Here is a 64,336-nt window from a genome sequence, read left to right on the forward strand (position 1 = left end):
GTCACCTTAGCATTCTGCATCTCAACATTTTGTTGTTGTTTTTTTCACGTATCTATTTCAAATCGTCTCTTACCACGAGCAGGTTGAAGAGAAATGGTTTTGTTGAACACCCCTTGTTGCACACACATTACTGCTAAGGTCCAGAATTCGCCTTAAGACTCTGGAAGCTCTTGGATTTTGAACTGAATTTTATGCATTTTTCTGCTTCTCGTGAGAGTAATTTTCATACTTTTAAGTTATTTTTTATTGGAACATTAGCTTTTGGATCGCAACTCTATTATGCAGAACAGTCCTATACTTTACAGAACCAAACAGATTCTTTAAAATATATAGTGTTATTTTTCCTCTCTAAAACACTGTTAATAACTTCCTTAATAGGAATCTAGTTTAACATTTTCTTGTCATCAGCTTCATGCACTAGGTACAGCCGTATCAAGCATCATTAATTACGATAACTACTTAAGCTAATATCACGTGACGCTAAATGCTCTTTAATTACGATAATTTCATAAAATTTAGCAGATTTGTCATTAAAAGCTGGCAATCATTAATGTATAACTGTCTATCTGTAGGATTCTTTTGAAAACTCGATCTAGAAAATGACGTCAGTTTTCTTGTCTTGAAATCAGCCATCTTTAATCCGAATGACAAAAAACTAAAAACTGTCTACTTTTGCTTTTAGATAAAGGTGTAGCAAAAATATTTGACCAATAGCTCGTGTGTCTTTTTGCGTAGACGTACGAACAATTACTAATCAAATCTGAGCAGATTTTGTTAAATAACTTTACACATGTGGTTTGTAGTTGTACCAAATGAGACACCTAATTGTAGATGTTAATGATCTATTTGTGTACCAAATTTGAAAAAAAAAAAAAAAGAGTATGTTTTCTTATCAAATAAAGTACGTTTGATGTGAAGAAAATACAGGTAAAAAATTAATCAAAATTAGATATTTTATATCTCAGGTGTTTCATAATGGTTTGCATTGAAGTTTTGTACGTGAAGTAAGTCCTGTAGAACACATCCACTGAAAACATATGATAGTTTGGACTACCACAGTCCGAGCTACAGTAGGTAGAAAAACGTTAAACTATAACCTCTGTTAACACAGTGTGTCCTACACGTTGTTTTTGCCGCATAACCACTATCTGTCTTGATATGTGTGAATAAGTAATAAAGACAAAATATTCTATTTTTCCGTTAATTCTATTTATAAAACCCAACAGAAAAATTCATAAAAATCAAGAATCCTGCAAATTCCTCAAATTTTAAGTTAAATTTTACAGTGTGTAAGAAAGCAAGAACTTCTGATGTAAAGTAACATTCATGTAAAACAGTCGAATCCACAAATTTTATCCATCCTAAAAACGGTAATAATCACATACAAATATCGTAAACCAATCTCAAATTTAAAAAATAATTCTAAAGATTTAACTTGACTACAATATACTTGGTACACTTCATTCACATTGAAGAAAAGGCATGTTTTTGAATACTTAGTATGCTTTACCTTTTTTCTTTTCAGATATTCGCAAAAAACTTCTCACAGCTACTACACTGGCTCTCTCTAATTCTGAATTGCTGAAGGAAAAGACAGTTAGTCAACAGTACACATTGTCACCTCTTGGGTTACTTTTGTCATATCAACGTATATAGCATTATTTCATTATTATTATTATTTTATTTCTGGGATGAAATTTTCACTTTTTGCCCATCTCAGGCACGACGAGTTGATCATAGTTTGTGATGCAGTGACGTAGCTAGTTGACTGTATAGCTTAGTTTGTAGGTTACGAATTAGAAGTCCTTCCTCTCTTCTTAGCATCCATTCATCTTTCGCTGAGTTTATTATTCTGAAGTGTTCACTATTTGGTTTTTCACTACAGTCTTTGCTTATGTGGTTTTAAATTCCAGAGTTATTGAAAGGGTTGTTATGTTCATACTCCTTGATCCTGGTAGCTAAGGTTTGAGTCGTTGGCCCAATTGAGACTTGCATGCATCAAGGACACAAATATTTGTATTGTACCAACGATTTTTTTTGAAGGAGATATTTTGTCTTTAAACAGGAAAGAAGTGCACATCCATTTGTTCAGTTTGAAGATTAGTCTTGAGCTGACTTCGGGGAGGTTCACTGCAGAATACTTTAGATTTTACTTTTTAGATTTATGCCATGGAAACCAGTGAAAAACAACACTAAGGTGATAAGACGTTTAGGAACGTTGAAGTTACTAATTTTGTGGTTTTAAACATTACTGATATATTCAAAAGTACTTCTGTTGATGAGCACTAGAGGGAAGGCATTTTTAATCATGTATTTTTTTAATATTCAAAACTTCATCGTGAAAATAACCATAAGACCAGGTAAGTTTATATTATTTTTGGCAGTAAGAAGACACAAACCATAAAACTTCATAGCCATCGCCTGACATACTGGTCACTGGTTTATGCTCAGGCCTGGTTTTGTCTAAAGTTGAACGTATTCTGAATACATCTTTCTCAAATTTATGTCAATCAATTATTCAAGATAAAAATAATGATAAAAATATGCCATTTATTTCCAGTAATTGTGCCATCTAAATGTTTTGGTAATTTTAATTATAAGTAAAAACCAATATTAAAATCTAGTCTACTTTTTTAAAATGTACATGTAAAACAAACATAAATAACATTTTTATTGTTGTGTCCTTCACTATTATACAGCTATGGCCTTGTTTGTTTGTAATTAAGCATAAAGTTATACAATGGGCTATGTGTTCTCTGCCCATCACAGGTATCAAAACCCAGTTTTTAGTAGTGCATGTCCACAGACATACCACTGTGTTACTGGGGGGCATACAGCTATGGGGTACAAATATATGTATGGTTTTTATATTTCACTTGGTAAGTCAGATACAAAGAGATTTTATTCAAGAAAAATATATTTAGCATGTTTTTGTTTACACTGTTGTAGATATTTTCATAAATAACTTGCAATAAATATTTTTATCAAATAAACTTTGAAATAAATACAACATCAAAAAACTATTATGGACAATTAACTGACATGTCAAAATTAGAAAATTATATTATGATAGCCTTGGGTTAAATAAGATTTTAGCAACTAGAGTAAGTTTGTTTATAATGATGATCTAAATACAACATTAGTGATTACCTTCTTCCATTTAAGACATACACGCATACGTATACATATACAGGGCAGACCAAAATTATCTTTCCTGTTTTAAAACTGGAATATTAAATAACCAAATAAATATAATTATTCAGTGTTCAATATCTTGCAGCTAAGCTCAAATAGCTTTTATTAACACATTTTTCAGTCCAGTTAGTAGTATTATACCATAAAATGGTACCAGAGCAAGGAAACACTCAATGTGATAAAATGGTCAGAGCGGGACAATTTTGTCACTCCACTAGACTTCTTTCTTTGAGGGTATATTAGGGACATCATGTATCACATACTTATATTAAACATCACAGAGCTAAAGATCAGAATAATAATGTCATTATCACTGTAACTGTGGACATGTTGCTGCAAACACACATAGAAATCAAATACTGATTATACGTGCTGAGAACCACTAATCGTGCATGCATGGAAGTCTATAAAAACATCAGAAACTTTGAGTTGAACTATAAGATATTGAAAACTGCATGGTTGTTTTCCTAGTTATTTAATAATTATAATTAAAAAAATGATAATTTTGGACCATCCTATGTGTTATGTGTATGTATATAATTATTTATTTATGTATAGATAGTTATGAGAGAATCTAAAATATTAAAAATTAGGAAATCTTATTGTGAATGTTTAAGCAATTTCAAAATATTTAACCATATATTGTATTATACTTCACTGTGTTGAAATACTTTTCAAAATAAAACAAGTAACAAGTATCTTTCTTGTTACACAACAAATATTAATTCATGTAGGAAGTGAAGACATTCCACCCCATGTCTTCCCAACACTCAATGAGACTGTAATAGGAACTTCTAGTATTACTTGTTGGTTCAGAAGTCTACCTGTGTCTTCCATCACTTTCTTCACTAAGCCTGTAAATATTAAGCCAGTAATCCAACAATCCTCTACAGTTTTAAATAATTTACCATTAGTTATATATCATTATAGAACTCCAGAAAAGTTCAAATTTGATGAACGAAGTTGACAACTATGTATTTATTCAACTGTCAATGCAATAAAATATCTTTCATCTTGAGTGTATATATATCATGCCCTCTGCTAATCCTTAGCAGTACTATATGCCAATATAAAAACTAATTTCTGTAATGTACATTTTATAATTCTTTATAAAAAAGGAGGACCAAAATCTCTCAGTTTTCTAAGATGTATAATGTGAAGTAGAAACCTTTGATTTTATGTAAGTCAAACAAAATTACTCAAATGTGATTTCAAAAAAAAAAGGTTTAGGTTGCATGGCAGTGTTTGCCTTTCTAAGGTGTATGATGCACAAAGAAATAACTTATATTATTAATTAAGTCTCTACTTTTATTTTCCTTAAGTTATTTACTTCACAGTTGTGCATGATATCCTTAAAGCTGGAAGAAGAAGAAATTAAAATGAAAAACCTCCAACTCACATTTTGTAGCTTCCAGTTCAACATCAGGCACTTCCCACAATAGTTCATCATGTAGTTGTACCAACAATCTGGAAATATAGCAGTAAGGCCCTACTTGTAAATAAAACTTAAATCAAATGGAAAAAAAAAACAACAGTTACGAGCTTATTTGTAATTTAAACCCAAAGTATCAAAGCATTACAAAACAAACTAGTGTTCTTATAAGTTCATTTTTTGGTTTTCCTGATCTTATTTTGTGTTTGAATCACAAAATAACAAAAAATTTAAATGAATTTACATAATAACATTAACAAGTATGAGTACCCTACTATAAAATAAAGTTCAGATTATCCTTACACAACCATTATGAGACTTCTATACAAATTTAATGAGTTCATTTTAATGCCTAGTACTGAACAAAAAAGCTTTAATTGACATTAAACAATGACATAATTTAAAATAATTGAAACTTAAATAAAACTCAAATCACTTATTTGGTGTGTACAAACAAAATAAATGATAGAATAACAAACAAAACTTCAATATGCTTACTGAATATGCTACTTTGACAATCCTAAAATAATTAAATGCAAGTTAATAACATGTTAAATGCAATTTAACATTTAGATAAAATGAAGTATGAACATATAAAGTTAGTTATTTTTAGAAATTCACATACAAATCTAATAGATCTGGTCTTGACAAACATACATCATTAAATACAAAAACAAATACGTTTCATCAAATGATTGTGGCCCTCTACCATTTAGGTCTCTCAACTGTTAAGCACAAAAGTGTGCAATGGGTTATTTGCCCTGTGCCCACCCCAAAGATCAAACCCTAAATTTTAACAGTAAAGTATTCATGCTAATTGCTGGGCTTCCAAGAGTTCTATTGTCTAGCTAAATCATCACCTATGACAAAGATCTACCCTTGCTCTTTACCAAGCCCTTACATTGGTAGTTCCTTAATATATAGTAACACATTTTCTCAAACCATCCTTATGGGAAGAACCAATCACAGTATCTTTTCTAAACTGTTCATTTTGAATAAAGTACTATACCTCTATTTATATATATATATATGGGGCTAATGTTGCCCTAAGAAAGATCCATAATATGTTACAAGAAAAGAAATTCAAGCAAGATACTAATCAACTTGAACTTGCATGAAGGGAAAAGCTACCATATGAAACCATCTGGTCATGCATGTATATTAAAGGACAAGATGACTATTTCAGTTTTATCACCAGTTATGTACACATATAAAAACAAACATCAAAACTGGTAGTTAATGTATCAAAATCTGTATTATTGATACTTGACAACAACAGAAGGGGAAGACAAAATCCATCAGCTGAAATCATCTGAGTTTGATGCAAACAACATGTGAAAGTGTACAACAGTTTGTAAAAAGTTCTCCAGGTGAACTGAAGTTGCAACAGCCAAAAACAGTAAGAAGGCAAACCTGTTAATCCTGAAAAAAAGCTTATTAGTGTGTAAAATATTCAGTCTCAGCCATCTTGTTAGGGAAGGAGCTAATAATGCAGAGGATAAAATCTCTGAGAATGGAACAAATAAAAGTTAGTAGTTTCACAGACTCAATCAACTTGACCAACCACTTATCCCTGAAGTATACATAATTTTTGTCATAATTCTGAATCTACTAATTGGCAACTTTTTAGCAAACATTACAAGTTTGTTTATACAAAAAATAAGATTTTTGTTTAAGCATTTTTCTGTGAATTTCCAATATCTTTATTATGTCAGCCTAAGCAAAAGATGATTTCATTGTTAAAAATAAAAACCCTTCTTTTTATCCCACAGTTTTCATATTTCATTTGCATCACTTCTAGAACCTCTTAAATGAATATCAAACGTTCTTTCTGGTAAAACTTTTTATTTTAGTTCTTATTTTCTCTACCTTAATATTTACTACAGTGAAATCATCAATGTACAGTAAAATGAAAAGGGGAAAAATATGAAATAAAATGTATAATAACATATCTTTCTCTGCACACTGACTGCAGCATTGATCAGAAAGATACAAATTACTTATCTTAACAGTGTTAAATTTTAAACTTTTCATACCTGTTCTCTTGTAATTTTATGGCTTTACTGCTACAACTTGTACACTGGAGTGGTAATTCACATTTAAAAGCAATAAATAAAACTGGATGCTCATTACCTGTTTCTTGTGATTATGTAATTTGTGGTTACACTTCATCTATGTCCAAAGGTAGTGTAATTTTAGACATTTTATTTCACCAAAGTTTCATCAATCTAAACTGAAATGTTTACAAATTTTTAATCTTAGTTTCTTTTGTTAAAACTATATATAGTTTGTACCCAAATAAGTATTCTTCTGTTAACTGCCTTGTTGAGTCTCAAATATGTCCAAAAAACAATTCATGTATAATTCAAATATAAATTTTAGAATACAAAAAAACATCAGTCACTGGAATAGAATGTCCAAAAGCTACAATCTTATCAAGCTATACACAGGTTTAAAAAAAAAGTTCTTTAACATTCAGAGCAGCAATATATAAGCACCATAAACCAAGCAATTTTTTTGAGCAATGGTTGATGCCAGAAAAACCAAACATTTGCTTTTAATATTTGTGTAGAGCAAAAGATGCTCCTCTGTTGTTTGTAAAAGGTTCATCCCCCATGTCAAGTTAATTATTAAATAGTATTGAAAGTCAGAGAGAGGGGGAGTTTCCTCTGGTGGGTTTGACAAATTTATTAATATCTCAGCAAATCAAAAAGATAGGATGCTCAAATTTTAAGTTCTTGCTTGTTTTTCTAGCTAGAAAAAACTGGAGTATGTTTTTGATTTTATAAAATGCTGACAAGGAGAAATCAGAGCTCAGTTACACCATGTGACACAGAAAAATCAGGATTGAGAACATTTTACATATTTCCTTCAGAAATAAAATAACATACAAATTTGAATAATAACCTACATTTTCATACAAAACTCATTGGCATACACTGATAATAAAGTTGTTTAATTAAATTTTGAATGTAATACTGTAAAAGATATGGATATGGTAAAAGAGCTAAACCTGGATGCAGATAGTTAAAAAAACTTTGTAAGAGCAATGTTCACTTCACATTATGAAGTTCCTACAGATGAAAGGACAAACATGTTTGGTTATTGGATTCAAACTTGTGATTGAAAGTCGAGTGTCCTAACTGCTAAGCCATGCAAAGCTGATAGCTTACAGAGCCAAATTTGACAGTTAAACTCTCCCAAGGTAGAGGCAATAAAAATCACACATTAAAAGAGTCAATTCAAACAAAACACTAAGCTCCTTGAGCTTTTCCTGCTGAAAATGAAAGATAATTAGGGAAACCTTCCAGCAGAAACCGTTAATTTATCTCGCAGATAAAAAAGAAAACTTTACTGATCTACTAATAGTCTGAAGATAAGCCAAGAGTGAAGAAACATCCTTAACACATTGTGACAGAACAATTACATTATGGGAATATCAAGAAGTGTTTACAGTTGGGCAGAGGAAATAGCAGGAACACTGCCTATCTCAAACAAAAGAAAACTACAGTTTAAGTGGCCAAAAAGGAGCCACCAATACAATGTGGCATGACAAAAAGACATATCTGTTGCAACACATATAACAGGATTTCAATTAAAAAAGAAGGATACACATAGAAATCTGACCATCCTTTTAGCAAAGACATCCATCTGAGACCTGCATAATCTAAAACAGGTGGCTATCATAGATGTAACTTATGTTTCCACACCATGCTAAAAAAAACATTAGCTGCAGAATAACTAAATTGCAACATAATTAAAAGATGGTACACAGATGGATTATGGGACCTTTCCATCCATAACACAGTATGAAACCATTATTTATATCTTTTGCAACTATTAAGTACCAAAATTAAAGATAATAACCAATTTTCTGTGATAAAAACTAAAACCCTGCTTAGATTGGAACAATACCTTGGATATCAACACTCTTGTGAACACATGCAAGACAAACTGTGTGTAAGACCAAATGAAATGGTTCAAAAGTAAAATATCTAGCTCAGGAAGACAAAACTAGAAAGTGATGAAACTTTAAATGTATTGGAATATGAAAGTAAGCATCAGTTATGAAAATCTGATATCACACATTTCTTCTTTATATAAGACCCAACAAGGAAAAATTTGGTTTTGAAATAAGAAATAGTTAAAAATACAGTTAACCTGAATAGATCCAATCCTTAGCTTCTTGAAAATGACAAAACAGGCTGGAGAGAATTCTATATTTCAATCCAAAACTTCTACTATGGTATCTTTATGAATAAGAAAACAAATCCCCTCTTCAAGAAAAGAAAAATGAAATAAGTAAAAAGGAAGAGAAAAAAATCTGATGAAAAATGTGGAGCAACCTCCAACATTAGACAAATACTATAGCCTCAAATATCCAGAGTTCATGGTTCGTTTACATTTAACTTCTCCCCACTGAGACATCAATTCAACAGATTTTCCTCTCACAAGATATGTATAGGAAGAAGTCACAATTTCACAATCATAATCAATAAAAAAGTGAAAATGTAGGGTCCATCAGGAAACAGAATACTGTTTCAACAACATCAAACATATAAGAAGGAAAATTGAAACAATAAATTTAACCTAGTGCTAAAAAACCAACATTGAGAAGCTAAAAAGGAGATAACTGACAATTATAATAGCCAAACAAGTAACAAAAAACCTAGACTGGCTTAAAAGAAAGTAACAACAGAAGTAAACTGATGGGAAGCAGAAACATACATTTTTTAACTCCAAAGCAGAAAATATCTGATATACAATCTAGAATCAAAGTACAGGGCTGTTGCCTATAAAAAAGTATCTGCTGAATTTAAGCCAAGAAGGGGATTGGAAAAATGAGTGATATTCCAAATAGAACTAAGAAAACCACTAGAAGCAGCCAAACACCTAAAAAAAATCTCCAATTCTGGTGAAAATCCTGAAGAAAGATAATAAAAATAAGATATACTGTAAAGTGTTGGCCTAAACATCCCTAGAAGGTAGGAATAGATCCTGCACCCAATACCCACACATTCAAAACCTTTATTCTGACCTCTTAACAGCAAAGTAAAGGGAAGAATATGATAATATCTCATAAGAAACAATCAAAGTAAAGAGCAGATAGAGAAAGTACCACATAATATATAATAACTGGTCTATGAATAGGATAACAAGCATGCATACACTTGTGAAGTTGAGCAGTTATTTTAAATACAGGAAATTTTTTAATTTCTAGCAGTGAAATTAGCCCACATTACACAACCATTTTATAACCCTCAGGCTTGGGTTATACTTTTAAAACCAAATGTTGTTATTTACAGTGCTTCTCCCGACATGCATACATTTTATACATGTGATCCAAATACATTGGGTCCTTAGGAGATCCCTAATTTATTCATAATATAATATATATTAACAAAAGCAATTTATACACAGATTTAAAAACTTTGCTCATAAGTAAGTAAGATGCTACCAGTATAAAATTATCTATTTTATCTACATAGAGTTACCCACATTAAAGGCTATGCAAAATACCATTGTAATAAGATCATTTGATTCATAAAGATCACTTTGTAAGTCTATCAGAAGTAGTATCAGCATAAAATTATCTGTTATATGTATATTACCTGGCATGTAAGTTTGTGTGAGCTGCTATTTCATTCTCAACTTCAACCATAGCTGATTTACATATGTCTGCTGCTGATCCTAAAGTACAATTAAATAACAACAGCACATTACAAATTTGTTATAAAATTAACTGTAGTCCTTTACTGCTAAAATGAAAATTAAATAAATGTTTGCCTCTGTTTCACAAGTTCAATCTCTAACTAGAAGTAAAACTGTGGTTCTTAGTAACTTTATTTAATTATCAAAAACAGAAACTTTACTTATTTAAGTGAATAAGCCTTCTACACCGTGCACACTACAGGGGCTGAATCCATTTTGCATTATAAGCCATCAAACTCACTTCTGAGTCACTGAGGAACTGAAAGTAATAATACAAAGTGTAACTACCTATTTACTTAGATATTTATGCCAAGGTATTTCCAATTATAAAACATTGTGTCAACAATACTAAAATATGCTTAAGCAACTATAATTATTAATCATTTGAACTTCTTGATAATTTAATTTACACAAAGACATTACTTACAAAGTTGAAATCCTGAAAGCATCTACCATCTCTTAAAAATAAATGCTTCAATCAAAACAGTGCCTCTATGCATGTATATTTCTTATTGGTCAATTCATACACATTTCCTTGCAAACAGAAAACCAAGTTTCCTCATGATCAAAATATTTAAACAATTCAAAATATTTACTTACCATTTTTCTTAAGCTCTTGGAAAGTCTTCAACATATCTCAGTAAAGTGAAAAATCACTGATAGTTCTTATATTAACAAAGAACTATCAAACATTAGAAAAACATATTATATGCAATATCCAAAGAACATTAATAAAACGATAAAGGGAATGAAAACAAAAACTTACTTGCAGTCTTTAGTATTTCATTTTAAACTAGTAGCTTACATAAATCTACAATCCAATATTTACAGATACCTTGAATAAGAAAATTAACAGCCTGTCTCTCTGCCTGCATTCGTAACATATGATTCATAGAATTTAAGTAGGGAAGCACCCTTCTCCTTTTCAGAATACTGCAAACATACCCTGAAACAAAAGTCACACTATTTACTGGTGCTAATGATAATCTTAACCAAAAATGGCTTCTTATAACTTTTTTATTTATTTAAATGAAAACATCTTGTAACATTAAAACTAGTCTCATTACAAATGTATGTTTGCCTAATACATTATTCATTAACTTTTCAACTCTCCTGATGTTGGATATTATAAATTTTTCAAACTTTCAAAATGCTCTGTTTCAGTTTATTATTTACAATTGTGATTAATGCATATTTTTGTTTATCAAGTAATTAATACAAGATATATTTCAATTTTATTTAAGTCTTCCACTGATCTTTTATTCACTCAAAGTAAAAAATAGTGCTTAATGAAATTAAAAAAAATTTAATGGAAGGATTATGGGGAAAATCTCATTACTGTAAAAGTGATTAACTTAATTACTACAGACTAGTATGAAGGACATATAGTTTAATCAAAGTATCAAGAGTTACAGAGTAATGATAAGAATTCTATTTATTTATCTTTCAATAAATTACTAGAGTTCTCAGGCTAAATTCTATCTCCCTACATTATACTGTGTACTATGAGTACTGAATTTAGATTATGCTGAAAAAAAATATATAAATAAACAAAGCCAAAAGCATTTATGATTAACCAGCTCACTATGCACTCTTAATTTAAATCTTAATTCTATTATCTAATACATAAAAACAGAATTAGGGTTTGGTCAAAGATAAAATATAATTTAACACAGACAAACAAAGCATTCATAACTTACCTGTCTTCTTGCACTCGGTAATGCACTTTTTAGTAAATTGTTTTATACCAGGAAATCTGTCTGCAAAAAAAGAAAATATTTTTTTCAAAATATTCTCTAAAATACATTATGGAAAAGTTGGTGTTTCCAAAACATTCATTTACTCTTTAATTTCAAATCTAAGCTCCTTGACATATTATGTGCCTACAAACTAACAGTCATCTTAATATATTTCTAACTACTTTTATTTATCTAAGTCCTATAAATAACTTTTACTTATGTTTATCATAAATGTACATCAAGAGTTAAGATAAGTAAGATCTGGATATAACTGCTAAAAGTTCTTTCCAAGATTATAAAATTAAAATGATCTTATTAAAAAATATTAAGTAACTGATAAATTTACTACATCAGGTTATAATTTTACAAAACATTAAATTTCTAATGATCCAATTGTCAAACACACTTAATATTACAATACCATTAAGTTCACCTATATATTTATTCAGTTATAAACTTAATTTTTTTGAAATATTTTTAAAGAAATGTACATATTACTGTTTTTAAACATAAACATTAGAATACTTCTTTCATAAAGTACAGCCTACATATTAATAAAATTAAAGTACTTCTGTAATTCTACTGCTTTAATGAAAATTTCGTTTTCTCTTTTTGGTATTGTTATTGTGTCTTCAAGTATTACATAGATTATGTATAAATACTCTTTCATGGTAAATAAAATTATTACAACTACAAGCAATACAGCCTATTAATACTTTTACATTTACCAATGTATATACTACTATTTATAGTTACTCACTTTGTTAAATGATATTCAGTCAAACTGGCTTATGTTTAAGCCCCATATTTAACTATTATAGATGAACAATTAAAATTCTTGTTTGGGTAAATTTAACTCTAAACAAACAAATCACTTACTTAAAAAGTTCTCAATTACAGTTTCTGCTTCATTTTCTGGTATTGAAAGGTAACTTGCCAGTCTTACTTTACCTAAATAATAATGGAATAAATAATAAAAAATGCCTGCCATGAACAACCAAATGAAACAGATATAAATACATGAAAATTCTATGGTGTGTGTGTGTATATATATATATACACTCTGGTGTTTAATAATCTAAGTCTAAAATATTTGTGTGTATATATCTGTATGCATAATACCTAAATTGCTATCATGCAGTGTGTAGGCCATGTTTTTTTTAATTATGATAAACATGTGATCCTATATTTTAATTAAAGATTCTTTTAATTAGCTAATGTACTTGAAACACTATTCAGTTGTTAAATATAAACCAAAGTGTGCCAAAACTTCATCTTCAAAAAAATTTGTTATCCTTTAGATTACACATTTCAGGATTCTATGTACTGCTTCATCAGTTTTGGTTCTGAGGTTTAAAGGCAAATATTCGAGGCTCCAACAAAATCTTACTATTAAACAAAATGTTCAAAGATTAGGATAACGTTATATTGAAAAATCACTAAAAAATACTGAATCATATTAACACAAAAAAAATTAAGAGTAATGTAATGTAACAGCTGAAAATGTTTAGAATTTAAGTTTTATTTTGAGAAAAACAAGAGTAATTTACAACTGACTTATCACTCTTTCTTTTTTTCATATATTTAATTCTATTTGATGAAGTATTTTTAACTGAACCTACCAACTCCATACATCACAGAATACACTATTCTCTTGGTTTTCTCTCTTTCTACAGAAGTGATATACTCTAAAGGTTTCTTCAACCTTAAAAACAGTTGATGAATAGTGAATACAAACTAATGACATCTAGAAAAATTAGGAATCCAAACTAACAGTTAATTTAACTCTATCAATTCATCATTATATTCTACAACTTTAAGATAATATGCTAATTAAAATGTAAGTGCTTACAGTTCTACATAAATTACACACATTTCTTAAGTTTATTAACACTCCTACGAAAAGACGTTTCTAGTCCTGATTTCTCCAAGCCCGTTCCCCTGGCTGTGGTTTCGCTAGATAGTAGATAGGGACAGTGGGAATCTCGTTAATCCATTCATTAATGGACTTAAATGGCAATTTCATTTAAATACCAAATTATTAGCCTAATATTAATAACCTTTCAAGTTGCTCTGGGGCCTATTAGGCCCCACTTTTCGTAGGAGTGTTAACCATTCAAACTAGAACAACTGCTTTTATATCTATTCACATCAAGACCTACATTGAAAATATTACTACTTTAAATGGTAAAAATTTACAGAAAAATCCATTACATACTGCATAACTCTGTCTAAAACAGAGATATTTCACATAATTATTTTAAAAATAATTTTAAAGGCATAGATATAATATATATAGCCATTTGCCTCTTTCTTTATATAGTACCTAAAGACCAGATACACTTAAAGCCATTAGCTCAGGATTAACTGACTTTACCATATTCTAGAAATAGATTGATTTAGAGGTCAATGTTTTAAACATATTGATGACTACTATAAAATTACACATGTTCACACATGAGACCAGTGCAGTACTCCTCTTAGTTTGATATATGAGCTGACCTGGAGATAAGTTGCTTTGGGAGTCTGTCTTACATACATATAACCAGTCATAACAATCAAGAATTAATGTATATTATTTGAACTTGACTTGTAAATTATCTTTAATCTCATATAGGAACACAGAAACTTTCCTAAATACACACCAGATATCAGTGATTACAAACCTAGATCTACGTTATATATAATAATAAAAGGACACATCTGTTTGTTTGTGTGTCTTTGACCACCATAGCTCCAAGAGGAATGCACCTAAAAACTAGGTTTTGTAACTATACTAAGTAGATCCTGCAGCTGTACACCTGAATATTATTACTTATATATGTATATGTATCCATGCATCTTTTTTGTGAGGTACACTAGTGATAAACCCTACAGGAAAGAATATGCAACTGTCATAACACCAATAAAAAAGAACCTTGAGACCTGAAATTTTGCACCTATACTATGTAGACCCCAAGTATTATTACTTATCCACATATGTGATTGCATGCACATCATTTTAATGAGGCAAGCTAGCAAGAAATCACACAGAAAAGAAGTAGTTCCTATATTACAAATAGAAATCACAGACAAACAAGCACATGTATGAATGTGTATGTTTGACTGATATAACTTCAAGATGAAAAACCTAGAAACCAGAAATTTTGCACTCAGACTAAATGGACCTTAAGAGTTTGCATCTGGGTGTTATTAATTATCTAAATGCAAATGGCCATGCTCATTTTTTATGTGAAAAACCACACAGAAATGTGTACATGCATATGAGCATATATTTTAATGATGAAAGCTAGAAAAATGCCACATAGAATAGAACTGAGTTCTTATATTACAAATAGAAACAAATCACAGACAAACACACACTTGCATGTCTGTGTATGTGTGACACCATTGTTCCAAGAGGAAAGAACCTAGAAACCTGAAATTTTGAACTAATACTAAGTGGACCCTGAAGTAGTGCACCTGGGTGTTACTTACCTTATCCATATATGTGCACATGCACATCTTTTTACTGAGAAAACGTAGTGAAAAAACTACATAGAAAAATTGTGGTTCCTTACATAAGAATTTCTAATATATAGAAAAACCAGTGTGTTTTGATCACAATGCATTCCAAAAATGGCTTTTATATCATTTGTTTAGCAAAGATATATAGGTTATACTTTTATGCTAAAATGGGCTCAAAATATTTTACACACACTAACATGAGACAGTAAAATATTAAGCTTCTATCATAATTTGGCTCTTGTTATAATGTTACACTTTGTAATTATGATATAACTATGCTTTTCTTTAATCAACTCAATTGCTGATAAATGTAATACAATAAAAAAACAGAGAAAGTCTTACCAAAGAGAAGTTAGCTGAATAAAAATGTCTGGATAATTAGGACCTCTGAAAGCATTAATAAGTTTTTTATCTTGACAAAAATGTGCTAATAAACGAAGTTCAATTTGTTGAAAGTCTGTGAAAGAAAAATAAAACTTATAGAACATTCATCTTATTTCAATTTGTTGTTTGACACTGGAAAAACAAAACTTTGATATAACTTTAGCTCAATTTGCTAATAACCCATAAAGAGCACAAAATATATATAAAACTTAGATATCATTAAGTGGAATTCAAATTATTGAACGTTTCTGATGATTTATTAAGAATGATAAGTTAAAAGGAATTACTGACACTTAAGTTTTGTTTGAATAAACATTTGAAATAAGGAAAATATTTTAATGTAAACATAGTTAATCTTGTAAAAAAAGTAACAAATGAAACATATCAGGTGTTTCTGTTTTTTCTCCTTTTAGTTTAAAATAAAAATTTTCAATTTTTTCCATGATGATGAACATTTGGCACATTTGTAAAATTTAATATATAGAAAGACCCATTATAAAATGTAGCTAAGTAATTTTTTAGTCTTAGAAGGTCATTTCTTTTCAATGTTGTTGAACACTTGCACAGAAAAGTTTACTGGAGAATTACATGTTTTACTATAACATGTGTTCTCTCGTGACAGCAACTATATGTAGAGGTTTAGAAGTTAACACTTTCCAACGCTAAAAATGTACTTCTGATAAGTACTTAACTCCTCTCATCCAAAACACTCTCAACCTTGGTTTCTTCCTAAGCATTGCTAAAAAATATTTAGCTAATAGTTCATCAGTCTACTATACCCCTTTATTTTTGCACCATTTCAGAAAATGTGTATGCCATGTGACTACCCTGCACCAATCATACGAACAACATTTTGACCTTCTTCAGTCATTGTCAGGTTCACAAAAAAAAAAAAGAAAGAGGTAACTGACCAATAGCTGACCACATGTTTGAAGGAGGTTGTATAACTGAATGTAGAAATGTAGAGGGCGTGCTTAGATGTTTGAACCCTAGGTATAAAGGTGTTCCTTTGTATTGGTCTATTTTGGGCTTGAGTTGTTGTATAAGTAAGGCTTCTTTAATTTTGCATTTGTTTATGTTTGTTTCTTTATTTAGTATCTGGGTGTTTTCTATGGTTATGTTGCATTTATTTGATTTGCAGTGTTCAAAAACGTGTGAAGATGACTTTTTGTGTTCTTTGAATCTGGTTTCCATTTTTCTACTTGTTTCTCCAATATAGAAGCCGTGGCAGTTATCACATTGTATTTTACAAATAATGTTGGTGTGGTGTTTGTCAGTGTAGTTTTTACATAGTATAGACCTTAGTTTTGTGCCTGGTTTTTGAATAAATTTGGTATTAACTAGAATGTCATATTTTGTTACTAGTTTTTGCCAAATGTTGGTTATTTTTCTGCTGATATCAAGAATATGTGGTATGCAGCAGTATATGGTTTCATGATTTTTTTTATTTGTGGAATATATTTACTCGTGTTAGTTGATTTTGCTTTTTGTATATGCATGTGCATATAATGTTTTCTAAGGTTTGTGGAGGAAACTTATTGATGTTGATGAAGTATTGTTTTATTTTGTCCAATTCATCGTTAATTTTATCTGGTGAGCATAGTTTTATGGCTGTGTTTATTTGGTTTCTTAGTATGTTGAGTTTTTGTTTTGTTTCATGTGCTGAGTCCCAAGTAATATATAGTCCAGTATGGGTGATTTTTTGGTGGATTTTTGTTTTAAATTGTGTATCGGTTTTTGTAATTTTGAGGTTAAGAAATGATATTTGATTGCTTTCAAAGCTTTGAACCCAAACAAGCCATTTTTACATATATATTTTTCTCTACAAGTTGGTTTTCTCGTCATCACTAATTAAAGTGAGGATTGTGATAGTATCAATAGTGAAAGGTGGTCACATGATATACAGTTCTGAAATGGCATGAAAATAAAGGAATATAATAGACTGGTGCACTGTTAACAAACGATTTTGCAGCAATGCCTAAAGGTCCAGATAGCTTTGGGAGAGGGGGAGGTAGTACTGTTTCAGAAATACCTGAAGATTATTCCCTCCCCACTTCCACTTACAGAATGGCCATGTGAAATGAGAAATAAGTGCACTTTTAAAAAGATTATTCTATTGTTATATTTATATAAAGATTACCTCTCTAAGTCTTAACTAGAATTTCTAGCAAACATTTTTAATTTTATAAGTGCATCTTATGTCTTTTAAAAGTAAGTGAGCTGTTTTTGCTTTACTTTAAAATTTGTGTCCACTCTCTTCCTTCAACTTGATCATGAAGGACTAAAAACATTTTCTGCCATATTTACAGTGACTGCTGTTACTAATATCTCTACTATTATCAGTAGAAAATTAGTGTCCCTGAGTCAGGACAACAGTAAATTGGGGTTTGTTAGGGCTGAAGCTACCCCAAAATGAGCCTCAGCTTCACATGAAACCTACACAACCAACAAAAAATGCTTACTGTTAAAGATGATTCACTCCCTGAAAACTACAGTAAGTGTCCCCACAAGATGTAAAATGTGGCCCCCTCAATTTTTCATCTAACCCTCCTCACATCTCTCACTTGAAAGAGATTGATGACACCTCTATCTCTGAGAGTACCACAATTATCTCCTCTTCATTAAAAACTCAGTCCAACATACCAGCAGCAAGAAGTGACCATCCTTCTTGACTTATAAATGGATCTCTGATTCTAAGAACTTTCTGATCTGGTCCTGAAAACAGCAAGTTCTAAAAATAAGATAAATATTTTATAATATTACACATAACTGTTTAATATAGTATACTTAGATGTATTTTACAATGTCAGATTTTAGTAAAATAAGCAAAACTAACTTAGTGTCATCTGATTACAAAAATGAGTGAATTAAAACAATGATTTATTTGAGAAAAATAACAAGAATATTAATTATAAAAACCATAAAAATACTCTATAGATTTGTAGTAAATAGTTTTTAAAAAGAAAAAAATCTCACACTAAAACTATAAACTCTTTTGGCTGATACACAATATCTCAATCAATTATTATTCTTTGTTTGTACATACTTTTAACTGTTCCACTTTCATTTTCTGATTTACTTAGGCACACTGGGAACTTTGGAATGGATTGTAAGTTCTTTCAAAAGAAATAAATAAATTATAGCAGTAAGTGTTTATGATTTAAAATATGGTTGCAGGCCAGTAATACTGAAAACTATCTAAAAATAAATATTGATTTATCATGAAAAACGTTTTCAGGCTATAGTAATTAAGTAATACTAGAATGATATTTAATACCACTGTTTTCTATTTATAACAGTATGTCTAACAAAAGTTACCAAACCTTAATTTCTTTTTCAAGAATCATAATTCAGTTTTCATATTTTAATGTGATTTTTTACAGTTGGCTATCACATTTTAATTACTTCACTTACACACTTTAGAATTTCTGTTGTCGAGAAAAATAAGCATTTTGAAATACAATATGTAACCAAGTATTTACAGGTAAAAATACTTTTGCTGCATAGATCTAATTAATCTACTGAGATTTTGCATAATGACAAGCAAAACTGTTAGAAACTGATGCAAAAACATAGATATTTGGTTATTTAACAAAATGTCATTAAAACGTATCCACTAAAGAAGTATAATACCAATTTATATACTCACTGGGTTAGCAGATGAAAGTCGACCTGTAACTGCAGCTGTTTGATCCCTATTTTAACAAATAAGCAAAGAAAATTAACATGTAACTGTCAACCTTAAACAAAACACTTGCATCAAAGGATCCACACTAAAATATATCCTGACCTCAGTACACTTAATTTTTATAAGCATGAATATTTGCACTAATTAAGTTATATGTTTCCTAAACTGAAAATGTATTTCTGATAGGCACTTCTCTCTACTCACAAGATTAGCTTTTCCTGTTTTGTGCTACCCTCTATATGCAAATTTTTCATAATGTATACTAGAATAAGAAATTTCAACATGTCTTTTATACAAATCTGCATGTGTCATCTCTCCATGAATAGGAAAGAACCTCCATCATGTGACACATGTGACTCTCCCTGTGTGCCAATACCAAACCATCACTTCAAGTGGAACCTATTATTATAGAGATTGAATACTTTGTTAGATGCCAATCACCACAGAGTGGGATTCAAGGTAAAGCTGAAACAGGGGGACCTTGAAGGAAAAGAAGGCATTTGTAAGTAATTGCCTTGTGTCACAGCCGTGCTGAAGTCTGTGGCAGCAGGTGATACTCTGAGGAAGCAGAAACGATGATTTGGTTAGGCAGTGAGAAATAAATATGTGCAGAATCATCCCCATGCTCAATCACAGAATCTCTTCTATGACTGATAAAGACAAGAGGCAAGGGAGAAGATAAGTTGATGGAGTTGATGCAAAGAAATGTGATAGAGGTCATACCAGGAAGGACAGAAAAAGAAATAGGCCAGAAGGATAAAACATCAAACCCAACTGGTCAGGAGTAACAAGGGAAAGATCACATGAAAAGGAAGGTTGCCAAGGGATAAAAGTATAGAAATGAGGACCACAGAAGGAAGCTGTGTGAGCAATATAACAATGGAGGACACAGACAGAACAGAGAAGTCTGTGGGTCAGGATGAGGGTGTAAATGAAAAACAGAGGATAGACAGATTGAGGAAAAGATGAATGATCTTCTTGTGCCACAGAGGTCTTAGGAAGGAAAGCATGATCAAGATAAAGGATAAAGTAGGAGGAGTGATACAAAGTTTTAGAAACGTTATGGGCAAAAATATCCAACCTATGATGCATGCAGGCCACAATGAGGAGGAATTATGCCTTCAAAGATAAAGCATGAAAGATGACACTTATGCCTCAGTCCAGAAGCAATGAATGCCTCAGTGGTTAATGAAGCACAAAGCAACAGATCTAGGTGGAAAGGACAAGGAAAGCAAAGATCTCATGGAAATGCAAAAAAATGGGAAGTGTATGATAAAGCCACCCAAATCCTTGAAATTTATAAGACCAACAAACTCCTCTTAAAGAGCAATGTAGAAAACATGGAGATACAGGCATCCATTGTATGAGAAGCCTGGAAACCTTGAGTCAATGCTCAAGAGAGATGAACATTCCACTTGCATTGATACATAGTCAAAGAAGATGGATGAATGGTACTAGCTAAGTGTGAAGCTACTCTTCAAAAGAAAATGGAACACCTCATCACTGCATGAAGAAGGTGGACAAACAACATGGAGTGGAGCACCAGTGATTGGGGTTGATGAAGCAGGTCAGGATGAAAAAGGAGGGACCACCTGCAGTTGGAGCAACTGAAGGAACCAAAGTTTAGCAGGCCAGTAAGAACCAATCAGAAGGACTGAGCACAGAGAAGCATGGATAAGGGAGACCACTCTTTATGAACTAAACAGATGAAACCAATCTGGTTGAAGGTATCAACAGCCAAAGTTTGAGGATAAGGAACCAGGGACCAAAAGCAAGGTAATTTATGATTTAGGGTAGTGGCAAAGGCATCAATATGGAGCATACCCAGGTGCAGACAGTCATAAAAAAATGGCAGGTTCAATCTGTCAGTAAATGTGATCCAGTCAAAAAAAGGCAATTAGCTATGAGAGTGAAATCACCTGATACAAGACACACCACCAAACAAATTTAATGTGAGTGTGTGTGTGTGTTTGTAGATCCATGTTGATAATTAATATAAGCCACCATGGAAAAATTTCCAGAATGAATCCTAACCAGCTGGAAAGAAAAAGAAAATGATCCAAAGCCCATTCAACAACCTGGAGAACAACCTCAAGCTTGATTTTGCAAAATATATTTATTTCAGTTAGCTATGAAATGTAAGGTTAGGGCATTCTACAGAGTGGGAGTGGTAGTACTTGCCCTGTCACATTTAACAGACTATACACTAGTCTAAGTAGTAAAAACAAGTTTGATATAGAAAACCTTGTAACTTATTTCATAATTATATATTGACTCTGTTAATGCAAAATATAACTCCATTTCATGCATAACTTAAAACTTTCACTAAGTCTCCTAAACAAACAACAGTTGGCAATTTAATATAAAATTAGCATTTGTTGCAAAATAAGTCTTTTTTTATGGTAAGAAACAAAAAAGTACTAGTACCATCAGGATGTGGTGGCAAAAGAAAAAAATAGTCTATATCACAATTCCTATATTTTCATATAGATTTTTCGTTTTATGTATCAAAAAAGTCAACCTCATAATTTCACTACTATCTTTAATTACGTATATTGTCTAACTATTTTCAAAATTGCTTTTCTGCTACTTTATATTAAAAGCACAAATAATAACAAACATAACATAATAATATTAGTACAAGTAGATATAAGTTGTTGCAATCTATGCATAAAGAGTGCAGGAGAAAAAATTATTTCAATTAATTGTATCTGAAAAGTGGTTTCTTTGCTAAAAAAAACAATAAGCTGAAATTTAAGTTAATAGAAAAAAAGAGAATAAATACATGAAAGCAGCTCTTACCAAGTTGTACAAAGAATGTCCTGCAAAGAAATAAAATTCAAGATACTTTAATTTTGCATTTAATTATCTGAATTAATTTAACAGACAATGATTTCCTATGTAAATATTTTAAATCTAGTGAGGCACAGAAAATATTTTTTTTGTAAATTATAAGCTTTTACATTAAAAAACATATATATTTTCTATTTCAATAAAATATTCATAACAAACAACCTGTTTTTTCTGTACAACAGAAATTAAGACACTAACTAACAGAAACAATTGTTGCACATTGTATATACACAATCATTTATGTACTGTAGATTTACACACTTCTTAATACTACAGTCAAAGTCTAGTGAAATAAATGTAATTAAACTTACATTTTTAATGTGACTGATTAATCCATCAACATATGTTGACTTTACTTTAACAAGCTAATGAAAAAAAAATATATATCAGTTTTCTGAAGTATGAAAAGTAAAGTTTTATACCTGTATCATAAATGAAATAATATAATTAGTTTACCTTAATAATATAGTTATTTTCTGGCCTGAATATTGCTTAATGAATGTATATTAATAAAAATATTTCTCTTAAACCTACTGCAACAATATTTCACAACCAATTCAAACAATACAAAAATGTTTACCCACACAATAATAATAGTTCACATTTATTCATTATTCATGAAAAAAATAAGCACAATCTCTTGTTACCAAAGCTTTTATTTCAGTAATAAGACTTGTGTGACAAATTTTTATCACAGATACGTAATTACAATCATAATTTTTGTTTCAAGAATACATGAAAAACTTTCAATTTGAAAAATATAAAATTAAAAGTTAACATGTTTACACTAATCCCTAAAAAGACTACTACATTATTTTCTTTAATCCCAAATAATTTTATATCACCCAAATAGGTCATAGCTGGTGGGTTTAATCCCATGTGATAAGGTGTGATCAAAACGTGCATATCACAACTTTGAAGGAGTTGCATTCAAAATGTGATTATACAACTTTATGATCAAACTAAATCAATAAACTTGGCATCAAAACACAATTAATATGTCATATGTCAGTATTACATAAAATTTAATTTCTTTATTTGAACTACAATGCTAAAAAAAAGTATTCAAATACTCACTCTTGTATGACACACGACATACCTGTGCTACAAGTTGTTCAATTTATATGTTATTACTTCCTGTCGAATGTTAATAGTATCTAAACACTTAAAATCTCAGATTTCACAAAATAAAAAGAAAGAATACTAAATAAGAACCTCCCACATTATTGTATTTTCTGAGATATCAATATATTTAACAAACCTACCAGAGAAACCCCTTACATCTTTTTCTTTTAAAGCCATTTATTTACTCAAACCTACTTCTCTTAAGTGCATGTTTATAATAAACTGAAAAAATATATACTGACCCACGCAAAACTTATGGTTATCTGTCAGTTTTATGTTGAGAAAAACTGAAATTTCTTAGGAAATGTTGAAATGTGGTTAGTAAAATCATTACTGTAAACAGAAATGAATTTTCTTAACCTATCTTCCTAACTAAGATATTGTTTTTAACAACTTTTTTCTTTTACAAAATGCACACTTAAAATATTCACAAATTAATTTGTGTTCACCTCGGTTTGAGAGAATCAATGAGGCTTAGCACAAGGTTTAGCAATCATGTCTCCTGAGTAGAAGTGAGCTTTAGAGCATTATGAGTACTGGAGACAATTATTTGTTATGTATACTTTTTAATTTATTGTTGTATGTTTTAACAAAAACAACTACAGCTTAAGCACTTATGAGTGAATAGTAATTATATATACATATGTAATATATAATAATTGGAATGTCATTGTGTTTGACAAAATATTATTATGCTATTTAAAGATTTGTAATTTATTGGCTATTTTTAGTATTTAATTAAAAATTTGTCTGATAAACATACCCACCAAATTGTCTATTTAAAATTTTTCCTTCTATCCCTCAATCTTCTGAGTTTTTTATAAACTAGTTATACTACAGATGTCACTAAACCATAATGTAAATTTACTTCCAAGCTTATTGTTTTTTTGTTGTTGTTTTTTAGATATAGCTAAGAGATTCACATGTTTACTTGCTTTTCAGAGCTGGTGTTACATGTTGTCAGTGGTAGTATAATGGCTCACAGTGTGATTTACTGCTTTATTGTTTGGGAGAAGCAATGCTCCATATAATAAAACGAATAGAAAACATTTACTAAAAGAATAAATGTTTAAACTATGAATATAAATAAGCTGTAACTTTACATTCAACACAGAAAAAAATAATTGTGTTGCTGCTATTTATTTCATGTTTTCAACCATCCTTTTGCTTATATTTGAATAATATCTCTAAAGGCCCCCCGGAATCAAGTACACTGTTTGTGTAGAAAAAGCTATGGAAAAAATATATAATGTTACAGAAAAAGAACTTTTGATATTCACTTTCACATAAACTGGCTCAATAAGTTCTCAGATGAATCTTTAGTAGAAATATCTTATTAAAAACTTGATTTTTTTTATAAAACATACTTTTTATGTTTATTAAAAGACTGTCAAATGCCATTAAGAAACATAAAGTAGATTTGGAATTATAGTAATTATTAATTATCCAGTGATTGAGCCTGTGTACACAGAGTTAAAACATCATACATTTTATTACTAACAATACATGATGAATATATCTAAAAATACTGACATCACTTATGCTTATTACAGAGTAAAATGTAAAACCTTGAAAGGAAAATGTTTGAAAATCCACTAGTATTAATATCACAAGTGCCAAACAACTCACATGTCGATATTCCAGAATTAACTGAGGCAGTGGGTGGCAATTCTTTAATGCTTCAAGCTAGTAAAGTATCATAATAAACTTGTTATACTATGTGCTTTATTCTAGATTTATGTAGATACTAATCAAACCTGATAATTAACTACAAATAGAATTATATGCAAAAGATACAAAACAAGAAAAGTAAAACATAAAACTTCTATGCTGATTGAATTATTAAAAATAAAGAGTAAATAACTCAGAGAGATAAGAGTGTTGCATATACTGCAACAATGTAATACATATGTTAAACATCAACACACAATCACTATATATATCAAAATATTTCTCTTCAACACATAGTGACTACTGAAGTAAATCACAAGTGCTTCTGATAAGCAGTAACTAATAACACGGCATCTGAGTAAATGAGATTGATGAAAATTCTGGAATTATGAGGTGATCTTTTCCATATACATCATTCGAAATCAAAGAAATATATAGAATCATGTATCATTTCACTAGAAGAAAATATGGTTTTATAAACAGATAACTTTCTACACCAATGAAATGTTGGAGAATATAAAATCACTTACCACTGCTTCACATGTTGACCTAAGATTGTTCACAGTTGTTAGAGTAATCTTCTGTAACTTACTGTCTAGTTTTAACTCATCAAACAAAACCTAATTTGAAAACATAATAGTCTTAAAAAAGTCATTCATTTGTTAAACATGATACAATACATTATTCCTCAATATGTGTTAAACAAGCAAAGGGAAAGGGAGTTATTCTTACATAGTTATTCCTCATTCTATTACACTAGAATTTTAAAATGTTTTAATTTAAGGTTTGTGAGGGAAATTATTGCATTATATTTAATTTTTTTCTTATTGTACATATTATTTACCACTTTAATGATAATACTCCTGAAACCTCTTGCACATTCAAACTAAAAAACTTTCAAAATTTCACAATGTATTGAGCTCCAATGAAAAAGGAACAAAATATTACCTTCTGCTTAAACATAAATTTCAAACATGGAAATAATAACTGTTGGAACAGTTAATACAATCATAACAATTCAAAACATTATACCATTCATGTTCAATAGCATTTTCATGATGTACATACTATGAAAGTTATCAACACCAAACACAGACAGCCAATGTAAATAGATTTTCACACTAATTCAAAACATCTACAACAAGAGCAATCAGGGAGATAGAATGCCCTTGCCATAATACTCCTTTTCAAATCCTTCTCAGATCCAGAATGATCAACAATCTGGATCATTTTTGTAGTGTGATGAGGAGTCTCAACCTTAATATGTACGTGAAATTTGGTGCAAAATGTTAGTGTACATCAATCTACTAGTTTTTCAGGATATACATGAAGAAACAAAGAGAGATTGTGAATCAAATATCTCAACAGCCAGGCCAAGCCAAGTAAATATCAAACTTAATAACCAAAATAATTAAATCTATTTTTATTTATTAAGCTTAAAATAATGAAAAAAGAACATGTTCAATGATTCTAACTCTAGTAGGATAACTGAAAAATTGTGGACATTTGTATACAAACTGACAATTTATATAATGAAGAGTTATAGGCACAGTCAAGCTGATTACTTTCTGACATAGTGTAATTTCTGATTAACCATAGAACTACTTGTTATTAGATGGTATGTAAATCTATGTATTTACCATTTCTATTTAATATGTATTTTCCTTCTCATTTTGAAAAGTAAGCACACAGCGAAGCAGTTGAATATATTCATTATCTGGTATTTACAAAAACTGAAAAAAAATCCTGAGAATATGAGGTAAAAAAGAGACAGCCCTTTCACAGGAACAACACTGACTGCCAATGAGTAGTTAATATATTATGTGTCAAAATGTCACAGAGAATATTTCCAGCATAATGCAAGGTCCAAAAAAGGACTTTAATGCAGGTTACAGAACAATAAATGACAATCTGCAAGAGTTTGTTAATATTCATTGGTAGCCTATGACTTTGAACTTAGTCTACTTAGATGAAGGTGGAGGAAATGCAATAATGCACTAATAAACATCTTGCTAATCTTGCAAGTAAATGATGCCCAAAAACATCTGTTAACTAATAAAACCAAGGAATGCTACCAAAGCAGGATGTATTGGTAAAGTGCATATGTTGAGTAACTTATAAGGGGACAACACATGAGGACAATCCTTGGTAGTGATTCCAGTGCTTCCGAACTCTACTGACTAGGAATGGATCTTTTTCAATAGGAAGCTTCATGTAAATGAGCTACTACCCCAGAGACTGCCAAAATACATTACAAACTTGTACACTATTGTTGTTGCAACTGTGTAATGGTTTCTCTACCTTGTATACCATTTATACATGTGATGAATGATGTGCAAGAGATTAGAATGACAAATGTCTGAGCCCAGTTCTGTAAACAATGTGACTGCAAGAATGCTCTATCTTAAAATACTCTTATGTTGCTTATTTTTTTGCTTCTTCACAGAATTATTACTGTGGTATGTATGTTAAGACAAAAAAAAACAAAATCTGGATATGATTTTTTGCGATACATATTTTGTATGGCACCATGTATGCAAAGATAACAATTCAATTTTATTTCAAATTCCTGAACGACAATATGGACTTTGTTAGCTATTTTCCTTAAGGCAGTCAAGATTGTACAAGAAAATTTTCTAAAAATCATTACAGTATCATAAAAGTAGACTATCCTACCATCAAGAAATATTTTCAGGCACACTTAGAAAGCTGTATGGTGAACATTTACATCACTTTGGTTGCATAATGCATTCATAACAGTAACGGGTGCAGCAGATGATATAATATTCCAAATAAATATTGGTTCACATGGTAACAGAATGTTTTACAGCTTAGTACAATATCATAAAATCATTGTTTTATCAGTTTCTTCATATAAGCCATGTTGGTGTCAACAATGGTAGAATTAATCAAAAACATAGTTCTGCAACTGGACTATTATCAATATAATATTAACAGTTAAAGTGGTTTAAATACATATGCACATACAATATAGTGTCTAAACTGTTTTTGTTTTACCTGTTTTTAGATGTTAATCATACCTAGGTTTGATTTCTTAATCCACTTGTAATTATACAACATAAAACAACTAGTCTAAATGTTTTACGTACTTGTCTTAATTGAGGGTAACTGTTTATAGAAAATTCTCTTCCTGCAACCTTGTAAGCTTCTTTTTTTACTTCCTGGATTCTTTCCTGTGAGTTATAAGTTTCCAAAGTCATTTTTTTCCATGTGACAAACTGACATGCCCCCTAGTGTAATCTCAATATTCCTACAAAACATCTCCATTTACATGTATATTTTTTCAATGCAAAGTTGTATTTATATTAAATTTGTAGCACAGAGCAATTTAATGCAAAATACACTTAAATTCATGTTCATATACTGATGTTAAACTAATCCACAAATTCTCAATTTCTTACTTTTATTAAATATTTATGAATATAAAAATTAATTTAACTCTACATGTTGTGAAAATATCACTAATGTTTTGCCATTGTTATACAGCCTCATAAAACAAATTCAGTTAAATCTACCCCCATATTATTGTTACAAAAACTCTAGAATTTTAAGCCTTCTAAATATTGCATCCTAACATCTAAGTCTTTTCTTCCAAGCTTTTTATTCCAGATCACTAGGGAGGTGGGTATTCATGATTCCAATTATTTTAAACTTTGAAACTGAGTTAACTAATAGTTGTTCTACACTCCAGAAAAAACAACAAGTATGTGCTTGTAAACCTGTGTTCATTGCTAGTCTCTCAAACCACATATCATTTCAGTAGATCTTAAATGCACCCTTTTTATCAAGGATAAAAACTGAACACAGCAGTATCATAAAAGTAGCCTCACTGGGGTTTTAATTCTAAATTCAAGTTTATATCTATAGACAAGTCCAGAAGTCTGTTTTTTAAATACAGCAAAACACTTAATTAACCAGCAATCAAAGTTAGTTCGTTTTTTTTCAAGTTCATTTCCTTACTCTTCATAATGCTGAAACATACTTCTCAAGTTTCTATTTACTCATTAAGTCTCTTCAATACTTCTGACTTAAACAAATATTTTTTATGATACAGCCTTACCCAGACTTTTAGTATAACTTTAGAGAATTTAGACAACTTTCTGGCAAATTAATTACCTAAATGACTGATATTCATAATGAACCAAAAACACATTGCACACTCTTCAATGAAAAACCAGTAATATTCTTCCACTTGTAAAATTCTTTTTGATCATTATATTTTACTTTGTACAAATTTTCAACCAATTCTTAAAAGTTTCCATCAATATCACCATAATGTAACTATATAACAAACTGTTTGCTTAGATTAACAACTTTCTTGGTAACTACAACATTATGAACTGTTAGCATTTGCACTTTAAGAGTAAACAAAAATGATAATTTCATGACTGCCTTAACAAATAAAATGAAACCTATTAAAAAACAGACTATAACAAATCATTAACATACTTCTCCAATATTTTTCACACTTGTATTTGAAATGATGTCAAGCAATCACTACTTTTTTCATAAACATTCACAAAGTCTGGCATTTTGAAGAATCACCTTGTCATTAAAGCCCACATCACTACACCTGGTCATGCTCTATCTGATAACTATGCATCTTTACAATAGTCCTGTAGCTTAGTTTTCATTTCAAAAGCTCTCTTGTAACTCTGTTGTGTCTAAAGCACACCACTCCTCCCTGCATGGTTTCCATTTAGTGTACAAGAAAAATGATTATCCAAGCACCTATTTCAACAATGCAATTGCAAATAAATCCACAGGAGCTTTATCCTACAACTCAACCAGTACGTCTTCACATGGAATAGTATGAATACCTATTTCATTCTCCGACTGTTTGAAGTATACAATGTTGTACAAGATGTATGACTAGAAGCCTTATCTTGATGAATCAACTCCTTCTTGATTATGCTGTGTACTGTTTTATGAAGCACAAATACGGCTTTTGCCATTGATATTGTTGTTTGTGGGTTCTCATTACAAAATGCTGCATTTTGCTTACCATGGCTAGAGAATAATTAATTACAGGTCTCTTTCTGGACAGTCCTGGTGCCCCAAACTCATCTATATTATTCTGTTTATCAATGCACCATCAAGTGAAGCAGACATCCCTATCATGGAAGTTCTAAATCCATGTTCTGACCATATCTTTATGAGCTAAGTGTATGAATATTTTGCATTAGAAAAGGGTTGCATATCCTTCCCAAAAGTGCTAAATATTTGGTGGCATCCCACTACCTATGCAATGTCAAACAATGCTAAAATGTACTTCTGAAATGCGTAATTCCAAAATTTCATATCTGCTATGACTGTCACATGGCTTTCAATATGAATAATCAAAACCAGTTTAATAAAGCATACTTAACCTTATGTATTCTATCACTTCAGTAAACTTGTGCCTATGCTTTAATAGAACTAATGTTACTACATTCAGCCATCTCTAGCAAAAAATATTTATAATCTGTTTCAAATGAAATAAAAAACTTGCATCACATATCTGTAATAGATACAGAAAAACTGTCAACATTTTGCTACTTTCTGTGAAAATAACTTCAAATCTACTTTACGTTTATATTAATTTAAAAATAGCTATAAATGTATACCTGCAATATTTTCTTTTCTTCAAGAAGTGTGTTCTTGTTCACCTTAATTCCCCTCAGTTCCATCACTACAATATGAATCAAGCACTAAAAAATCTATTTATAGAACATGCTGTACAAATACGAATATATTAGGCGTTAAATCATTGCATAAAATTTTTATAATAAATTTGAGACTCTCATTTTATATTTTTAATGATATTTTAAATGCCATTCAGAGAGCAAAACCAATATTTTATCACAAAAAATAAGGAACAGGGTCTGAGAAAGTTCTCTAATCATCAAAACTATAAAAACACATTCATAATACTGGAGGATAAGATTTAAATGAAGTTTTTCCATTGCACTATTTACAATGAATTTGTTTTTATATAAATTTTACTTGATGGCCCGTTATGCATTTCAAGTAACTTATTAATTTCACTTATTTTGTTGTTGACATAGCAGACTTATTTACAATACTTTACAATTACTTGGGTATTCTTATAAGACTAGTCACTATGATTAATGTTCATCATCTTAGAACACATTTCCCAATTTTGATAAAACTTAAAGTGGCAAGTCTGAACATGGTCAATGAATACACAACTTTAAATAGTTCATCATTTACTCAATATGTTCAACCTCTAAATGACAACTGCAATTACCAATAGTGTGTTTAAGAACTGGAAAAAATACTCTGTTAAACTTGTAATACATATTGTTTATTACATTTTAAAAGAAAAAAGTGAATAATGAATCAAAGTTTATTTTACATACACTTAAATATTATGAAATTAGTTCCAAATACTGAATAATTAAAAATGTAATATAAAAATTATCTAAAAATCAAAGTCAGTACCTGACAAAACTGGAATAAGCTTAACTTCCACGTTAACAAAGAGAGAGAAAAGGTTTTGTTCCTAAAATACAAATACAAAATATATCAACCCCCTACAAGTACCTAACTATTTTATAAATTTCAAGTTTACAAAGAGAATAAGCTTAAAAAGAAATAGCTTCATGAAATTATTCATAACTGATTTCATAATTCATCAGAAACAAAATTATATGCATGAATACAAATTAGGTTTTAAAGTTAACTGTACCTTACATACTTTTTAATATAGTTGTAACCTCTTATGTCACAGTTTTTTTTATTTTATCTATAATTTGTGAAAGGTTCATTAATCTAATAACACACAATTTTAAACTTATCTGAGCTTACCATAACAGTTGTTATTCAACCAATATGATATAAATAGCATCTTAAATACTGCTATTTCTGTCATATCCAGCAGACCTAATGAATCCTGGTATCAGGCCTTCTTAGTACTGGATATAGCAGATACAGTGTAATTGATACATTGTCATATACTTTTCTTCACCTTCCCTCATATGTTCTTAGAATTTTTTGTTAATGTTAATACTTAAAGTATGATACTCTTAGTTCCTATAATTCAAAATTAATAACTCATTCATACTAACCTTCAACTGATCCTTAATCACAGAATAAAATTTTTGAAGATTTTCAAGGTTACTTATTGTGGAAGATACCTTGTAAGTATCACCTGAATCCTAATTTTATGGAAGAAATATTGTTACAATAGATTGATACATTTTAAAACGTCAAAATTCAAATGATGTACAATGAATTAGCTTTGTGTGTTTAGTATAAGGTCATAATATTTCAGTATACACATATATTAGCCAAAGAAGAAACTGTAGTGTATTATGTATCAAACACAGCCACCTCTAGCTATATTAATACCTTAAGCAAGTTTAAAATCTGTATCCACCCACCTCTCCTCCAATTTAACATTCAGTTGTAAGCAAAACTTTAAAACTACAAATCAAACCAGATTTGTTTCTCTTTTTTTAATCAATTAATGGTTGGTTGGTTGGTTGATTTAGTGTTTTATGGCACAAAGCAGCTAGGCTATCTGTGCCAAACATCTGGTAAAAAGTTAAAAGTAAATTTAGTAAAATTCATAAAAGGAAATTAAAGTAAAACAAAACATTTAAAAAAAACATAAAACCAATGTTTACATCTAGTCTACAACGTCAAGAGAAAAACTACAGTAATTCAAGTTGTAAAGGACTTTCTGTAGTGTAACTGTAATAATCATAACTCGCCAGGAAAACTAACAGGTAAGTACAAAAACCACAGTCAGTCACCCGAAGTTGACCAATAAATTGTGATTAAATGTTACAAAAAGAATTAACAAACAGCTACCTTACCAATTTAAACTTTTGTAGTCATGAATACCTGACTTTTCTTGCTTTCATTCAAGTGAAATCACCATCTACTTTCTTAAAGTTCAATTTGTGTGCAATTTCATTTTTAAATAAAGTTGTTACCAGTCCAACTAGTCTTCTCTGTACCAAGGTTCATCTCAAACAGGTTTTAATTTGAACTTGGAAATGTTTTTTCTCCAATAGCATTATTGCTTGGTCAAGTCAACAGAATTTATGCAACAGATGTCTTAGGAAACATATATGCTAATTTGTTTTTCCATGTACATTCCAATGCACCATTTATGATTCATTTTAATTATTTTCATTGAAACAGTTTAAAACTCATCACATAGTTCTGTTGTACTGACATAACTTGCCTCACAATCTGAAAAGCAAATCTTAATCCTTAAATGGCAGCCATCATCAATTAATGTTTCCAAAAAAAAGAAAACCATTATCAAATGACAACTTTATGCTTTGCACTCAGAACAGTTATCATCAATTGATGATAGAGGCTAAAAACATTAGTTGGTAACCCCTCACATTGTAGTGGCTGTACTCACTCAAAGCATTGTGTCTGAGTCATTTTCTCAGTGTAAGTCATGGGGCAGAAAAGAAAGGGTGTATCAGCTAAGGGAATGAAGCAAAAGCATTTTTCATCAAAAGACAAAACTGAAGTATTAACACACAATAATTATTCCAATGAAAAAGAAAACTTTTCAGATTTTTCATCATCATCAAATTCAACTGTTTCAAGCTCTGAACATGATTTAGATAGTGAATTAAATACATAAGTAAATTAGAATCCAATGGTTCCCTATAGGTAAGGTGTTACAATTTTCATCCACTTATTCATTCTTCTAATAATAGGAATGCTGGATTCACAGATAAATTTAGATTCACTGATGAATCTAAAGAATATGAATTTTTTATTGCTATATTTAATCGAAGTATAATGAGTCATACTGTGTGAGAAATAAACAAATATTATGAGTTTTGGAAATCCTTGAGTTCCAAAGAAAGTGAAAGTTACACTCCCTCTACTTCACAAAGTAAGGAATGGGAAGATACAACTATTGAGGAAGTATGTATTTTTGTGCTCTAGTGATGCTTTTGACATGTGTAAAAAAGCACGTGTTGGCTAATTATTAGAAGAATGATCCCCTTATAAGAACCCTAATTTTACCAAAATACATTAATCAAGACTAATTCAGGAATATTCTTAGATATTTGCACTTTGCAAATAATGAAGAACTGATGCAAAAAATTAATTAAGGAAAGTTCAAGAAGTATTTACAATGGTGAAGAACAAAGCTAAGGAATCATATTCTCCATTTTAAAAAGTAATTATCAAAGAATCTTTGATTTTTTCAAGGATTGCATTGTTTTCAAGCAATGCATTCCAAACAAGCTCCATAGATTTGAAATAAATATCTTTGTATTATGTGATTGTGAGACATGAATTGTAATAGATATGATTATCTATTCTGCAACTGACGTAGATGTCCCCAAAAATCCCCAATTAAGATTTTCAGGATCAGCTGTCAAACAACTGATAAAAGACTACCTTGGAAAATATCATATGTTATATACTGACAATTATTATTCAACTTTCTCTTAAAAAGTAAGAGTGTTTTTTAAGGAACAGTTAGAACTAATTGTAAGAACATGCCCAAATCTGCACTTCTAAAAAGGGGAAATGTTGTGAGACCAAGAAGCATGGAAATATTTTAGTACTTCAATGGAATGACAAACATCCTGTTACTTTGCTTAGTACAGTACCTAAAGGTGAAAAGAAATGCAGTTGAAAGGATGATTACAAACTAAATAACCAATAACCAAACCCAATATGGTTTTAGATTGTATTATCAACATGAGGCTACTTGACAAAAGTGACATCCAAGTTGGAGATATTGATTGCTCTCATAAATGAGTGAAATGGTACAAGAAGCTTTTTTTTTTCACCCATCTGATATCTCAATTTTGAATTCTTATAATATGTATCTAGTAAAAACTGGCAAGGAACCATCACTGAGGCAGTTTAGTTACAATGTAATTTACCAATTATTGAAAGGTATGGAAGTGTGACAAGATCTTTCTCAGGAAGATATAGTCTTATTGTTCCTGATAGACTTGTTTGAAAATAAGCATTTTCTCAGCACTTTTTAGAAAGTATTCCATCCTCAGAAGCTAGAAAAAGTGAACAAAGACAACGTCACATATGTATGCATACAGCAAGAAAAGTGAAAGATGGTGACTACTTGGTGTAAAGAATTTAGAGTATCATTGTGCATTGGAGAATGTTTTTGTGATTTTCATACCATAAAAAACATTTGAACTCATAATAAATAAGTCTTTATTATGCTTTTCTTCTCATTTTCTTTCATATTTTGTTCAAAATTCATAATAAAAAATGCTAAAGATTATGTTTAAGAAATTTTTTTTACCCAATATTTTACCACTGGTGAGCTGCTACCTACAACATTCCTGCTGTTTAAGGGTTAAAATCCACTCACCTTTTCTTCATGTTTCTTTAATTTATTTTTGCCACTCAGCAATGTAGCAATAGAAACTGGGCAATTAGTCGTGCCCTGTAGTTCTTAAAGTCTTTCTCTTATGGACTATACTGCTGTATTAATAGTTTTAAAAAAAATGGTCTTGAAGTTTTCCTGTGGATACAGGGCAACTTTGCACCAAAACATTAGTAAACAAAAATGTTGAAAAAAAACTGCTATTCTTCTGAAAACATTCTGCTGATTATGATTCTTTTGCAAAGTCCCTTGAATACACCAATACCTTTTCAAAGCTGTAAAAAGCTATTTTTGATCAGTGCTGTCTTCTATATGCAAAAATTGTTTGCATGCCAGACACCTTGCACCCTCACTTACAATTAATATGGTTCTATTGCATTTCACGTGCAAATCATGCAACTCCCTCTATTTAATTTTACTGAATTATTATTTCAAGAATCAGCAGAAAATAAAACACCAGTTTTCAGTGGGGAGGAAAGATAGGAACTATGAAATGAGGTAAGTATGTGACAGAAATATATTTTCAGTGTAGGAAAGCTAGAACTTCCAAAACAATATATCACCTCCATCCATATATATATCTAGAATCCTATAACAAACAGGTGAAGGGACTGTTGCAAGGGATGTAAAGAAGCACCCTTTTAAACTATCCAAAGAACATTCTATACTGATGATCATTACAATAAAGAATCATCCTTGGGCAACTCCACCACTTCTGTACCAGGTATATTCTTCACCCAATGTGGTAAAAGGTGTCACAGACACAGGTGGAAAAAGGAGCTTAACAAAAAGTGAGAGAAAACAGTGGGACTGGAATCTGAAACACCTAAGATCATGCACTCAATACCAATGAAGAGAGGCTGTAGATGAATCCTCTAGAAATATAGGGGAAAGTGAAACTGAATGTGCTTCAAGATGTAGAGTGGCTAGGGTGTAGCAGACTGTAGAAAGCTGGTCTACTCCAATCCAAAACCAAGTGATATTAGGAATATAAGTAACAACATCTGCACCTCAAGTTCAATAGAATGGAAGTATATGCTGTAAAAACTGATCTGCAAAACAGGCACATATGCACAATTCACAATTAACCAGACATCAGTGTACCCCCAACGTCCAAATGACAATAGTAACAGGCAACATATGTATGAGAACTTATGTTGATTGGTCCTGCTTGAAATTAAAACCCAGTCACCAGGAACAAACATTAATGTGATGGTAGAATGAGAGATCCCAACTAAAAGGGTGAGCTGCAATGTGAAGGATCAACACCAAAGCAACATCATCTCCTTAGACAGGAATATACAGCATTAGAGCACATCTCAAACTGCTGGACACCACACAGAAGTGCATTGTATTAAAACTGCACCCTCAGTATAGTCACAAGAAATGTAGGGGCAACACCAAACCCTGAAGCCCATGGTACAGAGATGGAGCACTTTTATTATTTGTGTGCACTTGCCATCTCACACTTTTGAACAGGACTGTACAGCATTGGAGTGCATTGCTAACTTATGGTTACCACTTCACAGAAGTGAATTGCCTCTAAACATGAAATGCAACCTCACTCTCTGGACAGTCACAGAAGCCAGGTACAACATCAACCCTCATAGCTCACCAGATAGAGTTGGTGAATAGGAATTTGAGGACCAACAGAACAACACTTCTCTATTCTCATCTAAATGTAATTGTATACTTAGTAATTCATGTAAGATCACACTGAAGATGATACCTGCATGGTCCACCACCCCAGTGGCTGGAACTGATAAAAAGGGCTCCCATACTCCCTTTGAAGAACAAGGATGGATAATATGTGGTAGGAAATCCAGAGGAATGGATCATGAGATTTAATTCTTGACTATAGGATAATATTGATTCAGAGCCTGTAACACTGCTAAAAGCTCCAATATATACATATGATAAGAATGTTCAGCAGAAGTTTATAGTCTGGAAGCCTTCTGTTGATCAACCCATGCCACTCAACCATGTAAGAGAGCTTGTTTGTCTTTGTTTCTGAATTTCACACAAAGCTACTCAAGGGCTATTTGTGCTAACATCAGTGTAGAGATGCAAATCTAGATAAGGAGGAGGAAGTGGTACACCCAGTGATGTGTAGGCCTTGTTTAACCACCAACACAGATTAATGAGAAGGGAAGAATGAAGAGAAATGGGAAAATTTGAGGTATCCTGAGCTAGAACCCAATGATCAGAAACAAATTCCCACCATATGCAAAAAAAAAAGTCAAACAAGCCCCCACCAAACCAGTTCCCACAGGATACTCACTGGTAATGCTGGCGACAATGAAATCTATGTTTATAAAAACGATAAATAATGGAAACCCTAGTTGGAAGAACAGATCAAGAATAGGAAGGTATCAGAAGTGGAAAAGGAACATGGGTTTTCAAAGGCTTGGGTTGAGACAAACAAACAATCAAGGACAAAAAGAGTCAAACATTGCCTCACAGGTTCCACATATGATTCCAAAGTTTCAGAAATATCCCCAAAAATGAACCATTGTAGAAATGGAGCCATACAAGTCCCAAAGGTAAGTTGACAGTAAATGAACTTGGGAAAAGACAGCATTCCTCCCCAGAAGGTCCCAACAACAAAGAAACCATGTGTGGAGAGAGAGAGAACTGAGGAAGACAACTGCACCACTGTAGAGGTAAAGATAAAGAAGAATTTTCCACCCAAATCCCTTAAAAGAACAGTGAAGGGTCAGCTCCCATATTGGCAGTATTGATTTTCACTGTTTGGAATCAAGAAAGGAGTAATCTGTCTGACTGTCTGATGGTAAGCCAAGACAAACTGATCTGTGGCCCATGGAGGGTGAGGCATGCTAGCATCAACTCATAACTAAGAAACAAATTTCTCAGCATGAACACTGATATCAAAAAAGATGGGGAAAAATACTGAGAGGAAGGAGTGTGGTGTAATAAGAAAGAAACAAAATTATAGGAAATTGGAGAAAAGGATAAAAGGAACATACATGAGAAATCATGTCTAAAAATGATGGTATGAGAAAGCACAGCATAATTGGAAGGAGGAAAAAGCTGTCAAAATCCTCATCTCTATGTACAAGTTTTGCTTGTTCAGCAAACTTGTTTTGTATTTTTCTTTTTCTATTGGAAAAAGAAGACCAACACAGGAAATGAACAATTTCCCAATGAATAAAAACCAAAAATCTCTCACTCAGTTCTCTCAGCCTGAAGCCTGTGTAGATGTGGTAAGAAGAGGTGGTGTAACCTCCAAAGTGGTCATATTAAATTCAGTTTTCATCATATAACATTATGAAATTGTGAAAGTTATTCAACTAAAGAAGAAGAATAAATAAAGGAAATTTACAGATAAATTACAAGTTAAAAACACCAGTAACATTTAGAAATGATTTTTCCAATTTGTACGATATTAGTAAACAAAAAATGTATGAGTAGAGCACAAGCAAAACATGACTGTACCACTGTCAAACGAGAAGTGACAGTTCAGTAGAGGGAGCCACATGCATCAAAAGGTTGTCTCACTCTTACTTGTGGAGGGTTGTCTCATGAGAATTTGCATGTAAGATGCAGTGGAAGTACAAGGCTTGTGACATACAAAACAATTTGGCATAAAGAGAGTAACACTGAACAAGAATAGCTATACATGTGAGTATCAACTTACGGTATCAGAAGTCTTCTTGTTTTTTTGAAGTGTAGAATGGCTTAAACCATATCAAGATCATTATCTTGCAGTTGCTTATTGCCTACCACACTACAATTAAGTCTAGCAATATAAAGGAAGTTGAGGATCTTGACAGTGACTGTCTCAGCTTCAGAATGATACTTTGTTTCACAGTATAACATGACCAAGTAACAAAACTTAACATAATAATAATGTTATATTACAGATTGCATGTATACAGTTTAAAAAAAAAGCACAGTTTCACCTGACAAAAAATTCTGTATAAAGAGAAAAGAAGACAGAAAGTGAAATACATGTGCACTGTAGCACAAGTCTTTTAACTAGTTTTTCACTTATTCTGGTGGAAATCTTACGACTTTCTTTTAACTGGTTGTGTTTAAATAATGAGAATGGTGCTCTACTAATTTTCCAATACTGAACATCAGAATGGTTTGGCTTATCATCATTTCTACAGTCTGCAGTATAATGTAAGAAAAAGATCTTGATGTTCTGGTTAATCAGTCTCTTAAGTGATCCAAGCATTGTGCTGTTATAAATGGCAAGGCAAATGGAATTTCAGGTTGTATCTACATATATAATGAATACAAGACTGAAAAAAATATAATGTCATTGTGTATGTTGTTGATTAGGCCTTGGGCTCTTTAACTTAGAAGGAACATTGAATTGTTGGAAAGGGTTCAGAGGAGGGCTACTAGATTGATATCTGTGATAGAGATGTCATCATACAAGGATACATCAATATCTCTAATTGTTTTCTCCTAGAAGAAGTATTAGAGGTGATCTGATTGAGAGGTGTTTAAGATTGTAAAGGGAAATGATAGTGTATATGCATCATTTTTTTATACTTAGTAGTAAGGATGGTAAAACTATGGGACATAATTATGCATTTTGATGGAGAAGAAGAAGTCACCTTCAGCTAAAATAGCTTTATTTTTCTAACAGGATGGGAGGCCTTTGGAGTGGGTTGCCTTTAGATTTGATAAATGCAAATAAAAGTTAGATTTTTAAGGAAAGGTTTGATAAATGTTTGAATAATAAAGAGTTTGCTCTGAATATTTAATTTTAATTTTAGAGTTTAGTAGAGTAGATGGGGCAGCCTATGTGGAGTAAAAGGTCCTTTACTGTCCTTAAATTATCAGGGTTTTCTTAATATTTCTAATAATAATTAACCACCAAAACTCACTCTGGAATGCAACTCTTTGCTAATCAAACAACTCAATTCTAATTTTTCAAAATAATACACACTTTTAATTTTGAAATTAATGATTTTTTTTCCATTATCAAATATAAATATTCCAAATAAATTATATGTTACAATGTGTACTACTCACAACTTACTACATACAGTAAAATTCGTTCAACATACAATTTTATGGACATAATTCATAAACTCACTTACATATTACACAGATTTCTCCTAGAATAACTTGAACACAAATTACTTATTCTATAACTTAATTTTGTATCAAATTAAGGAACTGAGGAACAACTTTGTTATGATGATCACAGTTAAATTTAACTCAAATTATTTTAACCCCTTTCTAACTATTGCTAACTATAACAGTTCCTTATATAATACAGCATTATGTTAGTAGTTTAGTTCATTAGTTTCTGCCAACTACTTGAATTGTAATATTTCCCATTGTTGTTACTTACTTGTTTAAGTCTTATTATTACTGTGACCCTACTTGTATCATATTATTATTTAAAATGTTAACTAAATACTATGGTCCATCTTTATTTATTTCCAGCTTTCCACTATGTAAACTGATTATGTATGTGAGAGATAAGCATACCTTAAAAGTCCAATTAGTTGTGTATAGACACAGATCACAGTATGTCTAGTACATTATTTCTTGTTTTACTGCATTTTTCTTTGTTATTTTGCATTGTAATCATAAGTATTTGATTTTATCATACAACTGAGTTATTACATTTGTTATTTTTTACGTATATAAGTATCAGGCATTTGTTTTACTGTCCATACCATCCTGTTACCCAACTGTACTGCTGAATAATACCATGTGCCATAATCACTCATCTAAGGTTTAAGCTAGTCTGAAATAACATATATATATATATATATATACACCAGATTATATAAATCAGTTTTATGCTGTTAATTCTACAGCATAAAACACTAAGTGAAAGACTAGTTTTATTTGAATGTTCATGCAAAGATATACGAGAACTATCTGCACCATTCATCCATAATTTTGAACTAACAGACTCAATAGATACAGGGAAAGCTACTAGTCAATAGCACCCACCTCCAACACTTTTACATCACTCGTATAAAGCATTAATAACCACAAAATACAGATTATAATTTTTTCGTGGCAAAGTGGCACAACTATGGATCCTTGAATCCACTTGACCATGCCACACCTTAATTTGAAATGAAAAGAGTTGTTTCTTAAATTTTGTGCAATACTACATGAGAGCCATTTGCATTTTATACTAGCCTGCCTTAGTTTTAGTACTAAACTAAAGAAAATGCAACTAATCAATATCACCCACAACCAACTCTTGGGTAGCTCTTGTCAGATCAAATAGTGGAATCTGACCATAATAATATACCCACAGCATCAAAATGCAGAGCATTTTTTTTATTTTTGTAGTGGTAACAAAATGTGAACAATGCAACCTCTTAGTTAATAAGATCCTCAGAATACACTAAATTTCAAGAGAATGAAATTCAAGGAAAGAAAAGAGAAAACAAAGTAAAATTTATATTTATATTTCAGGTGAATAAACACTTTACACAGTATCAACTTGAAACTTCTTTGTGAGAAAGAATTATGAGAACACACAAACTTGTGACTTTATAATATATAGGATAGTAAGATTCTATGTAAACAGATTTCTTCAAAATGGCAAATATTTTACAGGTAATCTTTGGGCAAATAAGACATAATTTTGGACACAGTACATGCAATATCACATGCATAAATCAAAACATCATTTATAACAGCTCCTTTTAATGTTTACATGTGCTGACAATGTCTCTTAATTGAGAGCTCCCTACTAAACACATAGTGATTCTTTTTATCTTTAACCCCATAAGATCAAAGTGGAGACCTAAAATTAAAAACTGTAAGTGGCTGGACATAACAATGGATGAAGGTATAGGTCCTCTGAGTTCAAAGTTATCAGTCCAGGAAAAAGAAGTGGCATACAATTGTAACTATTGGAAAAAAGAAGAAATGAACAAAGGAAATATGTTTTCTTCATTATGGAGGAAAAGACATAAAAATTCAAAGTCTATAAGTTACATATTTGTATAAGAAATTATGCTTCTCTTTAAAAATTCCTACATATTTATACTTACTGACTGAGGCATGCTGTTACTCTAGTAATATAAAGATACATTTACTGCAAAAAATGAAAAAATTAAGACTCACAGTTACTTCATCTAAATGGAAAATTTCTTTAAAATCAGCAATGGTTTCTGGAACTTTTTCAGCATTTAGCAGCCAAGCTGCAATCTTGATATCATGCACACGCCACTGTCTAATAACTATCATAATATTCAAAATAAACAAACATGGATAAATACAGATACACACACACATAAATACATATAAATAATGACTTAATGTAAATTATCAAGTTAATTACAAAAACTTTACCATTAATGTTATCATCAATAGCTTTCAAAACTTTAATCACAACTGTATTTGTAACATGTTATTCTGAGATCTTTAAATTATGTTCTTTATGTTTACAATTTCTTTTTATTTTTTCACAACAGGATGTTATAGAAATAACATTATAATACATTTTTCCTCCAATGTTCATTTATTTCAATTCTATATGAGATTAATCTAAATTCAAACCTTGCAGATGTTTTATTATTAATTTATATTGAACATTACTTTTTAAAATGATGGTCAACTAATTTAAGTAATGGGAATTTCTGTAATGTAAAATGATTTCATGACTAGTCTGTCTTGTTCAATAAAAGAATTAATAATATGAAAAAAATTGAAAAATAATAATTACATAAATACAAACTAAAAAAAAATGGCATTTATCACAGAAATGTGAATTAATTATGATAACAAACTCCATTTTAAGATATAATTACTATATGTGACAGGTTTCAATTACTGAACTAACTAGTTTGTTTTTTAAAAACAATACTATCTGTGATTTTCACATCTTCCTACTGTACCTGTTCTGTAATCTATCTTCAATTTAGTAACCAAACAAGAAATCAAATTCTTGACACTGAATGACACAACAACAGCTTCAGAACTCAGTATATGAATTACAAGGTTCCTGAAGAAACAAAATGAGAAAATAACTTTTATAAAGCAACCAATCAACATCAGACTTTTTCTTTGCATTTTTGTAATTAATACAACTTAACAACAAACAAATATATATTCTCATATTCATGCTATTTCTTTGTAGTTGAACACAAAGCTACAGAATGGGCTATCGATGCTGTGCCCATCATGGATATCAAAATCTGGTTCTTAGCATTACAAACCTGCAAACACACAGTTGCACTACTAGGTGGCCACACTTATTTATACATTAGTGAGATTGTACATTCAAGCTACAGTTTATAAAAACTAACAGAAAAAGGAAGTCTCTCATGAAATACAGAATAATTTAATAGATAAGTCATATATTTCTCATTTTAAAAAAATACTGAACTGAAAATGTTAAACATGGTAGGGGATAATAGGCTGGTTGATAGTATTTTTTTTTCTCTAAACAAAATAAAAACATTAAATGTCTTACATCAGTAAAGTTTTAAGAAGTATGTATTTATTCTATTTAAATATTTAGCCATTTCACCCACCAAGAAACATAGCAATGGACCATGCAGCCAAAACAACCTGTGGCAGGACACATTGTGTTATTAGCAGGAGTGATAGTTTTGCAATTTTCTACCTTCTATATCTTCAACTGTGGTAATCTAAACTACCACATATTTCCTGTGGATGTGTCACAGAACTGGACTCTTACTTCACACACCAAATTTCAAGGCAAGCCATTGTGAAACATCTGAGATACAAAATCTTCAATTTTGATTAAATTTTTTCCTTTTCTTTTCTTCACACCAAAAGTACAAAAACATTATTTGATAGAAAAACATACTTTTACAGATTTTTTTTCAACTTTGGTACACAAATAGATCTTTAACATCTACAATTAGGTGTTTCATATGGCACAAATACAAGCAACGTGTAAAGTTATTCAACAAAAACTGCTGGAATATAACCCAAATTTTTACATCTATGCATAAAGTGGACAGTTTTTAGTTTTTTGTCATTCAGATTAAACACAGCTTACTTATAGCAGCAAAACTATAAGGAGAAAGGGCTTGCAAATATATAATTACCAGTTTGGCCAAGCAAACTAAATCAGCAATTTCTAACACAAGTTTTTAAAATAATCATACATGTAGATGATAATTATTGATTATTCATTGCCAACTTTTCAAACCAAATTTACTATATTTTATGACATCCTCCTAATTAAGAGCATTTAGCGTCACTTGATATTAGCTTAAGCAATTAGCATAAATAATGATGTTTGATACAGTTGTACTGAATGCAGGGGAATGATGACAACAAACTGTTAACCTAAATTTTATGGTATTACTATAAAGGAATCTATTAACACTGTTTTATGAAGGAAAACCTAGTACTGTATACTTTTTTTAATCTTATTGGTTCTATAAAGTAATTCCAAGTAATAGTGTTGCAATCTGGAGGCTAATGTTGGTTACTATCAAGTGCCACTTTCTTACTGTGATTTGTTGGTGTGTATTCACAAAAAGTTATTATATCTAATCAAACAACTTTAGGTTTGTTTTACACTGTTTTAGGTCAGTATTACACTGATATTGCATGAGGTATGCAATACTGCATACTGTTGAATACCTATTCTTGATTATCATATGCCACCAGGTAACACCTAATCCCCACTTCCCAAATGAAGAGTGTATGTATATTAAACCTTGTACAAGTAGGTGGCACTGCAACACCTGATGAGGAACTAACTATATCAATTTCCCCTGCAGCTTGAAACTGGTGAAGCAAAGGTTCTCCTGTAATACATCAAGAGAAGGTAGGAATTTGTATGTAAGAGAACATCAGAGAGGTATATGAACCTTTGTTATCAGGCACAGTCATCTGTAATTAGATTCCACACTGAGAGAGAGTACAGGGGTTACTGCAACTTATGACAGCAAGCATGAGCCAAATGTGAAGCAGATACATGTTTGGTGCTTTTTTGTTATTATTTGTTGTCAAATGCAGAACAACTGAAAGAATATAGTATATATAGGCTCTGCTGAAGCATTCTTGTGGAAAACGCTATCTTAAGAGTGAGACCTGAGCAGGGATAGATGGGCTTAACACTTTCCATACTCACGCAATGGCAATTTTGGTTAAGAATTCCCAACAATGGCCAATTGGTGGATTCCATATGTTGAATAAAGTTATTATGAGACCTGATAAAGAAAAGAGACAAATAAAAAACTCACTGTTGTAGCCACTGCAAAGAGTGGAGAGAGGCAAAAAAGAAAAGAGACAAAAGCTAGGGTAGATAAAATCTCCCTCTGATATGAGTAATGGGTCACTAATGTGTCAGGAGTTGTCCACATTTACATCTACAAGATTTCATACAGGGTACACTGATGGTCTGTAGAATCTAGGGTTGAATACCAAGTGAACAGAGTGAAGATGAAAAAGCAGTGATGATAGGATGCCCACAAAGAGAGCAAATTCACTGAAAACACCAGAGGATGGAGAAACCACTCTGTGGAAAAGGTCCAGGCCTAGCAGAGAAGATTGTTGCACCATCAAGGCCTGATCTTTTGAAACATGATAGATCAATATTCTAAAATTTAAAGAAGAAAGTCTACATAGAAATTCTGAGAACAACTGTTGAGAAAAGGGAGAAAAACAGAAGTATCTGAATGGATCATGGTAAGAAGACCAGACAAACAAGACAGAACATGATGGCAAGCTGCAAGAAGCCATACCTTGAGGACACAGAAACAAGAGAAAACTTGCCTTTGGATATCAGTGTCAGAAATGGATCAGGCATCCATTACTACAGTCCATATATGTACATGGGTTCACAGATTGACTTCCAAGCCATAGACGGATGTCTAGATTTGTGTGGGATAGTATGAACTACAACAATCATAAGATTTTGAAACAATAGTGCAACTCTGGAGATTCTTGCATTGTCAGCTCAAATACCATTGAAAATTTGAAAAGAACATCCATAAGTTCATCAATGAGGAATGAGAAAAGCTTGTCCCTCTGAAAGATTCAAGCAGGAAATTAAGAATACAAAAGAGCCCTACTATAAAAATTTCAAAAGTCACAAAGACAAAGAAGTAGACTGAGTCTGTGCACTTACAAGTAAGAGAGACCCTATTGAAAATCTGCATCAGCTCAAAACAAGAACATGTAAGAAATATCCACAAAAAACTTCCAAATAAAAAGGCACAAGACAGAAGTCCTGCAGAGAAGATTAAGGAAGAGGAAAATCAGAACATAAGACAACCTGACAAAGTACACCTCAAAAACAAAAATATCAAGATAACTGCCCATAAATGAAAGAAAAACCAAGGGCAAGGTGGAAAACGGGTATATACAAGTTGTCCTGATAAAGCTAATATAGTCATGATGGAAAGCTTCTAATTATGATTAATAATGAATGTAAAGCATGAGAATAAACAAAGTTAAGTAAGAGGTGAAGACAAGTAGATGAAGAGAACGAAAAAAAGGAATAAAAAAATAAGATCCTTAAACTGAGAAAAAAAAACAGCAGGTGCTACAAAGGAACTTGAAATTTGGTAAAAAATTACTGAAGAAAGAGAAAGCAAAAGACACATACCTATGGAATCCAAGCAGTGGAGGACAAAAGTAGGATTACCTAATCCACATATTAAAGATGGAATGAGAGGCAAAATCAGGTGTGGAAACAAAAGTGATGGAACAGTTACAAGATGGAGAAAATAAAGAAGAAGAAACAGAAGTATTAGGTCAGGAATTTTGAATCTGAGATCAGAATGGAATCAACCATATGGTGCATAAATGGCAGAAACATCACTAACCATCAGCTTATCCAATCACAATTGTAGCTATACTTGATAAAAAAGTATTTTATCATCCATAATCAAAAAATGACAAAAAATATATGTACACATATATTACAAAAAGAGATTTTGTGATGTACAAGTAGGTTTTATTTTTTACTATTATTAATTTTTATGTAATTTGAAGTTTTTAATGAAATTATATAAAATATTTGAATATCAATAAAGCAACATAAGTAGAGTTATATGTGTGTCCTCACCCAGATCTTAAGAGTCAAAACTATAATAAACAAAAATAAATTCAAATTTCCAAGCCACAAAATAAAAATTATTTTGAATAAGTATAAGCCACTTTACAAATTTTCCTTGTATTTTACTACAATGTCCATCATATAAACCTTATGTTTTTCTTACCTAGCACCTTCATTAATAGGTGTCAGTGGTATTGTGTAAAAGTCTTTCTTTACTTCCTGTCCATCCATCCATTTAATTAATACAGTTAATGTTTCATCCTATCAAATATTTTGAAATTGATAATTTTAAACAATTCAGTTGTACTCAGTAAAATCACTTTCCATATGAGATTCAAAATGTTTATAGTAAACAGTCTTTTCAAAATGATTACTAGCATATTTTCATTATTTTTTTTAAATGAATTAAAAGAATTTCATAAAGTATAATTTAATGAGCTATGATTCCATAAAACATGCCTCTTCCATTTTTTTGGTGAGAAATTACAAATCAGTAAGAAAACTTGCATGAAAAATAAAATTAATAAAACATTATACAAAGTGCCTATTCAAAGTTTATAATTATTCAAAGACAACATTGCTTTTGTTCTCTAACCTCACTCAGTGATAAATAGTTAAATAGGTATAGAATATACAAATATCTCACTTTTTAAAGGTAAAGAAATTTTGAAAATTTAAAGCATAAACAAAACCATATATGGTGGCATTTCTAACCTATTTTTTTGTAAGATAGGGTTATTCTTACAGATTCTACATATCCTGAATTTTAGTCCTTGTTGCATCTGAATATTTAACTCTTGTACATCCACATCTTAATTAATTACAAATAATATGTCACTGAAAATAACAAAGCTTGTACAAGTATCTTTAAAATACTTTCAATAAATAAATAAAATTATTAAAAACTTAAATTAGAATAATATTTTGCACACGCACACACACACTTATAACACATCATAAATTTATTAAAAACTTAAATTAGAATAATATTTTGCACACACACACACACACTTATAACACATCATGATTTTCAATTAAATTACTGAATTAATTTTTTTTAAAAATTAACACATGAATATCTAATGGATATAATAAATCAGGAATAACCTATAAGCTTCTTACCTGACTTTGTATTGTAGCTGTTTCATCTAAACTGCACATTAAAATGCATATGATTTGGGCATTTTTAATTTCTAGCAAGATTTTATGATTAATCTCCTTAATAATCTCAAAAACTTGTTTACTGCTTTCACTTTTGCCTACCTGTTGTAAAAATAAAGTGTTAGACAAAAATAGAAATATAAAAGTATTATTATAATAGATTTTCTATTATGCCATACTTCTAATAAAAAAAGAAAATACTTTGTTGTTAAAATAATTCTATAGAGAAAAATTATTTTTATTAAACTGCACCACTTAAAGTTAGCATTCTCATCAAGTGAAAATGTATTCCCAATAGATACCTCCAGACACACACAAAAACACAATAGTTAGCTTGATCTCTCACAAGCCTATGAGATTTGTATACTACTAGTCTTGTGTTAAATCCAAACTAAAAAATTGAGTGTTTAACATGAGTTGCACCAGTGTATGATAACACCATCTTGTGACAACAGCACTCCCCCAGTAGGAGAGTGACACAACCCCCTTGCCCAGTAACTCTCCCTAGGCATATGAGCTTTAAATAATTTCATTTTAAACAAATAAAGAAAAAAGTGCACAGGAAATAAGGAGGCCAGGTGGAAAAGTGTGAAGAGGTGGGTATCTATTGGAAATACATTTTCAAGTAAGGAAAAAGTTAACTTCCATCATTTCTTCACACAAAACAGCCACAAGTCAACATTGCAATGGTGGAGAGGCTTATGCAACATTAAACCTAGATGAACTCCTTTCTGAAAGTGGCCAAAGAGAAAGCCTATGGCATGGGCTATATAGAATCATACCTGTAAGATGCCATATCTCATCTCAACCAGGGTATACTTTTTTCCAAGAAGAAAATGGAAGGAAAGGCAAAAGAGCCTCAAATGTTGTACAAGTGGACAAAATATCATGACCAATCAAGCACTCCCACACAATTGATTGGTAAAAAATGTAGAGTAGTGTGGTTAGGTGTAATCAATCCATATGATGTCTTTCTCACCTTGACTCATCTAGACAGACAGAGACAGAAATGATAAACTCTACCTGCTGCAAGAATAAGACATACTAGGTGTTTGAAGTGTGACCTGCACTATACAAACAGTGCCACTATTGCCCTAGTTTGCTGCAAACAATCAATGAGGAACTTTCGATGTTCCACCTTCCCTACAACTAGAAATTGGTAAACAGCAAGGGGAAAAATCAGAATGAGTAAATTTGGAGAAGTACCCAAATCCCTACTGGATGCCTGTCAAAAAGATATTTTACTAGAAACAGTGCAATTGGTGGCTGTGAAACCTTATTTTTAAAAGCTAGCATGCACAGGTAAAAAACATGAATGGCCACTTCCCTTATACTGGTTTTTCCCATGATAGCCCACAGATTGGCATGGTCTGAATCAAGTAATTTAGTAATTTTAACACTGCAAAGATACCTGTAGTGGTCTTGCAGAACAACCCATCTCACAAGAGAGAGCTGATATAGGTGGGATAGATACATTGAGTGCTTTCCATTATTCCAGCCTGATGAGGATTTTCAGAAATAAGTACACCCTGAGAGATATCACTATTCACCCATTGAGATCACATAAAGGGTAAAAGAATGGTTAAAAATAAAATATACTCATCCTCCTCAAAGATAATATGTAATTTTAATAAAGAATAGCATCCAGTAGGAGTCAAAATCCTGCAGAAGATGAAAAACTACATGATGAAGATAATAAAAAATGAATATATGCTAATACATTCCCATGCCAGCCTTATCCAAGGGTTAGTAAAAATGGGATGCAAGAGAGTGAGACAGTTGACAAATTTGTGTGGTGAAATGTGAAAAAATTATCACCTTCTGAGCAGGGATAAGAGAGTCAGCGAAGAAGGAAAAATCAGAACAAAATGGAGAGGACAGGAGAAGAAAAACATGACAGTAACAGGAAAGGCAAAATGTAATGTTAAAGCTGCTTGAATACAAGCGATATCAGAAACCAACAATTCATGGTCAAATAATCATGTGAAAATAGCCAATAAATGGGCCATTGTAGGGTAACCTGGAGGAAGGGAGAGATTGACGGACTAACTTCAAAACACCTGCCATTTCTGTTGATATAAAAAGAAAGCTGAAAAATGACAATAATGAAACAAAAAGAAAACTAGATGATCAGAGAGTTCAGCCCTCCAGGCAATGGACTGAACAAATCTCAAATGTGACTGTGGAGTGCTAACATCCCTGGGTGAAAGAGGACCATGGTTTGAGCAAAAAATGATAGGAAAGTAGAGAGGAAGGAGAGACTTAAATGCCAATTGGCAAAGCAGAAGAAACTAGTGTTTTGCTGGCCACAGAAGCACTACCAAAAGCATCCAGCAAGGATTGTCATGGATCAAAGTAAAGACACAAGAGAGAAAAGCAACAAGAGAATAAGCATACAGAAAAAGGTAAGAACAGTCCTGGATAACAGCATAACCTATTAGATCTGAACCTATTTGGTTTTGAAAGTGGTAAAGGCATTGACGAGAGGTGTCTCCAACTGAAAACAAACATTAACTGGACAGACAGAGATAGGGGTAGCAAACCCTACATGTGGCACACTATACATTTGAGAAATGAACTGCACTACTCACGCAGTGCTACCATCCTTCTACTTCCCACGATTTTGTGCTGTACTCAATCATAGAGGAACTCTCCAAGGTAACTTCAGTGACTAGAAACTGGTAAGTGACAAGAATCTCCCCTGCTCCACTTAAAGAAAGGAGGAAAGAATTTACACTGGGGAGACCTGTAGAAATACCCAAATCCACACTGGAGAGATATTTTCTCGTGATGATGTCATCATGCATTTTAGTGCAGTTCATGTTAATTTATGATTTTTAGGTGTACGTTAGTTTGTGGCTGGTGCCATACAAGTCTCATTGGCAGATATGCAATCTGCTATTCTGTGGGAGGAGGTGAGGTTTTGTCTCAGAAGTAATACATACAACTTAAATAGTAATAAGTTGAAGTACATTAAATATACACATATTTTGTACTATAAACCGATAACTAAGATGAGAATATCAAAAGAAAACAATTTATTTACCTTAAATTAACTACTATTGCAAAACTATCAATTCACTTAACAATCTTGAACATCTCAATCAAATTCCCTATTAATTCTTTAAGAGAAAACAATTTCAGAGATCTTGATGCATCCTCATATGACAACATTTCTATTCAAGGTATAATCCTACTAACCTTTCTCTGAGCCCTTTCCAGCAGTTCAAAATAAAGCATGATAGAGCTGTTGACATAATTTTTTGGCTTACTCAAATTTCTAAGTATTTGGATTGTACTGATATAAACTGTAATATTTTTATATGATATTCAGTATATTTATTGAAAAAATAATTTTTTTAAGAACTCCATTTTTCAGTACTATAATTACAAATTACATCAATAAAGATATGATCACAGCCTAACATAAAGGCCTAGTGAAAGTCAAGTTGTTGTTGTGAAGATAATACTTTTTTTAAAATTGCATTCTGCGATAAAGAAATAATTGTTGCACATATCATAGTTATTTTTCTAATTCTGTGGATCCTGTATACTTAGTGTGATTTTTTTTTGTAGTGTATTCAATGGATGGTGCTACATTGTATGTAATGTTTTGGTTACATTCATAGATTGATACAAATACACTACTGGCCAAAATCTTAAGGCCAATGAACATAAAGAAAAAATATGCATTTTGTGTTGTTAGATTCAACCACTTATTTGAGTAGAGCTTCAAAAGATGAAAATAAAAAAAGGGAAAATAAAAATAAAAACCTTTTTTTTAGCATTTAATATGTAAAATGTGAACACTATGAAATTAGCCTAAATACTAGCTGGCCAAAAGTTTAAGACCATACTGAAACCAAGCGTTAATGGGTAAATACGTAACGAAAATTAGTCATTTGTGTTTAAGGATTAGTGTTGTCAACATCTCCCACTGACATCTCCTGTCTTACATTGGGTAAAATCATGGCAAAGGCTAAAAAGTTGACAGTTTGAACGTGGCAGAATTATCAAGCTGCAAAAGCAAGGTCTCTCTCAACATGCCATCGCTGGAGAGTTTGGCCATAGTAGAACTGCTGTTGCAAATTTGTTAAAAGACCCTGAGAGATACGGAATGAGAATTTCAATGGTCAGCCCAAGAAAATTTCGCAGGCATTGAGCAGGAGAATTCGACAGGTTGTCCGGCAAGACACCAGCCAATTGTCAAACCAGATTAAGGCCCTTACGGATGTAGAATGCAGCTCAAGAACAATAAGATGGCATCTACGAAAGAATGGCTTAAAAAACCGTAAATGTCTTCAAACGCCACACCTCTTTCCACACCACAAAACAGTTCGGTCAAACTTTGCTGAGAAGCACCAAACATGGGACATAGAAAACTGGAAGAAGATTTTGTTCTCTGATAAGAAAAAATTTAACCTGGATGGTCCATATGGCTTCCATTGTTACTGGCACAATAAGGATATCCCACCTGAGATATTTTCTACATGACACAGTGGATGAGGTTCCATCATGATCTGGGGTGCTTTCTCCTTCCATGGAACAATGGAGCTTCAGGTTATATAGGGGTGTCAAACAGCAGCTGGCTAAATTGACATGTTGGAGAGAGCATCCTTATTGATTGAAGGCCCTTGCTTGTATGGAAATGACTGAATCTTTCAGCAGGACAATGCTGCAATACACAATGCCCTCTGGACAAATGACTGTTTCATGGCGAATAACCTGATTCTTTTGGACCATCCAACGTGTTTGCCTGAACTGAACCCCACTGAAAATGTTTTGGGGTGGATGGCAAGGGAAGTCTATAGAAATGGACATCAATTCCAAACAGTGCATGATCTTCGTGAAGCCATCTTCACCATTTAAAATAACATTCCAGCCAGCCTTCTGCAAACACTTATATCGACCATGCCAAAGCGAATGTTTGTAGTTATTCGCAATGACAGCTGTGCAACTCACTACTGAGACTTCTTGTTGGGCATTTCCTACCCTGTTTAGGACTTCTTTTTGGAATGGTCTTAAACTTTTGACCAGCTAGTATTTAGGCTGATTTCACAGTGTTCACATTTTCCCTATTAAATGCTAAAAAAAGTTTTTTATTTTCCATTTTCTTATTTTCATCTTTTGAAGCTCAACTCAAATAAGTGGTTGAGTCTAACAATGCAAAATGTATATTTTTTCTTTGTGTTCATTGGCCTTAAGATTTTGGCCAGCAGCATGTATGCACATTTTATCCATTATATTAACAATATGTGATATAAATAGAAACACCTCAAAGCTGGTACTAGTTATGCCAAATTACAATGTAAATTGTGCAAATGGAAAGAAACTATACAATCTCCACAGATATATTCAACTGCAAATCAAACAGTATCATTAGCTGTATTTGCTTCTAAATTAATGGCGATATTTACAAAGAAATTGCAAAAATACTAGAAACAATGCTAATTTATCTCAATACTTACAAGTTTTGTTGGAGCATTATCTGTTTGAATCCAATGTTCTAATAAGACTGAACCTTTCTGATCTTGTAATTTATAGGGTACTGAGAACTTCAGTAATTTCCTTTCTGATTCAGTGTTGGTTTTCTTATTATTTATAGCTGAAATTATACACAAAATGTAAAATTCATACACACTGAAAACATTTATTAGCAGCTTTGACTTTATTAGTAGCTTGGACTGCTTTTATGTTAATTATAACTATGTTTAAATGTTTTACAAAATCCTATAAAATATAATTGAAGGAAACAAATAAAATGATTCGATGTAACAATAAAGCAAATATTATGATAAATCTAAATCAGTTCAAGATAAATACAAATGATAAATCCTTAATACATAACTGTAAAAAAGTAAAAACTGGTTATCAGAAGAAAGCTCATGTTATTCAAAAATATCTTGTTAACAAATTATTTCTATGTGCTAATCATAGACAGCCTGTTGTTTGAAATGAAGAATTGTAAAAATGTTATAAATAGAAAAGTAAATTAAATTTTTCAAAACATGAAATTCATGAAGACCTAACATGTGGCCTTTAAAAATTATTTTATTTTTCATTGTTTAAATGTATTGTGAAACAATTGTATGTAGGAATCTTATCCTATAAATGTCTGAAAACAATAACAAAAAGTACATTTAGATGAATAAGGTTGAAGACAAACACTAAGAACAAATTAATATAACATATTTTAATCAAAACACATTTGCATGTATGAAAATAAAATTCTGTGTTAACCTCGGAAACTGTAAAAGTGCAGAAGTAAAATAAGCACCATAGTGTTGTTAGTTCTTCAATGGTAGCATACAGTGGTATTATTCATAATTTACACTAATAAATTTATTTCATATAATCATAGAATATGTGTGTACAATACACAATGAGTTTTTCTCAACTCCAAGGTACAGTAACATATAGCAATATAATTTGAAAAAAGAAACTTAGTGATACCATATTTACATATATATTTGAGTTTGCATTAAAACATATTAGTTTATATATCACACAAGATTCCAGTGGTAATGTTAACTGTTACACTATGCTACTCGACCCATAAAGTTTTAAAAGTAAAATTATATTAAACACATCTTCTCCAACCTTAAATGTCAAAAAAAGCCAGTAAGTCTTACTTCTATCTCTACCTTTTACTAACTTAAACATGAAATTACAATTCATCAAAAAATCATTGCCAATTAACTTTTCTGCTTGCTATACTCTTCCAGTAATATCAGCAAAAGGTTTTTAGTAGTCAATAACCATGTTTATTATCCATAATTCATAATTTTCATTTTCTGATATTTTCATCAATAAATTAGTTTGAATTGATTAATTGTAAAAGACATGCCAAATATAAAATCATTCTTTTAAAAAAATAAATATCATATGTGAACTAATATTCTGAGCTTTTGCTGCACTATTTTTGTTTGTGTAAATTGGAACTACTATTTGTATATCTATATACAAAGGAATCAATATATTGGGGTCCTTCCTCTACTTATATTTGAGATCCCACTGAGAACTTAACACAGTCCTGTCTGTATGTTATAATATCAGATTGAATGATTCTTAACTGGAGTTACTGAATGTTCACAAGAAATAAGCATTAAATACCTAAAATCTCAGTTTCTGTTTGAATACCTCCTTGGAGTTCACCTACAACAGCTATTCTACTGAAAAAGTACAGAAACATTGATATAGTTTAGAAGATCATACATCATTACTATTTTCAAACACTTATTTTCTAAAAAGTGCAAAGTAAAGCTGTCATATTTTAATGACATACATCAGAAGAAAACACAACATAAGACTCACAAAATTATGAATAAAATCTCAAAGATGTTATTCACTACAACCAAAACATCAAATTATAACAAAAATTTAAAAATTTTATTTATGAACCACTAACTAATACTTTTATAGATAACTGAGTAATGGAAGACTGAAAAGACATAAAGTTGCTAATGTTAGTCCAATACATAAAGGAGGTGATAAACTTTGTCCAGCCAATTATAGGCCAGTTAGTCATATGTTGGTAATTGGAAAGGTTTCAGAGAGTGTGATTAAAGATCCATTGCAGAGAATCACTTAAAGCAGTTGATGCATGTAAGTTTTCATAATTCTAATTATTGTTACAATTTAAATGGGAGTACATTAAATTCCGTAGTTGAAACAAAAATCTTGGTGTTGTGATTGAAAAAATCACTTCAGTCATCTAAACAGTGTACTGTAGTTAACCACAGGGCTAATAGGATTTTGGGTAATATCTATATAAATATTGAATACAAGACAAGGGATATTATTGTTTCACTGTACAGATCACTTATAAAGTTTCATTTAGAATAATGTGTAAGGTTTTGGAGTCCCGTCCCTTTCTCAAGGACATTGAATTGAAGAGCCACTAGAATGGCATGTGGGATTGTTCTATAAGGAGAGACTAAAATCTCTAAAATTATTTTCTCTGGAGAGGAGAAAGGTCAGAGGGAATTTGGTTGAAGTGTTTTAAGGTTATTAAGGGTATGGATAACATAGATTCATCAAACACTTTTTTATGTTTAGCAGTGAAAACAACAGGGCAAAGGATCATTAACTCAAATTTTGGCAGTGGAAGAGTCACCTGCAGTTTAGTCAATATTACTTTTCAAACAGGATGACTGGCTTTTAAAATGAGCTGCCTTCAAGAACAGTGGAAGTAGAAAATTTAACTGAGTTTAAGGAAAGACTGGATGAATACATGAGAAGTAATAGTAAGGAGTGGTTATAGTTGGGAGCTGGAAGGGGCATCCTTTATGAACTAAGTTCCCATTTATCCCTTTAAAATATTATGAAAAACTAATCAATTTATAAAAAAGAAACACAATTTGACACATTACTTTCTGTAATTTAGTCATGACTTAAATGCCTGCTAACTGATCCTTTGAAGCATGACTTTAATATTAACTCTACCTGACTGTAAACAATGTAAAATGGTTGATTTTTTTTCAAATTCTAATCTTTACATTCACTTTGAAAGCAATAATTTGTTACAATATGCTTGCATTGAGCTTTATACTTCGTTGAAAGTTAGAATTTTGTTAAGATTTTCCTCGTGTAGTATGAACAACAGATGCAAAATAACTACCTATTAATCTAAACATTGTTAGCACAACATTCAAGGAAATTGGTCTTACTGAAGTCAATAGGTTTTGATCTAATTCAAACTGAATATTTCATACAACACCTTAACAAAAATTAACAATTTTCAGACAAAACAAATATACATGTGCTTGGGAAAAAATTGTCCTGCAATAGACTTCCTTTAACAAAACAACAGAAGAGCGGACTTACGTATCTTTTTTATCTGTTACATTCACAATATAAGATTTGCTATCACTTTCTTTCAAATCTTCTGAATGAATAGGTTCTTTATCTTTCAATTCCAGTATCTGTGATACCTGCTTGGATGAAGAAAGACACAGAGAATCTTTTTGCTCTTGCATACTACCACAAATATTTTTATTAACATCTGGTAGAGGGCTTTCTTCACAGAACCCAGGACTGAAGCACAAATCAAAGTTAACAAGAAAAGAAGCCAGTGAGGAAAAACATTCATTTTGTGATGTATTCTCAGTTGGTCCATTCTGGAGAAATGGAGTAGCAGAATTTTCAATAACTGTATTATTATCATCTTTGTCTACTATACTCTCACTTTCCTTCATGCAAAGATCAGGACTATACATGTTTTGCACCTCTTCTACTTCAGTTATTACATCTCTCTTGTCTTCACTTTTTTTTAAATGTTTTTGATTTGTATTGTATGGTTTAGGTGAAAATTGCTGAAAATAGCCTGAACTATGGTTTCTTTTTCTATTAGGAGAATCAATAAATTTGTCTGTATTCTTAATTGTCCACCAACTAGGTGATGGCTCTAAAACTGGGAGAACAGAACCAAATGAGTTTTCCTTTTTATCAATGGACTTTTCATGTTCTCCATCAAGACTAGACTTATTAAAAGTCCCTTTTTCAGAGGCATTAGGTGCATGCCTGTTAGATGTTAATATTCCTGCACACTGTTCCTCAAGAGGAACTATGGGATCATTTACAGCCCCCACATTTGATATTCCACCAGTGGGGAAATAATTTCCTGAGGATAAAGAACTTGTTTGGAAGTTTTGATGAAAAGAATTTACTTCTGTAGAACAGGGAGAAAGACTTTCTAAATTATAATCAATATCTAAAAGAGTTTTTATATGATTAAGAGAATTGCTATTTTCCATCATGTTTATTTTCTTTAATGGAAAATGCATTGGTGAGCAATCAAGAACCTTCCCTGATGAAGTTGATTTTAAGACATTATCAAACACTGTTGGCTGAAACAGCTTGTTACTACCAAAGCTTTTCTGGTAAATTGAACTGTAGTAATTGTGTCCACCTATGATGTGAATAAGTATAAGAAATAAAAACATATCACAATTATAACATGAAATAAAATGTTATAACATTTATTTTCTGACTTGAACACTTTTCAGGATTTTTTATGCCTTGAATGGGATTTTTTATAAAATATACAAATAGGCTATTTTATGTGTTTATATGTAAATACTGAAATTATTTCTATAATGCAGAAAAACCTAACAAGATTGCTAACCTCTCCAAAAACTACACATAAATAATCCTATCAATGAACATTTTTATATATTAAGTTGGTATCAAGGCTATAATATATAAAGTACAACCCTTCATGAAAACTATTTTTTCATTAGTGTAATTTTTTCCCCACTGAGAAATATGTAATAAATTTTTTTAGAACATGACTTTGAAGAATTTCAAAATTAAACATATTTCTTTCAATATCTATAATACTGCAGGAACATTTCACCAATAAACACTGAATAAATAATAAATAATTTCTTGTTTATTGGTCAAATGTTTCTACTATATTTAAAGTTATTGATTTTTTTTTCCTTTTTATCCAAACTGTTGTGTAATAACAAATATTCACTTTATTGAAATCACATTCTCTTTACTTATAGTACCATTTAAAAACTGAACAAGTGCCACATACTGTCTTTGCAAATATTATTTTGATGATCTTCCTCCTTAAATGCACTACTTAATTTCCATCTTCTGTATGCTTTTAACACAGTTTGACCATCTTTTGACAACTGTGAAATATTTGGCGTTGAATAGTTTTCACATTCTTGGTGCCGATTCCACATGGGACACATTTTTTCCACCCTCTAGCTATGACAGTAAGATATAAGTAACATTACAAATAACGTTAATTTAGTACAAATTAAATCTATATTATTAAGTTAAGATAATAATTGATGGTCATTAAAAAGAAGATAAAAATATTTAACAGCTGTTTATATAATTCTTGAATTTTAATTTAAAAAGCATTACTATATCAAACGTTACTGAATATTTTTAGTTATATCAATTGTTAGTGTTACACTTTATTTGTTTGTGTAATATGTGCTTGTGTGTACAATTTTGTTTCAAAGGTTTTATCTGCGTGCATGTTGCAGATTTATTGTACAATGGTGCAAAACGTTCTGCCCAACGTTCAATTCTCTAAGTTTGACCGTATCAATATTACCAATTCACACATTTACGGTATTGGTCTTACAATTTAAGTTACTGAGTTACGATAGTCCAGCATTATTACTACATATTCTTAATGGAAGTATAACCTAAAGCAATAATTTCATTTTACACTTAACAAACCTTAAAGGTAGCAAATAATAAACATAATATTTAAAGTTTAATTTTAATTAACTATCTATTCAGATACTGCACAATACTCTCCATCTAGGACTAATAATGCAGACGATATTTCATCTAACAAAACGCTGTCTTCGCTATTCTTAAAAATTGTCCTAATTATGGAAAATATCAAAATATGTTAATTAAGCAACACAAAAAATACAAGTTTCGGACATAGAAAGCTTTTATCCTAAACAACTAACTATGTCGCGTGCAATATGCATGTTGTTTTTTCGATTGAAATATTCAATTTAAGTTCAGAAAAAAATTACTATCCCACAAGTAAAATAATAATTATGAAACAATTAAAACCGGCCCGGTATGGCCAAGTGTGTTAAGGCATTTGACTCGAATTCCGAGGGTCGCAGTTTCGAATTCCGATCATAGTAAATATGCTCATCTTTTCAGTCGAAGAGCGTTATAAGTAACAGTCAATCCCACTATTCGTTGGTAAAAGAGTAGCCCAAGAGTTGGCGGTGTGTGGTGATAACAAGCTACCTTCCCTCTAGTCTTACACTGCTAAATTAGGGATGGCTAGCACAGATAGCCCTCGAGTAGCTTTGCGCGATTTTCAAAAAAACAAACAAACAATTAAAACCAAGTGTTTTACTGAACTGAAAAGATATTTTGAATACGTTGATGTTCTCGAGTCGTCGCACATTTGTTCAACGGGCAATAAATTCTGGTATTAGAAGGCCCACATGGCCAAGCATGTTAAGGCGTGCGACTCGTAATCTGAGGGTCGCGGGTTCGCATCCCCGTCTCACCAAACATTCTCCCCATTTCAGCCGTGGGGGGCATTATATGACAGTCAATCCCACTATTCGTTGGTAAAAGAGTAGCCCAAGAGTCGATGGTGGGTGGTGATGACTAACTGCCTTCCCTCTAGTCTTACACTGCTAAATTAGGGACGACTAGCGCAGACAGCCCTCGAGTAGCTTTGTGCGAAATTCAAAAACAAACAAACAAATCTGGTATTAGAATTCTGAAGAGTGCCTTTCAATATAATCAATATCATCGCAATTGGAATATTGCCAGATTTCACCTTTCTTTTACAACAAAAAAATATGTTTTTTTTAATTCAAGTATATTTATAAATAGTTTTTAAAAGTATTCATGAATGTGTTCTGAGTTTAGGACATGGATTGTTTTGAGCTTGCATTAACCCTTAGGTTACATATCCCAGTGGATGTTCCATAGAGTTTATACTTGCTTGGCCTTGTAACTATTGGGGTATTTTCAGATAAAACTGAATTCCAAAGAGTGAATAAGATATGTCCGCTATTTAACGATAGATTCAATAAAATATATTGCAAAGTAATTATGAATCCTTTGAACCTATCTGTGTTCATGAAATAGTGGGACTGGGCACAATGTAAAACACAAAGTACAAAATCGTTATTTACTGACACAAATTACAATGTATGTATTTAACAAGGATGATAAATAGTTGCCTGGCATGGCCTAGCGCGTTAAGGCGTGCGCTTCGTAATCTGAGGGTCGCTGGTTCGCGCCCGAGTCGCGCCAAAACATGCTCGCCCTCCCAGACGTGGGGCGTTATAATGTGACGGTCAATCCCACTATTCGTTGGTAAAAGAGTAGCCCAAGAGTTGGCGGTGGGTGGTGATGACTAGCTGCCTTCCCTCTAGTCTTACACTGCTAAATTAGGGACGGCTAGCACAGATAGCCCTCGAGTTGCTTTGTGCGAAATTCCAAAACAAACGATAAATAGTAGTGCCTTTACTGATATCTAAAAGTTATAAGTTTGCACTCTCTCTCTAGACTTGTTTGAGGGTATATTCTTCTTAAATGAGTCTGATTATTTGATACTTTAAGTTCCAGTCCATGGAAAACGTTACATTGCATGTTCAAAATTATAAATCATATTTTCCCGAATGCGTTCCATTACTCATGTGACTGTTGACTATTCTCTTTTATTATAAGGAAGGTTGAAGCCTTTAGACATCATCTGACCAGACAAATATACCATTGTCTTTATTTGCATATAGTATGATTAAGCTTAAAGATGTATGTTTTACAAGAAAACAAAGGCTATAACTTAAGTGAATGATACAGAACAATAGCTATGGTATGCAGGTATACCATGTATTTTCTGTACTCTTGACTTAATGTAGAATAGTTTAAATACTTTTTTATTTCTTGGAATGTGTATTTTTACATAACATGCGGTGAAGAAAATCATTAAGTTACTTTCACTGTAGTTGCCCATTTTTCTGTATTGTTCGTATGAGTTGACACAAGGTCTGCTTGTGTAGAAGATGGCTATAAAGTTCACCTTGCGTATGAAATTAGACATAAGTTTGTAAAAGATCTATTATTGTACATTTATTTTGGTGCATACGTTTGTTTCAGTGTAGTTTTCTTTTTTGCCTGTGACGTATATTGTTGACTGTGTATTGCCCAAGTCCTGCCCATTCTCGAAATTTGTAGAATATTCTTAAGTGTAAGAATAAAAAATGTACTAGATGTGTATGTAATACTAGTAATTGACAGTATTGTTGCCAAGAAAACTTTGGTGAATGTTTCAGAATCTCGCGTGATTCGAATAAAAAGCAGCTAGCAAGAGACAGAAGAATATTATTGGTCATATACAGTCAGTATGCTATAAGCCTAGGAATCTAATTGCAATTGACGCCTATTGAAAGGAAAACTACAGGAATAAACCAGGAACGTTTATAGATTTCGAACATTACAAACCTTTCAAATTTAGTGAAGTACTTCGGACGTTAAAATTTCTGAGGGAACATTAAACACCCTCATCGGTAAAAGTTAGCGATGTGAAGCCAATCGAGCTTAGCTAGGTAGCTTAAGTGGGGTGCAATAATATTAACTCAGAATTAGTTTGCTTGTCGTGGACCTGGATCTTCGATAAGATTTTCAGTTCTAGATTGTTTGTTTGTTTGTTTCTTTGTTTTTTGAATTTCACGCAAAGCTACACGAGAACTATCTGCCCTAGCCGTCCCTAATTTAGCAATGTAAGACTAGAGGGTAGGCAGCTAGTCATCACTACCCACCGCCAACTCTTGGGTTACTCTATTATCAACGAATACTCTAATATCAACGTCACATTATAACGCCCCCCACGGCTGAAAGAGCGAGCATGTTTGGTGTGACGAGAATTCGAACCTGCGACCTTCAGATTACGAGTTGAGTGCCTTAACCACCCGGTCATGCCAGATTTAAGTTCTAGATCGGATATAAAGCTCAGTATTGTTTGTAAACTATTGTGTATAAACTATCATTTTTAATAACTATTAGTAATGATCGTTATTATAAATTGATTTGTTTTCATGTTTATATATTAAAATATATTTGTGTTAAAAAAGAAAACTGTGCGAACCAAATAACATACACTTAATGCATGTTAACATTTAATTAAATACTAAATTAAAATTAAAATTTCCGATTATTTGAAATAGTAATACGTAACGTATGTAACACAATAAATAGGATACTCGTCCGAAATAAAGTATTAAACGTAACAAGTTTTATTCAAAGGTAGGTCAGATAATATCCTGAGATTATTACCTCCCCCTATTTTCTAGTTGGAATGACCAGTCACGTGATAGGTCTCTTCATTACAAAAAAAAACATGACGCTATATATTTTAAATAATAATCTGATACTGTAAAATATTTGAAGAATATCCATAAATTTTATACAGATGTTGAAAAATCTCCAGTTTAAAGACCATGAGCAAAACATTCTCCAGCAAAAGCGGTCATCAATTATTTTGATTGCATTGTGAGTGTGAATATAAGTTGTTTCATTATGTTTTACATTGTGCCCAGTCTCTTTATTTTTAACACTCAGTCATAGTCAGAAAAATGTTTTGTAATATATTTTGTACCATAGTTGCAGGATATTATTGCAAGTTTCCTATTTTATGCTGATGCACATTGTTCATGACTTGAATTCTTTTGTTATCAGATTTATAAAAATGATTTTTCTTAATTTAAGGATTCATTTTTTCCACATGTATAACCAAAAGGAAGCTGTTGGGTTTAGGAAAAATCCATTCATTGATATTAGACTTTTGCAAATTAGAATGTGCAAAAGTCCATGATCTCTAACTCTGTGCAGCTGCACACTCCGGGAGATCAGTATACGCCTTTTGTACATAAAATGACACAAGTATTATTTTAATAGATTATTTTAGTGTGGGGAAAGAATGGTCAGTTAAGAGTCATCATGGTGAAATAGCATCTAATGAGTCTCATAC

The 64,336-nt window shown here is 31.4% G+C and overlaps 1 protein-coding gene across 9 annotated transcripts; it reads right to left on the reverse strand.

Moving 5' to 3' along the window:
* Window positions 1-1,258: 1,258 nt before the first annotated feature.
* Window positions 1,259-60,195, reverse strand: LOC143253370 (uncharacterized). 9 transcript variants are annotated; one of them, XM_076507139.1, is made up of 28 exons: window positions 60,055-60,195; window positions 59,390-59,568; window positions 57,673-58,756; window positions 55,960-56,018; window positions 54,315-54,451; window positions 48,808-48,948; window positions 47,849-47,946; window positions 43,535-43,641; window positions 42,762-42,877; window positions 32,398-32,487; window positions 31,772-31,832; window positions 30,934-30,998; window positions 28,417-28,500; window positions 25,837-25,926; window positions 25,265-25,321; window positions 22,822-22,875; window positions 22,460-22,479; window positions 19,619-19,664; window positions 19,016-19,085; window positions 18,613-18,684; window positions 15,928-16,042; window positions 13,701-13,783; window positions 12,958-13,029; window positions 12,040-12,099; window positions 11,175-11,285; window positions 10,240-10,318; window positions 4,595-4,662; window positions 1,259-4,049 (listed from the first exon to the last, which is right to left on the reverse strand). In XM_076507139.1, exons 2-28 carry the CDS (start codon window positions 59,550-59,552, stop codon window positions 3,922-3,924), a joined length of 3,330 nt encoding a protein of 1,109 aa, XP_076363254.1. In that variant the 5' UTR covers window positions 59,553-59,568; window positions 60,055-60,195; the 3' UTR covers window positions 1,259-3,921. The 9 variants fall into 9 exon arrangements, 8 of the variants coding, with proteins under 8 accessions (XP_076363254.1, XP_076363292.1, XP_076363271.1 ...); XM_076507177.1 differs by lacking the exon at window positions 32,398-32,487; XM_076507156.1 differs by lacking the exon at window positions 28,417-28,500.
* Between the last annotated feature and the right edge of the window lie 4,141 nt (window positions 60,196-64,336).

Source organism: Tachypleus tridentatus, chromosome 1, assembly GCF_004210375.1.
Source record: "Tachypleus tridentatus isolate NWPU-2018 chromosome 1, ASM421037v1, whole genome shotgun sequence".
NCBI lineage: Eukaryota > Metazoa > Arthropoda > Merostomata > Xiphosura > Limulidae > Tachypleus > Tachypleus tridentatus.

Excerpts from the sequence above, each read along its gene's own strand:
- LOC143253370 (XM_076507139.1), bottom strand. The coding sequence starts at position 59,552 with ATGTGTCCCATGTGGAATCGGCACCAAGAATGTGAAAACTATTCAACG. Across the intron at positions 19,086-19,618 it reads GACTTTCATCTGCTAACCCA|AACTTACAATCCATTCCAAA; the intron begins GTGAGTATATAA and ends TTCTTTTGAAAG. Across the intron at positions 4,050-4,594 it reads TGAACTGGAAGCTACAAAAT|GCTTAGTGAAGAAAGTGATG; the intron begins GTGAGTTGGAGG and ends TAATATTTACAG.